Raw genomic sequence first — 61,510 nt, forward strand, 5'->3', positions numbered from 1 at the left:
GCTACCCCTCTGATAAGTGCTTTCCTGAATATGAGTGCTTTCCAAATCACAGCCTAAAAAAAATTGGAGGGTCTGGCCTCTTCACATCCACCAATTTAAGAATTCAAGTACCATTGTGACACAAAACAATAAATAATGTTAGCCTCTAACCCGTTTTACAAAATTACTGAATACTTTCAGGGAAACTCTCCCACCATCTAAACAGCCTCTTTTGGTTCTACTACAGGTGCAGCCTTGTTCTTTGTCCCAATACAGTTTAACACAGAGACTGCACAGCACGAGACATTACAGTACCAGGTTCATCCCATCTCCCACAATGCCCTAAATGGTGATGGGTGCACCACAGTTCATTTTCTAGTCCTACACATTCCATTCCCAGCCATTCTCCTTTATCATCCACAGCATCATCTCATATTTTTCCCAGAATAAATGGCTGAAGATTTGTTTTGTATTGTCATTTTGGGAGCTCACAGTGGCATAAAGCATAGTCTTCTATTCACATGCTGAACACTGAATTATGCAGTAACACCTGTTTGAGGCAACCAAAATTAAGGGTCGAAGTGGCATTCTTTTTAATACTGTACATATAATTTAGTTTCTGAAGTTTTCATCAGATAAGTGAGGATTATAGTCAATGGAAAGCACTGTATACAGTGCATATCTCCTTTTTTGTATATGTATTTTAAAAAGAGTTATTTTAATAAAAGAAAATAGAGACAATGCCAGGTATCATAAGTGGTGCGGTACTACAGAAGGGATTCATTTCTGGAGGATGGCCTGGTGCATTTTGCACTCCTCTCCCCCCGCCTCAAGTTTCTGTCAGAGGAGAGTAGCTTCAGTTTGTGATCAAGGATCTATGGGAGCCTGGGCAGCAGAGATGCCGATTCAATGCTTACCTAGCTGTTTAAATGCCCCAGCCAGTGCCATCCACTTTGGCTTCTCCCCTGGCTGACTGAAGACCTCTTAACAGTGCAAGGTTTGCAGATGTCCTCTGTCACTACAACTCCCATTCAGAATACCTTTTCACAGGCAGGGGCCCTGGCTTTTAGTTATACTAGCAGGAGCCAGTGTAATCCAGGGCTGAAATCAGCCCTTTATGTACAATACATGAGCAGAACATCAAAACAAAGCATTTTATGTCACTTAGGAAATGTGTGATACATTATTCCCTTCTCCTATCCCCAAGATTGTGAGGTGGCTAGGTGTAAGCTATGCTACGGTGTCAGTCTGAGCCAGAGGTGCTGGAACAGTTTTCATAGTGGGGGTGCTGAGAGTCATTGAACCAAACTGTAACCCTATATATAATGGAAACTACTTCAAGCCAGGGGTGCTACAGCACCTCCCTTCCCCCTCCCCCCTCCCCCCCGCACCCTTAGTTCCAGCACCTATGGTCTCTGAGCCATCAGTGTTGAAGTGGTCAGAACACTGAAGTTTGACTTAAGTGGGAGTATTGTGGAAGTAAAACAAGCAGAGTTTGGCCCATTAAGACTAATATTTGGTTTAATTTTAAAAAATGTATTTATTATTTACAGCAGCACCTAGAAGTCCCAGCGGAGATCAGGTCACTGCATTAGACACTGTACAAAAACATAAGAAACAACAGTCACTGCACCAAAAAGCATAGAACTTAAACAGACATGAAGGACAAAAAATTCTGCTCTCCATTACACTGGTGTAAATCCAGAATGAATCTGTTAAAGACAGTGACACCACCCTGGATACTAAATTAGTACTAGCTGCAGAGCATGCTTGAAATGTTTGGAGACAGGTATCACTATAACCTAGAGCTAGGGAAATAATGAAAAAAAAAAAAAAAAGTTTGGCAAATATTTGTTGATTAATTCACCTTAGCAATGTTCATAACTTATTTGTATTCCATTTCTGCAAACAATTCAAACAAATAAGTTTTACAGGCAAAAAAACTTTATGGGAAGAAAATTTCAAAGTTGCACCTTTGAATACCCACAGGAACCAAATGTTAAGTTCACACATACAGGTATTCATACCAGTCAAGGATGAGAAATAATAACATGACCTATTGTGACTAACACAACTCAAATTTCCACTATACATAAACAATTTTTTTAGTAAAAAAACTAAAAGGATATTCATTGAATGAACTCATATGATGAATACATTTGAGGAAATCACAATCTGCTCATATGCATGTCATGAGCAGAAAAAGAAGCTAAATCAACCAAATAAATTGCCATAAATTATTCTCTCAGCTCTACTATAAACCATTGCAATCTGAACTCGATATCAAACATTTTAAAAATATATGAAAAAATGCTAAAAATACATGGCAATTACATATGTTGTTTACTATGGACCAATAAAATAAACAACAAAAGTAATGCCTGCATAGTTATATCCCTTTTTAATGTGTCATGTGCAATCATTGACTCAGTGTAAAAGCAGGAGGTAAGAGTTTATCAGGTTTCAGTTTTGACAGAATCATACGGTCCACCCATATGCAAAGGCCAATCTGCCCAGGAGTAAACATACTATGAATAGTGTGTGTATTTTCCAGGGTATCATGTTTCTGTTTTGTCGTATATATGAGCCATTATAATATTCTCTCACATATTACATTCAACATTTTAAGTGAATTCATCATTTGTTTTTTTCCTGATATATTGCTGGAGGAAAAATTGACTTGCATCACATGATAGCATTTGTATATTAAATAATTGTATGTTTAAGCAATAAACTAAAAACAGGACATTTGACAGTTACACTATAATCCAGCGGTTCTTGTTGCTTTTATCCTGAGGAGGCTTCATGATTTAATCCAATGCAGTGCTTGATAATTAGTTTTTACTTTTTCTCTTTACTTCATTGAAAAAAAATGTTTTCTACATGTCTGTTTGAAGAAGAATAATTTTATACCCAAAGTCAACATAGAGGCCTGTGATGTAATACAGGTTCTCTTTTAAAAAATTGACCAGGGTTAGGTTGCCTTAATTACGTCACTCAAAGATGTGGATATTTATAGCCCTCAGTGATGTAGCTGGGTCAACCTAACTTTTAGTGTGGACCAGCCTTAGTTTTAGCAGTACTCACTCCGCTAATAGTCCCACTGAATTTGGCCCTTAGGCTTAATTGCTTTCTGGAGCAAGGTCTTAGTTTTCATTCATATGAATTACCTCTGGGGATTTTTCTTCATATAATTTTGAAATAATGAAATTAATATTAAAAAGAACCCACTGACATGCACAGTAGTATCTGTTTATGATGCCCCGTTTGAAGGAGTCCGTGAAGCAGGAGCAACAGATTTTGCCTAAAAGTGCGGGGGCCACAAGGCCCTGCCTCCTTTCTGGCCCTGCCCCTATCCCCCCTTCCCTCTGAGGCCCTGCCCCCTGCCAAGCTACAAGCTGGATCCTGGCTGGGGAGCCCAGGCCCCTCCATCTCCCCAGGGTGGGGGGGCTCAAGAGCAGCCCCCAACCCATGTCCCTGCCCCCGGGCTCCCCACCCAGGGCAGGTGGAGTATCTGCAGCCCCCCACAGCTGCCCACACGGCTCTTATTTCGACCTGGCTCCGGCTTCCAGCCTGGCCCGGGGGCTGAAGAGCCGCCTGGACAGCTGTGGGGAGCCACGGACCCTCCATCTGCCCTGGGCGAGGGGCCGGGGATGGGGTCATGGGCTGGAACTGCTCTGGGGCCCCCCCTGGCCCCGGCCAGGTGGAGGGTCTGTGTCTCCCCACAGCTCCCTGGGCCGCTCTTACCCGGGCCAGGCTCCAACTTCTGGCCTGGTCGAGGGGCAGGGCCTCAGCGGGAAGAGGAGGGGCAGGGAGCTGGCCTCGGTCAAAAAGTGGACAGGACAGGCCCGTACACTTTCAAAAAGTGGACAGGACAGGCCCGTCCACTTTCAAGAAGTGGGAGGGCCATGGCCCCGCTTCTCCTTCCCCTCCCCTCCCCACCCCCCGCGTCTCGGCACCCCTGCTGTGAGGTTAGATTCACAAGGGAGACCTAGACATTACATCAGAGCATGCTACAAAACATTTAGTGCGTAGTAGCAGCGTCCACGTAGCCAGTTAGTGCATGGCAAGCTAGTGTGCTGTAGATTTATATCCCAGCTTGCCACGCACTAAATCTCCATGTAGACAGGCCCTAAACCCATGAAAAAAAGAGTAAATGTTTTAAATTTATCAGGAGATTATTATTGGAATTTATCTTTTAAAATTATATTAAAGGAAAATTAAAGAAATATAAAGAAAATATTGACATAAGGTTTTGGGTCTCTCGTGGGATGAAGTAAAAGCAAAAGTGTGGTGGTGTTTCCCAGCCTGGGGGAGGGAGGTGGGAATCACCAAACTGGCTTGGGGAGACCTGGGACAAAGGAAGGGATCAGTGTTGTTGGAGAAAGTTGCAGAACCATTCAGATCCATTCAACCACGCACACTGCAAAAGTGCTGCTGGATCTGAGATAATGCAGCTGGTGGCTCCTTGAAAAGCCACCCACCTTCCCTCTCTGCCCCCATGGTGGCCCCAAATGTAACTATCTGCAAAAGCAGTGTACGTATTCAAGACTGAAGGCTCAGGCAGCAGCCAGCCTACTCAAGTTTCTCTTCTGTTCTCCAACGGCCCTCAGTTCAGCTGTGGGTTGCACTAATGGACTCCCTTCATCTGTAGCTTTCTGTGGAGTGGCAGAATAGGAAGGATCAGAGCTAGCAGAGAAGGGGAAACAGGAAGAGGGGTAGGAAGGGAAAAAGCGAGCAAAAAGATAAAGAGGTGGCAAAGGATTAAAAGAATTCACAGAAAGGAAAAGATGCCAAGAAGGAGGGAAAAAAGAGCAGAAAGAAAAATGAGACAGAAAATGGATGGAAAAAAGATGGCTGCAACTATGCCAGAATCTGAAACCCCCCCATTTGTCAACCCATCCACATTCCAGACCCATGGCAGCTTTTCCATCTTACCTGGGACCTTGGCATGGGCGGCATATGAATCCTCCATTTGGGGAAGCTGCGCACGCCTGGAGTGCAGCCCCACCCCGAGGCCCACCCCTGCTCAGCCTCCTCCCCCCAAATCCCCGCCCATGCTCCCTGAGGCCCCCTGCCCACCACTTGCACCTCTTTGCCCCCTTGCCTGGCTCCCCCCACCCAACCCCCCCTCCAGCCAGCCGGCCGCTCAGCACTCGCGTGCCCCGCTTCACCTTCTTCCACAAGGCCCCCATGTGGGCAGAGTGGGGATGAGAAGAGGTGGAGCCTCAGGGGGAAGAGGAGGAACGGAAGCGAGGCCTTGGGGCAGGGCCACGGCCGGGGCACCCATCCTTTCGGCGGTGGCATGCTCCAAAGGTGGTGGGCCGGCTGTTTGGGGAGGCTTAGCTTCCCCTGGCCTCTTATACCCACTGCCTATGGACCTTGGGGAAACTCCTATGCTGGAGCAATGTGGACAGTGGCAGATTAACATATGCGCCCATGGGGCCCATGCCCAGGGCCCCTAGCCAGTTTGGGGCCCCCGCAGGAGCGCCAGAACCTGGGTAGAAGTGGAGGGGCCACTGGCATTGGAACTGTGGCCCCACCTCTTCCCCTAGAGCCCCACCCCCTGGCCAGGACAGAAGCTGGAGCCGGGCCATGGTAAAAGCCACCCAGGAAGCTCGGGCCACTGTGGGGAGCCCTAGACCCTCCACCTGCCCTAGGCGGGGGCCAGGGGGCCTGAGAGCAGCCCCCGGCCATGTCCCCACCCCTTGGGGCACGCTGCTGCCGGTGGGACTCAGGGGCAGGGGCTCTGGTCCGGCCTCATGCCCCCTTCCCAGGACCTGCAGACATGCTTTGCAGGGAGAGGTGGCCCTGCCCTGGCCTGGGAGGTGGCGGGGAGCCCTGGGAAGGTCACATGCAGTGAGGAGCCGGGCTGGGAGGGCTCCTCTAGTGCAGCTCCAACTGCTACTGGCCGGGCCTCGGCTGCCGCCCCACTCCACCTGGGCTTGTTCTGTGCCTGAGCCCGGTTCCCACTGCCAGGCTGCCCCCGCCAAGGCAGCACCCACATGCAGCAATGCTCCTCCTGTCGCCTCTGGCCCGAGGCTTGCAGTCTCCCCCCAACTACACCCATGCTGCTGCCGCTCTGTGCCTGACTGAGGCTACTATGCCCATGCTAAAAAGTGGGCAGGCATGGCCCTCCCAGTTCTGGCACCAAATGGTCTTTGTGCCCAGGGCCCCAATAAATCTTAATCCGCCTCTGAATGTGGAGGCAGTGTACTGCAGGATTCTGGAGTCGGGGCAAGATTGGGTAGGGCAGTGGACGACCTACTGTTGCCAGTATTGTCTTCTACTGGCTCCATGGATTTCTATGTGGAAATCCAATTGGGAATTGATGGTGCTTTGAGTTGAGCTGCTGCAAAGGAGACCCAGCTAATTGCAGGGCTTTTTCAGGAGGAGCCATGCTAAGGAGGGTGGGTGGAGCCAGCAAAACTGCACAGATGACTCATCCTGTATTTCCTTTCTTCTCAAATCCCCAATACCCAAGACTCTTCCCACCTCAGGAGATAATTGCCCTGAAACTGCACCAGTTTAATTTCTCAGAGTTTCCTGGCCACTTTCCCCATCCTCCTACTGATTTCTCTGAGGGAGGGACAATGTAGCCTATAGCCTATAAGAACTTCGTATATCTGATGATGATGCTGGTGCCAAACGAAGGATCCCAGTGGGTGGTAAACCCAATTACACTGCGGATTAAAGATTTAAGATGAGCAGCCCTGAAAGACGCCGTTTACAACAAAAAGAAAAATATTAGAAAATATCATGCCGTCTGGGTCTAATTCATAAAAAGAGATCTTGGGACCTGATCCAAAGTCCACTAAAGTCAATGGGAATCTTTTCATCAACTGTAAAGGGCTTTGGATCAGGTATGTAGCACTAAAGCAATATGCTTCAACTGATACAATAAACGCAGTGTCTATTTCATGGGCCAAAATCACAGCTGGTGTAACTAGATGCAGTTCCCCCTCCTGCAGTGGAGTAGCCAGCCCTAGGTATTCATTTGGTCCCTATTCTAATGGATCAAATTCATATTCTTCCCATCAGCTGTGACAGCCTCTCTCACACACCTGAGCAGATTAATAAATTATCTGTTCTGGGGCATCTTTCAGTAGTTATTATGCTTCCCTGGAAAGTTTCATTTTGTTTCTGGTTCCTTACTTACCAGTGAAGCAAAAGTCCCAACATTCTAGCCAAAATGGCCTCTGATAATGATACAATGAATGGCTTTGTTTTTATATTTACAAATAAAGAATCTGATGCAAAACTACAGATAGAAGAATAATTAAATCACAGTGCACTAGAAAAAATAACAATGCTTAATGCTTTCCGCTTTAACAGCACTTTTCATCCAAGGATCTACAAACACATTGTAAACACCAAAGCAAAACCATCCTTGTGAGGTACGAAGAGAAGATTATATACATTTTATATTTTATATTTCCTTTTCATACCTCACAGGGTGTGGGGAGGGGATAGTGTATGAAATGCAGTAACTGTTCAACGGTGCATAGCAATAATACTACCCAACGGTTAGGTACAGGAAGTAAAGAAGAATACCACATACATTTGAAAATGTAAGAGGTAAGTTAGGTAGCCAGGATGTAGTTTTATCTGAGTTGGAATTTGACCCAGACACTAGGGTTAACATTCTCTTTTGAAAAGTGCCATGGGATCTACAGAGTAGTTTTTAAGTCTACTGCTATTGTGTTCTCTCTTCATAGGTGAAAGTCCCATTGACATCTATGGCAGTTTCACCCAGGAAGTGAGAGCTAACTATCAGAGCAGAAACCCGTTGTGCTGACATGAGAGAAGAAATCTGTACTTGGTTCACAGCTCCAAATTTCTACTTTTTTGGTGGAACTGAAATGAGAATTGTAACATCCTTTTAATGCAATTCCTTTAGGGAATGTTGTCAGCCCTTTAATGATTCAGATTTGTTTTGATTAGAATTAATAATTTACTATATTTTTTCATAGTCTGTCTTAGCTTAAGTATACATCTGCCTTGACTGTTTCTGGATAATTCTGGTATCAATGAGATTTTTTAAAAATCAAATTAAACAAAAAGCAAAATCTGCCTGCTTCAAAATATTGTAAAGATAATTTTTATAGCATTTTTTTTAAACAGGTCATCAAATTTGAGTGGTAACCATTGTGTATTATTTAACCGAATTGCTGAATAACTCTGACCCATTTTTTAAGCACCTACTGCAACAATAAAATTGCTACACAAGCTTTAAAAGAACAAACCTCAATCAGCTTGTCATCACATAACTTTCATAACACCTTTGGGGAGCAGAAACAAACGGTTAAAAGGAAAGTTAGCTGACTCATTTCATGAGTAGCTGGTGTTAGTACTAGCAGCTTGGAAGTTAACAGATAAAAATGTTATCTAGTAAACTGTAAGATACTTTTAACAATTAGTGTACATAGTTATGTACAAATTAAGTTCAGTTAACTCTGTCCTAAATTTGTATGCAATTTGTATTAGATAATACTATTCTGATAGCCTAATTGAGGTAAATTAATAACTAGAAAAAAGAGTAAGAGAGCCTTTTATTTTCATATCTTTTACAGAACAATTTTAGTAAATTCAGAACTCGGTTACTCTTGACTTCATCAGTGGAGTTACTCCATATTTACACTGCCATAACACAGAGCAGAATTTCTCCTAGAGAGACTGGATTCATTGCTTTATTTCTATTCCTGTTAAAAGCAGGGGCCGTGCCATTTTATTTTACACGTACAGTTCAGTTTCACAGTTAAAAAGGATTCAGGTCTCTTCATCTAGATTTCGGTTTGCTCTAACCAGCCAATTCATATGTGTCACCTGAAGTTTAAGATACCAGAGGTTATCCCTTGATTTGTTATTCTTGATTTGTACGTAGTAAAATCACATCAGCAATTGTGGGGTTGAAGAATTCTGTCAAATGCCACAAAGGGGAGCCATGTCTTTCCACAGCCAAATTAAAATAAGCAATAAGCCTAGTCACTATGCTACAAAGCCTCTCTGAGGAGAGCCACAGAAACAATTTAAATTAGTCACTGCTCTATACTGCCTAATTATGAGTTTCAAAGTGAGAAGTGTGTTAAGACTTAGTGTGCTAGGTTTTTTTGTTGCACCCACAACTTGTGTAACCATTATCCCCAGTGCGGAATGGATATCAGATGCTACGAAAACAGAAAGCTAACATTTTACCCACATTATTCCTGTGTAAATCACTACCAAGGTGCAGGACAACAGCAAATCAGGCCCTCTCTCTTCAAAATGTGAATTAGAGAAAAATGAAAGGTGTGAGGGGAAGTGCACCTATACCCCTTTGGTCTTACTTTTGGTGTACCTGGAAATAAAAAAGTCCAGAGGAAAGCCATCGTGTGAATTTATTTTTTGTATATAGGCCTACCCTTTAAGTTTGATTCTGCCTGCAGTTGCCCCAGCTTACACCAGAAATAACTCCATCAAATTAAAGGCATTACACCAGTGTAAAACTGGTGTAAGGAAGGAGATAATCAGGCCCTATACTGTCAGTGAAGCATAACCCCAACCACTATTCTGGCTTTTGCAAAGCCAGATCTTCCCATTGCTATATCAGCCAGTGCACACATGCACAATTATTGTGACCTTACCTCCACATCTGGGCACTTGTCCCTCATTCTGCACTGTAAGAAGCAATGCAATGCAATCAGGAATTTGTTTTTCATAACTTAGCATATCGTTGTAGAAGCTAATGCAAAGGCGCTATCTACGGTTGCCAACTCTCTAATTGCACAAATTGCTCTGCCCCTGTTCACTCCATCCTCCCTCCCTCTGTTGCTCGCTCTCCCCCACCCTCACTCACTCGCTCATTTTCACCGGGCTGGGGCTGGGCTGCAGGAGGGGGTGAGTGCTGGGGGTGCAGCCTCTGGGGTTGGGCCAGAGATGAAGCGTTTCGGGTTCAGGAGGGAGCTCAGGGGTGACGCTGAGGGGTTCGAAGTGTGGGGGGGGCTCCATGCTGAGGCAGAAGGTTGGGGTGTAGGAGGCAGTACAGGCTCTGGGATGGGGCCAGAAATGAGGAGTTCAGGGTGCGGGAGGATCCAGGCTGTGGTAGGGAGTTGGGGTGCGGGGGGGTGAGGGCTCCAGCTGGGGATGAGGGCTCTGGGGTGGGGTTGGGGTTTGGAGTGCATGAGGGGGCTCCAGGCTGGAGCCGAGGGGTTCAGAGTGCAGGAGGGGGTACCAAACTGGGTCAGGGGGTTGGGGCGCAGGAGGGGGTTCAGGGTGCAGGCTCTGGGAGGGCGTTTGGGTGCAGGCGGGGGCTTGAGGCAGGGGGCTGGGGCATGGGAGTGGGTTCGGGGTGCAGGCTCTGGGAGGGAGTTTGGATATGGGAGGGGGCTCGGAGCTGGGGCAGGGGGTTGGGGCACAGGTGGAGTTTCAGGGTGCGGGCTCCAGGCAGCGCTAACCTCAGATGGCTCCCCAGAAGCGGCAACATGTCCCTCAGCTCCTAGGCAGAGGCGCGGCCAGGCAGCTCTGCATGCTGCCTCTCCCTGCAGGTGCTGCCCCCAGAGCTCCCATTGGTCGCAGTTCCTGGCCAATGGGAGCTGCGGAGCTGTCGCTCGGGGCGGGGTGGGGGCAGCCCCCATGGCTGTTCCTCTATCTAGGAGCCAAGGGACATGTCGCCGCTTCTGGAGAGCCATGCGGAGCCAGGTAGGAAGCCTGCCCGCCCCACGCCAACCGGACTTTTAATGGCCCAATCAGCTGTGCTGACCAGAGCTGCCAGGGTCCCTTTTCGACCGGGTGTTCCGGTCGAAAACTGGACACCCAGCAACCCTAGCGCTTTCCGAATGTGCAAAACTGTCATTGTTGCTCGTAGGAGCAAACCAGTGCCTCATCATGAGCAGACCGTCATGAATCACATGATGCATGTCTGACAAAACAGAAGTGGGAGTTTGTACCTAGAACCTATATAATGCTTTTCATCTTCCAAGGCCTGTCTGATTAATCCTCACATTACACCTGTGAGGTAGAAGTCAACATTCTTATCCTCATTTTAACAGGTGGGGAAGTTGAGACAGCTTCGCTGCGACCTTCCCAAAGCCATGGAAGAAGTCAACGTTAGAACTCATGAGTTTCTGGCTCCCACTCGTGCTCACACCAGTAGACCACACCTTTCTCCCTCTACAGACACAGACTGATGCTGAGTGGTAAATGAAAGAGCATTACCAGTTAGTGATTCCTTGGAAACCATGCGGTTAATAGAGTTTTACAATTAATAGAGATGTGATCAGCGTGACCAACCTAGTGGCCTATTGTTAGTGCTCTGCACTGACAACTGAGAGAGAAGGTAGGTATGCCTTGTGTCATTCATTGCCCCTCTTCCCCCCCACCCCACCCCGGCAATTAGGGAGCAGCACTGATTGACTTTGAAAGGAGTTCATTCTAATCTTCCTCATCTAGAAGAAAGGTGGCTGTGACACTAGTCTCAGGGGTAGCAGTGATGAAAGCAGGGGGATATGAGTTCTATCAGGTCTCTGTGAGGAACATAGAGGATCCCAAAGAGCAGGTAGGGATGTACACATCATGTCTTTGTTTATCGTGCTCAGTTATTTATAAGCATAACTCCTTGCCCCTGGGTCAGTTAGCAGCAGCTATTGAAGCTGAAATTTTTGAGTCTATGAGCCTCTCCCACCTGAGCCAAAAGATCCCTCCCTGTTAGCTGAGGCTGTCAAAGGCTCATCAGCCTCTCTAGGTGCTCCAGCCCCCACTAGAGGGGGACAGAGCATGACACCACATGGGTGCAGGTTACATACATTTAAAAATATAGGCCACTTGACCGCACAAGCTGTTTGCTACCTGCAGTGAATGTAGTTTTGGAACATTGGAACATGTTGTCAAGTGTAATGCTAACATCTGAGACAAAGCAGAAAGGTTCAGTTCCAAGCAGTGAGCTCCATACTTTTCAGTATTCAGAGCCTAGGGTTGCCAGTCCACCAGGATTAGCCTGGGGTCTCCAGGAATTAAAGATTAATCTTTAATTAAAGATTATGGCATGCGAAGAAACCTCCAGGAATACGTCCAACCAAAATTGGCAACCCTATCAGAGCCCCCTAGAGAGGCCAGGTACTTTGCCTACCCTAAGTACCGTGTTCTAATGGCTATTGCCCTCTTATTTAGTGTCATTCCTGAAAGTGTTGCTGCCAGCACATCTGGAATTAACATGACAGTGCTGGAGCCAATTAACCATTGCCCAGAAGGAATATCACTTTCCCATGGCAGTGCTTCTCTGACAGATATCCTAAAGTCCCCCTTCCTCACCCCAAAGATTCTATGTTTAGAGACTGTAACTGTAGAATGGATACATGCATATGAAACTGATGCAGACTAGTCAAATTCAACAACCAAGTCCTTTGTCCCACTCACACCCCAGGTCAGTCAAATTCATCAGTCTAGGGTTGGTTCTCTTGTCAGTATATTCTCCTTTTTTGTACACTCAGTAAATATGACCCATGTGTCATCATATATTATTAGTTTTAGACCTTCGGCTGGAAGTATTCTTCTCCATTACCCATGTGTCCCAGAATCTGACACCAGCTCTGGGTAGAAGAGACTTTTTTTCCCCCAGAAGACACTTGCCACTAAAAATAAATAGCCATGAATAATCAATGTGTGAACTCCCCTTGTTGGTGTGGTTTCCATCAGATAGCTAGCTAATATTCACTGTTCCAAGATCTGCCCGCTGGCATCATAGCTTGTATTAGCAGCTATTGACACAGATTTGGGGGTATAATTTTTTCCTCCTACCAGTTTTGAAATTCTCTATTTGGCATACATTAACCCCTCCCCTATCCTCTGGTGTTTGTAATGAAGTGGAAGCCAATATGGCTGCCTTTGGCTCCATTGAAAACAGGGTTGGGAGGGAATAGCAGTTTGCTAAATGGAGAAGCCAAAACTGGCAAGGAAAAAAACCTCCATTTTCCAAGATGGATTTAACCTTCTTTACTCACTGGGAGCTTTGCCTGTGTCATGAGTGAGGATGGTGTATTGAATATGGCTCTATCAAGAATGATGGAAGTAATAATATTATAAATCACATTTGACAATGTCCTTTTATAACAGCCAATGGGCCACATTTCTCTCAGTTGCACCTGGGTAAACCCATTTAATTCAGTTTAGCCCAGTATATTTACAGTATAACCAAGTAAATACCATCCTTACTTACAAACATGAGTACCATGCTGCAAGCAGCCAATGCTCGGGCTGTTTTTATGGTTTCAATAGACCCCAACATAATTATTCATGGGGACCCTATCTCCTCAACTTCTCCTTTCTTCTCTCCCCACATCCTCTTTGCTCTTCTGATTTTGGTTGTGAAAAAGTGGAAAGTAAATTGTGGTTCTTTCCACCAAGGCTGGAAAAGGAGAGTAGCAGATTTTCCCTTCCCCTTTCTCTCAGGGTAGAGAAGGCTTTGTTAACAAGTCTCACTGTTTTCCCAGAGTAGGACAGTAGAGACAACACTGGTCTTCACTTCTGCTAGCTCTGCCAACTGCACCTAACATGAGGCACAGTGAGCTGGGTGTCAAGGCTGTCAAACCCAATTCAGCTAGGTACCTAAGTAAACCCATGAATAACCCCCTTAACTACTTACCTGCTTAAAGTTAGGTGCATGCTTATGTGCCTTGCTGAATCAGGGCCTCATCCAGTAGCAGATTCCAAAGTTCTATGGTCCATTTGGGCTTATCACATAATCACTTCCATACGCTTCCTGGGTTTTGTGGATCACAAAAGCTGGCTTTGCAGCTATTTCATGGAAAACGCAGAATTGTTTCTAAACGGGCAGCTCTCAGTTGATATAATTTATTTTCATTCCTATCTTTATTTGCATGAACACTAAACTTTTGTTTCTTTAGAGTTTATCTGCTTCTGGTGTCATAAATCTCTGTCATCTAATCATTTCCACAGCAACCAATTGGGATGTCACACTGGGGTGCGACTCGCAGAGGAGGACGGAGGAGTAGGAACAAATACACTTAATAAAGAGAGAAACTGCAAGAAGAACTGCAATGGAGAACACCAGATTGAAATAGGGCCCAATCCTGCTCCTATTAAAGTGGTGAGACTTCTGTAATTAACTTTAATGGGAGCGGGAGAAGGCCCACGGATTGCTGAATGAATGTTTGGTGTTTTTTTCCTTAAGGAAATCATTTTAAAATACCAAAGCAGTGGTGGTAATGCAGGTCAGAGCTCTGTGCCCACTCCATTTGAACTGAATAATTGAATAAACATATCTGTTTTGGGGATGTATTCTGGGGGAGGGGAAGGAGAAAATGAACTGTTACCAAAATAAACTAATTGAGACATGAGAATGAGCACATTTTAAACCCCAAAATAATGTTACGGTCTAAATTTAAACTTGAAAAAAAATCTTTGTTTTGTTAAAATTCAGGGTCAGGCATTTAGAAGCCGCAGCAGCTTGAGGAGACTGATGTAACAGTGGAGGCGGACTGAAGCTCTCTGTTTATTCACAGTGCTGGGAAGCAGGACAGAAAAGCTCAAGGCAAGCTTCCTTACGACATTCCAAAAGCAAACTGCATGCCTGACCTGAAGTGATCAGCCCCTGGGGAACAGGCGGGTAACTGAGACTTAGTGCTCAGTCATTCACGGGCTTCTTTCTGTAAAGCTGCCAGCCGAGCCAAAATTGTATATGTGTCAATATGTGTGTGTGTGGTTTAATGATGCAGGCTACTTTTAACTGTGGGCTAAGCTTCAACCATCAAACCCCATTTCGTTTGCTCCCCTGTGCCAAATTTAAACATGCCATTCCAGCAGTGAAAAGTCTGCTCACTACACCACAGCACTAGCTAGTCATCCTGCTGGAAAATATTTTGAAGTCTAGCAAGGAATTCAAATTTGTCTTGAACTACTTCTCTGTTCATTTAACAGACAAAAGTTTTTGCTGCTGTCAGTCCTACAGAATCTATGCTACAGATAAACGCATTTGCTTTTGCAACAAAGCTAAACTCATTGGGTTTGGCATTTGAATTTCATTTGTCCTGAAGATTTCATTTGTGCTTTCCCTCCTGCCTTCTTACCTTTAATCTTTTGTGTAGGAAATGAAAAATCAGTCTAGGCATGTACTTAAAAATGCCCAAAACCTTAGAACTTCTCATTTCATGCTGCCAAAATGTTAATCTAGCTATTTGAGCTTCAGTTTTAATAAGTGCTATTATCAGTCACACTGCAGAAAAACTGGCTCAACTGACAGTTATGCTGAAACTGAACCTGCATATTATAATTGCAGAGAAAACTAGTTGCAGTTTGAAAACCAGTATTTCCCTCTTCAACATATTTTCTTGTCAGATCTACAGCTGCACATTGTCATAGACAAGCAGGCCAAAGCAGATACTATGGGGATGAGCTCCTTAAAAGATGCCATTATTATTATTTTGCTTTTTTTTATTGCCAAGGACAAGCTTCACGTTGTACAAGACAAGAAAGAAGACACAGTCCCCTGCATAAAGAATCGTTACAGCCTAAAGGCCCAATCCTGCAATCCTTTACCCATTTGATTAGGCTTTACTCAAAATGGGGTTTCATCCTGGGGCTAACTGACATCAGTGGAAGGTCCTACTGATTTCAGTAATGCATAAGAACATAAGTCTTTCAGCAGGATCACTCACCTGAGTGAGAGTTTGCAGTACGAGTTCCAAGATGCACAGGCCACACAAATCAGAGACCCCAAGAAACCAAGAGAGTGGTTTTGACGTGGATCTCTTTTGAAAAAAAAAATGGAGTGGGTGAAAGCATTTTGATTGCTTCTCTTTTACATCTAAAAAGATATGACCCTAAAAATCTCAGTGCACATAAGACACACGTTGCTTAGGCAGGGTTTCTCCTAAGTAGAGACAAGTCACCAAAGGGTCTCCCAGTGTAACCCTCAAAGTAGAACATATATGGAAACTGCTTTTAAACACCCACCGAATTGCTTATTAAAAAGCAGAGCAGGTTTTCAGGGCTGGAAGACATGGAAGTATAAAATTAAACTTGAGTAGGATCACTGCCTTTTATGGAGCTGCAGGAAACCCTTCTCATCTCTGTTACATCCTGGTAAAATTAACAACTTTTATCGGATTCAGGATGGCCCAATTGCCTCATACCATAGAACTCACATCTCCAATATTCCATCAACCAGCAAAACACTTGCAATTAGTTTGTTCTGAATTTTGTTGATCATTCTTTATCTCCTAAAACTATTTGGTTAGTAAATCGTGTGTACTGTAATGACAGAAGAATTGATTAAACTGGAGCCCCTGTGCTGCTTAATCCAAACAACCCATTCATGAGTCTGGCAGCTTTTTCTGCTTCTGGAGCAATAGGAAGTTCTAAACCTGTTTACACCGGTAGGAGCAGATAGTACCACAATCAGGGTCTGGATACTTACTGATCCACACCATTGCCAATCTGATTTAGCAATGCCAGACTTAGGTCTCTAGGTCTTGTGACTATCCCAAAGCATTTCCCCCCCCCTTTTTTTTTAAACTCACGATACCATTTAACAGTGTGGTATCTTCTCATACCCTATCTAGAGCGTGGTCAGATATTTTAATACCTCTCTTCACTCTTAATAAATGCTTAAAATGTTCATCTTCCTACTTGGAAGATAATAAGGAAATATCCACTTTAACAGGTGATTACTTAGGGCTAGTTGTTACTCATGGATGGTGAGCAGTTACATGCATTGTCCCACTGACTTCAGTGAGTAACCAAACATATACCTTATGTGGTGAGCATTGCAGTCTAGCCCTTAAACATAGGACTGTTTTCTTGTTTTTACAAGAAAAAACCCCAAACCCTGTTTATTGGTGGCTAAAGGAAAGCATTAACATAATAATGTTTTACAGTACAGTACCCATAGAGGATATCCCTCTGCCCATGGGATCCCAAAGTACTTTACAAATGTTGTACTGAGTGAGAGACAAGCATATGGATCCAAAAGCAGAATTTGGCTCTTTTATATAAAGAGACTCTTTGCAAAATAATAATAATGATGATGAAGCACAACTACCAGCGGGATAGAACAAGACAGCTGTGTAATAATGCAAAGCGATACTGCATGACAGTTTTGGCAAGAAGCAAAGAATACCATCTCCTAGTATTTCAAGTTGTGATCTGCCAAGCACTTCCCCCAGAGAGCTCTTCTTGGTTGCCCACAGAATGAATTGATATAAGGAGAAGGATTGAGAGGAGATATAGTCCACATAAGAGGTTTCCTCTCTTACAAAGTGACCTGTAGGTTGTTTTTTTTTTTTTTTTTAAAAAGGGGTGGGGGATGGAGCAGGTTAGAAAACTACAAGGAGAATATAAGTAAGCAGAATGGAATTATTTATGTTGGAACTGTCAAGGAAAATGGGGCATCTTTTTACTATGACTGTCCTAAAGTAAGTGCAAGAGCAGCGGTGGAGTAGGAAATGTATAAGAACATTAATCTTCCTCTCCCCCCTATCTAACACACCACTATATCTGATACTACTTACAAAAAAAATACATGATTTCCTCCCATCCCCCTTTTTGTGACACACTGGTCTAGAATGTTAACTACATTAAATGAATCATCTTTCTTCTGCTCTTGTTCCCACTGCTTTCGAACACCAAGGTCAGTTACGGACTGCAGCACTGAACATCTCAGTCCACCCACACACTGTAAGACGCTCAGATCTGCGGTTGACATCTCAGCTCAGTGTGGCAGGTGCTGGGGAAACAGCAGGAGAAGAAAAGGGGGTGGGGAAGTGTATGTACTTTTTTTCACTTTTATTTAAAATATGGCCGTAAAAGATGTGGGGTATGAAATGCTGGAAAGGTAGAGAACTATTTTGCCTCTACCCTACAACACATAGCTAGATTGCACTGTTCAGATGCAGCCCTTCCTCTGCAGAGAAGGATCTAAGAGGCATTGTGCCTCAACAAGCCTGCCAGAGCTCCCGTGCATGCAGGGGGAAGTGTACCTACTCCATCACAGAGGGTATAGCATGTGTTCCCACCCACCAGTGGACAGTGATGTGTGAACTTGCCTCTTTCCTGCCCATTTAGTGGGGTGCAAGGAAAGAGGCAGGATTCTTGCATCTTCCATCCCACTCCACCCCGTGACTGGAGACAGCATGGCCCAGAGTTGGAGATGAGGTGAGGGATTTCTATTGCAAGGGAAACTTACTGAGCTAAAGGCTTGGCTACAGCCACAATGCAAAGAGCACAAATCAGTACAAAGTTCCTCTTTGCACTCCCCTGCTCCTGCTCTCTACAGGCTTGACTTCCTGAGTCAAAAGTCACAGGAAATGGAAAATGCCAATAGTGTTCTGCATGGTAAAGGGATGGTAAGAACAGGCCCCTTTTCCTCCAGCCAGTTTTTGTTTTCCTGTTGCTATGCTAGTAACGGAGGGAGAACGGCCTAAGAGCCCCTAGGCTGGCTCTACCACTTTAAGAATTACCCTTGCACTGGATGATTTTCCCTAGACCTGCTGTAAGGCCAGATTACTCTACCAGTACAATGCAAAGCAGCTGCACCCTCTGAGAAGATGAGACCCAATGTCTTTAAATGATAAGACTGTAGATTTTAATAACAGCTGTACATACCCAGGCATCAGTCTTGCAAACCCTAACTCATGCAGCAATCTGCAAGATCCACAGGAAGGGGGCCCCTGATTTGGAGGAAGCTCAAACCATGGGAGGGAACTGAGATGTCAGCATAGGTGTTTAGCTTTTGTTTTGTTTTTTCCTGAACACCCATTCTACTGCAGAATAATCTGATAGTAGCTCTGCATCCACACTGTAAAGTTATTGATAATTCTAAATGAGTTATCAATGTAAATTTCCAACATTCCAACTAAAAGACCTTCTGTGGCCCTGACCGGTATGGGAGCTTTGCCTTTTGCTCGCATGGCTCTGAATCAAACAATGGGGAAATAGTCTGATCAGTTTATTTTTCTTCCTTTATTCCCCCACTTTTACTTGGCAGAATGGAAATTCCCAAAATCTTGACCGTCATTCCAGCTTGTTCCTAGGGTTCCAAACCTCCAAGCTGTGAAAATGTGAACAGAAATCCCATGATGTGGTTGGGGTCTCTAGGCACTAGCATGATACAAGACGGGAGCTTCTGTTTTAGGCAGTGTGCAGACACATAGCAACAGATAAATTCTTTGGGGCAGGACTTACAATCTCAATAGAGAAGACAGAGCCAGGGTGGGAAAAAGGAAGGCTCATCATCCCTGTTTTACAGATGGGGAATTGTGCCTCAAAGGGATTATAGCGGGGTGGTCACCCCACTCCAGCCCTGAAGAGGTTAAAGCAGCCCTGGAGAGGGCTGCAGCAGGGAAAAGGTAGGCTGATGGGAAAGCAGCCACAGCTGTGGCCAGCTTAATCAGGCCCAGCTGGCCCTTATAAGAGGGCAGTGGGCCAGAAGCCAAAAGACACACTCTCTAGCTTCATTGAGAGAGAAGGACCTGGCTGCCTGGGAAGGGTATCTAGGGTGGAGCAGTGCTGGGGAAGGGCAGAGGGAGCTCTGACCTAGCAAAGCCCCAGGCTGCAGGCCTAGTTAAGAGCCCACAAAAGGGTACCAGGGCTGCAGAGGGGCAGCCCAGAGATAGGCAGAGGCAGCTGGTCCAACCCCCCTTGCCAATGATGAGTGGTTTACAGACTGCAGTCTGCCCCAGGGAGCGGGGGCTAGATGATGAGTGGCAGTAGCCACTGAGGCAAGGGGAGGATAGAGGGTTGGGGGCTCCCCTGGGTGGGGAGACCCAGAGACTGCAGCAGGCAGAACCCTGAGAGAAAGGGCACTGGGGTCCAGGAGGGACACGGGGACCAGCGGCAGGCAAGACACCAGCCTGCAAGAGCGCTCCGAGCTGGAAGAGCTAATTCCCAGGACAACCAGCAGGAGGCGCCCGCCAGTGAGTCATTGCCCCGCCACAGGGATTAAGGATTTGCCTAAGGAGACACAGGAAGTCTGAATTAGAGCCAAGACCTGTACTAAGATTTTGCAAGTAAAAAAATATTTTGGACACATCTCTACTATGGATGAAGCGACTATAGTGGGATATCCTATCTGACTGCTTGTTTTTGTTCAGCTTTTTAGCTCTTTCGAGTGCAATATTTTAACATTTTGTTTCAGAGAAGATGGGAATAAAATTCATCCCCAATTTCAGCATTAATTGAATTGTATGAGATGCATTTGTTCCATGTGTTAAAATGTGCTACCAGTTACAGAAAGGATACTGCTCACATTTTAGTGCGTGATTTCACATCTCTTCCATTATTCCCTTTCTTGATATGCCACTTCTCCACAGGGAATAAATCCCAGAGCATAATCAAACCTATTGTTTCTCTCTAACAGTTTTTGTTTTAATCTGTAGGGGGAACAATACACCTATCTTACATCTGATAAAATAAATCTACACTGACATCTTGTGGTGAGAGGATTATGAAATTTAAGAGCCCTATAGCCACTTACAACAGCACAGCATGTGTCTTTTCTCGTTATGTACCTGCTCACAAAAATCCAACACTTATGGGGGGAGGGGATGGGGAGGGAAATACTCCAAGGGCCAGATTTTCAGGGATGCTAAGGACCCACAATTCCAGTTGAAGTCAATGGGAGCTGCAGCACTTATGAAAAACCAGGCCTTTAAATCTCATATTGAATACCATTTTGTTCCTGAAAGATGTCAGGGAAGAAGTTTTAAAATTATAATTATAATCAAACTATATAAATCTGGACTTTCTGCTTTGGAGTCATCACTGGAAGTATGTCACAATCCCACATTTGCAAATTTTTTGATACTTTAAAGCTTCTAATCATCAAAGAACAAGCTCCAAAAGAAGAGCTATTTTCATATTGGGACTTGATTATCTCTGCAATCAGTGAAGCAAGAGAGACTTCAATAGCACTCCAGATCACCACTAATGTCACCTTCATCTGAAATTGCATGATTTAAAACAAAAAGTTTGCAGTTTGAGAAAGCATTCGTTTTTTCCTGTTTTCCCAATTATTTCGGCTCCTCCTATTGTTCAGGAGTACAACAGGCCATTTCTTTTTCCATGCTTATTTAGAAGCCTGTTGGGAATTCAGCATGAAGACATTACCTACATCAGGACAACCACCTTTATAGTTGCATGGGTGCAAGCCCCTGCAGTAGACACAATCCACTCCAGTGCAGCAGGGTATTCTGTTCTATATAGGTTCTTCTATCATGCTTATCATTGTAGTATCTGAGCATCTAAGCTAAGGATATTTTATTAGGGAGATGGTGATGCACCTGACCCCTTAGGAGATGCTAATTTTCTCTTGCATCCGACAAAGTGGGTATTCACCCACGAAAACTCATGCTCCTATACGTCCGTTAGTCTATAAGGTGCCACAGGACTCTTTGCTACTTTGTATAAACTGTGCCTACATTAGGGGGTTTGCATTGGTGCCTGAAAACCCAGTGTAGGAATTGCTCAAGTTCTCTGCTAGTGTCGGCCTGGAGATCACAAGTGTCTGGTTTCTCACATGATAGAACAAATCATTATTTGTTCAAGTTTGGTTTCAAGTAAACCATCAGTTTTGTAACTGGAGATCAAATAGGCTTTCAAATTAGAGGGCATCTTCCCACCACCAGCTTTAAGAAACTAAAATAAATGCACAATACTGGCATGATTCACACACTTGGTCTACCATGCTGACACAGTAAATAGTTAATCCATTCATGGGATTTTATCACATTTTCTGTAATCCTTTCATTATAACTAGGAATCATTACTGAGAAATCTTTAATGTAATATGTCTGAAGTGCCAAAGCAGGCACATGGTCAGATTCAAGGGTTATATTAATGATTACACAAGCTTGGAAGCAGGTGTAATTTACACACTAAGTGGGGTGGAGAAAGCAACAAATGGAAAGATGTGAGGAGTTGTAAGATGAAGTAGAGGGAGGCATGTGAGATCTCAGATTTAGGATTCTCCTCTTGCTGATCAGAATGTTTCGGCTTTTCTGTTACATTTGTTTTTTTCTGATATCTTGAAATGTGAAAGTTCAGGCAGAAAGTCAAAACTATAAATAAAAGTGTAATAATTCAAATGATTACAATTAATGTCTAATCAAACAGTCCACACCGTGCTAAGATACTCCCAAAGAATGACAGAGTTTGGGTGTATTTGCTGGGGTAAAGAAGAATACTTTTGAAAGAAAGCTATCCAAGTCTGGTGTTCTGTGCTGATCTGGTGTAGGCCTGAAGAGAATCAGAGGATTTTCAGAAAATGCCATTGCTGAGCAGAGTTTTTCACATTTTACTAGATTCCTCAATATCCCCCAGGTAGGCATTAATGGAGCCCATTAATGATTGACTTGGAAAATACAATTACAACCCTGCTCTGTGGCTTACACCATTATCCCTCTATGTATTGCTTTGCAATGGCACAGCCATCCCCACTGGTTTTAAAATATGTCCCCCTCCATTACATGTCCCATCTTCAGCAGCCCAGGAGGCAAGAATCTCAACCTGGAATTTTTAGACGACCAAAATCACTGCCATCAGTGCTCCAGGTCAGTTTGCTGCATTACTAATGTTTTCGTAAGTGACAAGTGCAGTCTACACACAAAATAGAATCGGCAGATGCACAAGTGCCAGATGGTTCAGGACTCTTATGGTAGCATTAGAGATGACTAAAAGATAGAACATTAGTGATCCATTAACAAGACCTCAGCTTCATACATTAAAAAAAGAAAACTTAACACTATGGTAAATAATTAATGGTATTCTACTTTCCACATAGAGCCTATAGACTTGTGAAATCTATTCAGAAATATATTTATACACCATTTAATCACTGAAAAAAAGTCATGACTATGTCACACCCGCAAACTAATACATTGTTTAAAGATTATTGCCGTGATGGGACCAATAAAGTCAATATAAAAAAGGTGGTTTTATCCAAGTATGAGGACTAACATTTCAAACTCTGTATTTTAAGTTGCAAAAGAGTTTTTATGTCTGTAAGTTAAGAATTTGGGAGCATCGATGTTGACCACTCCATTGGGTATGAGGGGTAGCTCTACATACAGACACTCAAAAGCATCACCACTGGCACTATACTGATTTGCTTTGAACATTCCCAGTCAGGCTTACATGCATACCTAGACCAATATTTTCCAACCTAGTTTCCTACAGTTAGACTACAAAACTGTATTTAAACTTCCTAAACAGATGCAGCTTGATCTTCAAAGGTGCTGAAACCCTGCAGTTCCCATTGAGAGTTCCTCAAAGTGCTAAGCTCCTATTATACCTTTTCTAAGAGATAACATTTGTCTAGTTCCCATAACATAACACCTGGTGATTAAGTACTCTCATATACAATTAAACCATCTAACCCCTCAGAATTAAAATTGACGATGAAAATTTCCTGCCTTCCATATTAAAATGCAGGTCAAGATAGAAATAATTTCTTCTGTCTTCAGTGTAAGTGAAATAAAAGCTACTGTAGCTGCAGTCACTTTGTCAAGTTTTTGGGGAAAAAATCCAATATGAATTATTTAAGCAGTAGTATGTTTTCTTTTTGGCCTCTCTCATAGAACAGCTCCAAGCATCACTGGCTAGGTGAAAGTCTGCAAGGTACAGTAGTTGTAAACCTAAAACAAACCTGGGCACCGAGCTGAAAATTAAACAAACCTACCACCAAAGATACTTTTGTTACAGCTACCGCTTGGTCTCACTGCAAGAGTAGGAAGTCTCTGAAGATTTCTGCAGAACTTGAACCTTACTTCTCTCACTACTCCTATTTAAAAGCCACTTCCCTTCAAAAGAGCCAGCATGCAGAAAGAGTAAGAAAAAAAGAAACCAGGCTTACCTATACCCTACAAGATAACAGGGTGTCAAATAAAATTCTGATTTCAAAGGCAGATGTGATCAGACTCTTTCATTTGCACTTTTGTGACTGAGTAAAAAACAAACAAAAAAGTGATTAGGCACAAGGTAATTTGATTTGCACAATGACAAAGCTGATGTTTTGCCTCCATTGCATATTCATAGATTCTAAGACTGGAAGGGACCTCGAGAGGTCATCGAGTCCAGTCCCCTGCCCTCATGGCAGGACCAAATACTGTCTAGACCATCCCTGATAGACATTTATCTAACCTACTCTTAAATATCTCCAGAAATGGAGATTCCACAACCTCCCTAGGCAGTTTATTCCAGTGTTTAACCACCCTGACAGTTAGGAACTTTTTCCTAATGTCCAACCTAAACCTCCCTTGCTGCAGTTTAAGCCCATTGCTTCTTGTTCTATCCTCAGAGGCTAAGGTGAACAAGTTTTCTCCCTCCTCCTTATGACACCCTTTTAGATACCTGAAAACTGCTATCATGTCCCCTCTCAGTCTTCTCTTTTCCAAACTAAACAAACCCAATTCTTTCAGCCTTCTTTCATAGGTCATGTTCTCAAGACCTTTAATCATTCTTGTTGCTCTTCTCTGGACCCTCTCCAATTTCTCCACATCTTTCTTGAAATGCGGTGCCCAGAACTGGACACAATACTCCAGTTGAGGCCTAACCAGCGCAGAGTAGAGCGGAAGAATGACTTCTCGTGTCTTGCTCACAACACACCTGTTAATACATCCCAGAATCATGTTTGCTTTTTTTGCAACAGCATCACACTGTTGACTCATATTTAGCTTGTGGTCCACTATAACCCCTAGATCCCTTTCTGCCGTACTCCTTCCTAGACAGTCTCTTCCCATTCTGTATGTGTGAAACTGATTGTTCCTTCTGAAGTGGAGCACTTTGCATTTGTCTTTGTTAAACTTCATCCTGTTTACCTCAGACCATTTCTCCAATTTGTCCAGATCATTTTGAATTATGACCCTGTCCTCCAAAGCAGTTGCAATCCCTCCCAGTTTGGTATCATCTGCAAACTTAATAAGCGTACTTTCTATGCCAATATCTAAATCGTTAATGAAGATATTGAACAGAGCCGGTCCCAAAACAGACCCCTGCGGAACCCCACTTGTTATGCCTTTCCAGCAGGATTGGGAACCATTAATAACAACTCTCTGAGTACGGTTATCCAGCCAGTTCTGCACTCACCTTATAGTAGCCCCATCTAAATTGTATTTGCCTAGTTTATCGATAAGAATATCATGCAAGACGGTATCAAATGCCTTACTAAAGTCTAGGTATACCACATCCACAGCTTCTCCCTTATCCACAAGGCTCGTTATCCTATCAAAAAAAGCTATCAGATTGGTTTGACACGATTTGTTCTTTACAAATCCATGCTGGCTATTCCCTATCACCTTACCATCTTCCAAGTGTTTGCAGATTTCCTTAATTACTTGCTCCATTATCTTCCCTGGCACAGAAGTTAAACTAACTGGTCTGTAGTTTCCTGGGTTGTTTTTATTTCCCTTTTTATAGATGGGCACTTTATTTGCCCTTTTCCAGTCTTCTGGAATCTCTCCCGTCTCCCATGATTTTCCAAAGATAATAGCTAGAGGCTCAGATACCTCCTCTATTAGCTCCTTGAGTATTCTAGGATGCATTTCATCAGGCCCTGGTGACTTGCAGGCATCTAACTTTTCTAAGTGATTTTTAACTTGTTCTTTTTTTATTTTATCTGCTAAACCTACCCCTTTCCATTAGCATTCACTAGGTTAGGCATTCCTTCAGACTTCTCGGTGAAGACCGAAACAAAGAAGTCATTAAGCATCTCTGCCATTTCCAAGTTTCCTGTTACTGTTTCTCCCTCTTCACTGAGCAATGGGCCTACCCTGTCTTTGGGTCTTCCTCTTGCTTCTAATGTATTGATTTATTGCTTCCTGTATCATGACTTTCAGGAGTAATAAGTACCTGAAATACTAGCCAACAGACTATATGGAGAACAAGTTAGGACCTCCAGTGCCAACAGCTCCTACAGTGATGTGGGGAAGAGGCACAAGAGAGTGCACAATCTATCAGACTGTAAATATGCTAGAAAAGCAGACAAATGTAGCCTAGAGAGCATCAAATAGAGCCTGTGTTAAAGGCAGAATAAAGGATAATAGAAGGCCATATGAAAGGCAAGAAACGCATAAAACATGCTTAACAGATTTGGAGCACTGTGCAAACATGAATCATCTAAGAGAAAACATGGAACTTAATTCATGAACATCTGAGCACCACAGAATATAGTACAACAGAGCAGAAGACAAGGTTATAAAACAAGAAAGTAATAGAACTCTGTACCTCTTGATAAGATCTGAACCTCCCATTTCTAACCCTGTAGGGCAGGAGATAAACAGAACTTAATCCAGATACTGGAGTAGGATTGAATATTGCCTGCTCTGATCCAGTTTGATTGTGGGGATTAAATTACATGTTCCAGGGCATTTTTGTGGCAGGCTGATTTTTTTATTATTTTTTTTCCCAATGACAGGTGTTTGAAGCTGCTCAAGTTTGGGATGTTAGAAGTAACTGTGCGATAAAGAGCAGAGTGCAGGAGAGGCTGTTTGACAATATACCATATGTACATTACCATTATGTATGTAAAATATTTTAATATAATAAAAGTGCTGCAGAGAGCAGAAGGGAGGGAATTCTGGAGAGGAAAGAAGGTTAAAAAAAAATAAAACCACTTCTTAATGGTAAACCAGATTAGGCAACAGAACACAGTCTCTCAAGGGAAACAGTGGAATCACCCACCAGCAATTAGCATATTTAAAAATAAACCACACAAAATATTAATATGCAACAGGGAACAATCCTGATTTGGCAGGGGGGGTGGAATCAACAACATTACTGGCCTTTTTTCATCTCTAGATTCTGTGACCATATCAAATTCCAAAATGCATTCAGCAGAAACCAGTAAAATAAAGACCATTCTGAGAAATCTACTTACTGGTTATTTTGGTTAGGCTTAAAATGAATTAAATGGTCAATCAGGGAATTTGTACTGCAGAATTAATGACATTTTTGCTATGTACAGTCTATGAGTTGCAGACCATTCCCTCCATTTTGTGTATACAAATTAACAGAAGAGTGGCAAATTTTAGCTTTTTTTAAAAAGTTCATACAATTACATCTTTCAAATCAGGTGTTTATAATGTTTTACTATGCATTGACACAATGGGTTTTTTTAAAGTGACTACTTGTTACTCTGATAGACTCTTCCTTTCAAGACTAAGGTCTGTTTCTTTCTTATGATCATCAATCTCCTTAAGAAGTTCCTCCTTTTCCTGGAAGTAATTCTGGAACCATTCAATATGCTCAGCTTTTTGTTTAACACTTAGATATGGGTTCTTGGAAAGCCCGCAGGTCACTAGTTCCATGAAGTGGCGAATAGGTCCTTGCTTGGTAAAGTCTTCTAGGTATTTATCCAGAAAGATATGTTCATGAAATTCCACATCATCTTCAATACCTACAAGGTGAATTGCAAAACACGGTTATATCATCATAATTTCAGTTTGTCTTGTGTGTGTTCACTAAGTCTTGCATGTAAACTCCTTCTAGTTGGTAGAATTAATAGTTCAGTGCTGTACCCAAAAAAAAATAAACTGCAGTGGAATGGAAGGGGACTGTGGTGAGGTCCAACAACACACACTTTGACCCCTGTTCTCCCCAAATAGGAAAGATTTCAGTGCACAAGATGTCATGCCAACATCCACAACTCTTTATTTTCATTTTATGTTTCTCTTTAAGAGGGCAATTTTTACCTATATTTCATATTTGGTAATGCCATTGAAGCCTGACTCTGAAATCCATTTTCTTACCAAAAAACCCTGTTTTCTTCCATTACATGCAAACTCTGGTTTGTTATGGGCTATGAAAGCTGGGCTGCTAGCAATATTTTTTAAAGACTGAATTGAGTATTTACTTGTAATAAGAAATATACTGGTTGCATAACTTTGCAAAATGGTTTAAAGAAAAAAAAACAAGGTTGTACAAACTGAACAAGCCTTCCTTTGAAAGTATTTGTTATTTGAATGAGTTCCATGCTTATATGTTCATTATATTTCACAATTTTAGGTATTTTACTATTAAATTTGAAACAGGGAATGTTTTTAAACACTTTTTTTAACCCTTTCCAGACTTTTGTCATCATAAAAATACGAATAGATCGAGGTACACACAATTGTAAGATTTTGCAAGTTTTGTCAGATGTTATCTTTAGCAGTGATGAATGCAAAAATATTACATTAAAAAGCACTCCATCTCAGAGCTAGGTGGCATAGTGGTTTGTTACAGACCTTTCACCAAAAATGCCTCAGATCAATCAAGTAGTGATTTCAGTCCTCTTTCCAGTGGATTTCACTGGTTTCTGCTCTATATTTTGACACTAGTGTTCAAAGGACATACAAATCAAACTAAGATCTTGAGGTCTACAAACTCAAATATGTATAGAAAAAAAGGGGTTGTCTCAGAAATACCATGAGATTTGGCCATATTACCAATCCAGAAATCAAGACAGACTGGGGTCTGTGACTGCACGGAGATTTTTCCCCCCCTTCAGTTGATAAAAAAACACCTGTCACTAATTAATGCAATTATTTGATAAGGTATAAAATTAACTATACATTTGTAAAGACTACAGAACAGTAAAATGTTTGTTTATAGATGAACAAGATAGTTCAAAAAACAAACAAAAAGTGTAGTCAAGTCCATTGGTCTTAAGTTAAAGATCTAGTAGATATTTGCCTACATTCCAAACCCAACAATTTGACAAAATTAAGCCCAAAATGTTTATGCCAATGACCAGTACTGTAATAACAGAGATACTGGCAGAGTTATTTGTGGAAGCTTGCACATCACTTATTATGAGCGTTATTAGTCCTTCACATAGCTGTGAATAAGCACTACAGTTTCCCACACTAGAAGAGATCATTTAAAAGTATTTAAGTGATTCCAATACACCTAACCCTTTGAACTAGAGTGACCTATGATGAAAAAACATCTCTGTACATTAGCACATTAGTTTGGTGCATGCCATCTTAGTAGAACATAATATTGAAGACTGGAATTTGTACTATTTGTAGGCTTACATTCATTCTTTCTTATATTTGTAGTAAAGAAAACTCTCTGCATTATCGGAAAGGATTGACTATATTGCAGGTAAATACTTCCAGGTAATAAAACACAGGAATGAATGCAAAATTATTTTGATACTAACCAGGATGTGACACATTTGGCAATAACCTTAATCATCAAAATGAAAGTGAGATAATAGAGACAGACATATTAGTGCAAGGATTAATGGCATGTCAGCTTCTTCCAAACCTCCAGCAGCCCAGCACTGTAGCATGGAAGTATCTCTCAACTTGTACACCATACTCGCAAAGTTACCATGGTTTCTTTTCTGTTTTTCCTTCAGACACTGCAATTCCTGAAGAAGCTGGAAAAGGATGTCTATTTTCCTACACTGCATCATCAGTAATATGTGCAGTGTTTATCAATACCAGCTACCCATCACCTTTATCTCCCTTGTCCTTGAAAAAGAAACCAGATGTTTCCCTCTTCCCAGAAGCTAACATTTTCTTCACTGATCATATTGGCTTTAAAAGGCATATTTCCGCTGGGCTTGGAAACTTAAATCCACTTTGTGAATACTAGGAATCCTCCAATTATCACAACAATGGGTTCCAATTCCCATTTTCTCCCCCAATATTTTGTGGTTTCCTGAATCAGGAAATCCTGATAGTTATTGTTCGTGATTCTAGGGTCCTCCTTAAAATATTCCTGTAATCTGTTGGTCATAAAAGTCTGAGAGAAATTGACTGATTTGCTATTAAAAGAATCTGAACAATGCAACAGTGAAATAGGGAGGCAGTGACTATTATTATTTTTATTATGTATTTGTATTATTGTAGTGTCTATGAGCCCTAGTCATGGGCGAGGACCCCATTGTGCTAAGCGCTATATAAACACAAAATAAAATGTTCTCATTGTAAGTCCTCTGTGTTCTATACACCAAATGAGTAGCTTTCCACAGAAGTTTAAGGGTACTTTTGGTAGGGTTATATAGTCACTAGTTCCAAGTATAGATATTAAACCTAATCAGAGTTTTGGAAACGGGCAAATAAGTTTTTCAGATCTTAAAAATGCTGGCCAACATTTTTTGCCCTTTTCTGCCTTTTTTTTATTATTAAATAATTTCTATTTCTCTCTAGTAGTAGTGCTCCTTCCTAACCCCAAAACATGAACACTTGCAATTTAGGAAGGAAGTAGAAGAAATATGTGCTAGCTTCACAGTTTGGTATTTAGTTGAGCCAAAACCATTTAAGAGAATTACTGAAACAGCTAACATATGACTGGTGGAACTTTTGCATATAGAAGCTGCCAGATGCAATTACATGTTTGCAAAGATTTCCTTTAACCCTATCACTACAACAGTGGCAACCCTTGAAGCACCAATGATCCAGAAGTATTGGTTCTTCAAAATGAGGCACTTGTATATGGGAGAGAACCAAGATGTGTTTTCTCCTATTTACCCAGTGAATTATTCAGAAGTCATGTGATCAAGGCATGGACTACAGCTCAAGCCATTTTAAAAAGGGACATGGATGCTTGAGAAGGATGTTGGAAAAAGTAATTGCATATTTTTTCTTTCCTATCTATATTTTATTTAAAAGTTTAAGAACTGGGGTACCTTTATAGTGCTCCAAGTTAAACATCTGTTCTCACAACAGATACAGTCCTAAGCAAAATTAAAATGTATAACCACAGGCTTATGGTATATAAAAGGAAACCTCTATTTCTTGGTACAGAACTAGGTAATGGAAGGTGCTGCTATTGAAGAGACAGGGATACAAAATCTAGAATTAGAACTGGTAATGAGTGCCACTTTTCTGTAAGGCTGTTAGAATTACAACAAATTTGGTACAACTTAATGAGTTTCCCCAAGCCTTCTATTTCACTTTGATGTACCTGATGTGATTAATGACCGTTAAACAGAGTTGGGGCTTTGATAGGATGGAATTTATTGGCCTGATTTTTGCAACCCGAGCTGTGATAAATTTTGGAGCTCTCTGTTGGCATTTTCCACATGACTAATTTTTGTGGACAAGTCAATAAAGATCCTTGCTTAACTATACGTGAAGACTCCTTGCTAATTCACTACCCCCAGACAGCAGGGTTCCCGCCACATTACAACACCAGAAATGCCATTGGCCACAGTGATTATAAGATTGCAAAAACACGACTAGTATATATTTGGATTAGCGCACAACAGATTGATTATCATAGAAGCAGTGATTAAATTCTAAGAAACCACCAAAACAGGATGAGAACATTAAGAAACAGCTCAACCACATTATGCAATTTACAACTTTATACAGAATGGCAGATTTTCAAGGAGTATCGCCTCCAGAAACCAACCTGTTATGTGTTTAATGATTTAAGACCACTGCCAAACTTTCCACAGTTATTAAAACCCTATCTAAAGAATGTTCACACACTTTCTGTATATCTGCATTTCCTCTTCCATCCATGATGTTCTTTAACTTCACATATAGATACTTCTATAAAAAAGGAGGGGGTTACTTATGTACTGTATAATGTATGTCCAGCCAGTAAGACAGTTGGAGCGGCTCAATGTTGTGACTTTGATTTTGCTTATGAAACGACAGGCCTAAGGGAACAACCTGACTGTAATATTCAGTAAATTGTTGTATGCAGTGTTGCTGTAGCCATGTCGGTTCCAGGATATTAGAGTGACAAGGTGGGTGAGGCAATATATCTTGGTGAGAGAGACAAGCTTTTTGAGCGCCACAGAGCTCTTCCTCAGGTCTGGGAAAGGCACTGAGTGTGTCACAGCTAAATACAAGACTGAACAGATAGTTTAGTGTAAGTATTTAGTACATATTCTAAGGGACCATTCAAGATGAAGTGGCGAGTTAATACCCCTGTAGTAATAGGAGAAGAAGGGGAGTTAGTGGGATACAGATTGTTGTAACAAGCCATAAATCCAGTGCTTTATTAAGACCATAGTTTTTAATGTCTCCTTTGAGGATGAGGACTGAGAGGTGAGATATAGAGTGATCACATTGTGAAAAGTGTTCACCCACAGGTGATAGGGTGTTTTTGTCTTAATATTTTCCTATGTAAGTGCATTGGATGATGTACACCACATATGTTAGGCATGTGTAGGATCCCTGGATCTTGAAAGCTGTGTTGAGGGAGGTGATGAACATCGTAGCAGTGGAGATATCCATAACTTCACTAGACACTAAAAACCATGATCTTAATAAAGACACTGGCTTTATGGCTTATTATATCAATCTGTAAGCCAAATGCCATAGTAAGAGGTAGTATGTTATGTAGCTGGGTGACCTCTTGGGGGTTGGATCTGGGGTAAACTCCAATGAAAGCATTTAAACTATATCAAAATGTAAATGATTTGTGGGGTTAGTTTCCTTTTTATATTTGGTTTGTTAGCTTTAGAGTGTCTATAGAAGTAGCAGAAACTCTCTAGCTACAAAACCCTACTGAGAACCAGCAAGCTTGGTTGGATTTAAGCAATTTCAAGCCACAGCTCTAGACCTGTTCAGTGATCACAACTTCATCATGCTTCTTCCCCAACTCATTTTAATATTTAAACTGTTTTCCTTAAAGTTTTGATTAGGATCTAATAGCAAAATTTCCAGGATGTCTTCATCTGAGGCTTCACTAATTTAGGACAGCTTAAAGTTGCTTACTTGAGCAAAAGCATTAGTAAACTATTGTATGTGTAGGCATCCCTGAAATACATTATTCAAACTCTGAAGCATTGGTGTTGGTGCTCTCATTCTCTACAAATATAAAGAGACCACAAAAGCTACAGTACACTTACCCGCTTCATTATTAATAGGGAACTCCCACAGTTTTCCCTCTTTTGTCCACTGGATCATCTCTTCAAAACCATTCCGAGGTGGCTTTTGATTTACTGCTGCAATCTGATTAGCAAATTCCAGATCCCAGAGTGTAGGTGAAGACTCTAAATAAGAAAAAAAATAGCCCAGACCCGTCAGTTTGCCAGAGAATTATTGATTTATGCATATTTTGTTTAAGATTATCAAACTTAATGAAGGCTGGTCCTTTCACACATACATATTTTAAGTTGTAGCTATTAATACCATATTTCATGTTGTGCTTTTGCAATGAAAGCCCACTGAATCCTCAAAGGACTATTAAACTAGCCTACTGACCTGTCAAAATTGCAGCTAAATTATTTCAACCCCTTTCCCAAACATTAAGAATAGGAATTAACTTTTTCCATTGTGTGACAGTTTCTGTTTTTGACACTTTTTGGCTGCTTTTTGTTAGTCACAAGTTTTTATATTTAACTCATCAAATTCTGAACTTGGTCTATGTACTCTTTATTAAAGACAAGAGGACCTTGTTTACTCTAAGGGATTTCCTGGTATTTCATTATTATGCTCTCATTCAGCAAGGCAGCCCACATCTGCAAATGTTCCCAATTGTTTACTATAAACCTCGCCCATCTTGTTTGGTGGCCCAGCTTTTCTGCCAGTTGAGATTTTTGGATGCCAGAGTCAATAATCTAGCATACAAGATTGAGAAATCCTGACTTAACATTTAAGATAGTGAGATAAATGGGGTCCTCTTTCATGGAATATACCTTAAATAATCTCAAAACTCACATCTTTCATTATGCCCACAATAAATGAGACTGTCATCATTAATATTAAATGATAAAAAAAATATGAACTATACTCAAGGACATGCACATGACTGATCTGGGTAACTTATATCACTATAATGCTCATCCTCCCACACCCTGTCCCCTCTGTGTTTGTCATCCCCCAGTCAGTCATCGCATCACGCTATCTAAGATTACATTGCAAACTCTTTGAGACCGGGACTATGGCCTAAGTTTTCAGAAGCTACTAGAGTTTTTGGGTGTCCAATTTGACATGATTTAAAGGGGTCTGACTCTTTCAGATGTCTCATGCTGGACACCCAAAAAAGGAGACAGCCAAAATCACTGGTCACTTTTGAAAAATTAGGCCCACGTCTTTCTACCTCAACTGTGAAGTGCTGTAAAATAGTATTTAATATATATATTTGCATATAGTATTTAACACACACATTTTATATATATATATATATTACATACTATATGCAAATTTTTATAGATTATATATAAAAATTATTAATTTTGCATTTTCTCAAGCAATCTCTTAAAAGATTTTGAGGCAGTTACTTCTTCAGACAGTTTACTTTGCTTTCATAAGTGCTTAAAAAAAACCCTCCATTCATCTTTTCCATTAAACAATCCTTTCTAAAATATTCTAGTATTCCCTCGATAGCTCACCCAACCCACCATCATCCTTGGAATTTGGCCAAAGCATTATATGTTATGAGTCCTATTCATTTAGTCATCTCTTGGCTTCATGTCTAACATTTACATAACCTGCAGCAGGCCAATTCAGTGCTCATCTCACCCAGCGTTTACACTCATTGACACATTCCTTCCTGCTTAATTTCTTTTCATTCTCAGGCACACAAAACAAGCCATTGCCCATCTACAACAGATGACGGTCCACTACATGAGAGCGAGACGATGCATGGTATTTGGAAGCAGAGATCAGGCAAAACTGCCTTACAATAATTTTTAACTGTGAAGACTTTTTTTTCAAAAAATGTGTCCCAATTTAATAATGGTTTGTCTAATTAACTTAGGGTTTAAGTGGAAAATTTATCCCTTTCCATTGAAATGCCTCCCTTGCGATGGGTTTACATTTTTATGTTTGTCTTTGCAAGAAAGAAAGCTGGAGTTTCCTAAAATGAAAGCTTAAGTCTTCAGAAGTCACATAGTTTATGGGTCACAGCCATTCTGACATTTATTATTTCAAATGTTAGTAGTTTAAAACTAATGAACTAATCTTTGGTCTTGTGGACCACATCAACTAGTTGAATCCAGTAAACTAAGTTCTCTCTTTCTTTCCTTTGCTACAAAAATGGCAGACTCACACAGACTTTTTCACTCTGGAGAACATTTCTATTTTGAGGGTGGTAAATTAGAAAACCCTTGTTCAAATTAATTCATACTTGGCAGAAAAATTCTGCCTCAGCCATACCCATCAGTTACCCATTTTCATGTAAATATTCTTTCGTTTGGAGATGTTAGAAGGATACCCAAAAAAAGATGTAATGGAAATCAAGTTACAACATTAATTATAAAGGAATCATTGCTTCTACTTTATCCTTTAAGTATTATATTCTGATAATTTTCTACTAATCAATCTTCTTTAAAAAGACGGCCCAGAGTTTAAGTTTACAAGCATGGTGTGTCTGCTGGATGCAAAACAACCTTACGTTTACCTTTATGGAACAGAAAACAGCATAGTGTAAAATGCTCCTTTCTCTATAGATTTAACAGCCTTTAAACAGTTTTCCCTTGATTTTCCACTTAATACTCAGGATTTCAAAATAAATATTCAACACAAAACAAGGAACTTGCATTCATAGTGGGTTTAAACAACATTTTAGTTCAATATCTGCACTAATATAAACTAACAAGAAAACAAGGGGAAATAACTTAAGGAATCAAATATCTTATTGGTATTTCCTGCTATTAAGGAAAAAACTGTTTTGCAATGAGACTTTTAGTCAGAACAGTTGTGTAATATGGCTTCTGGCTTGAAATTTATTGTAGCTTTCCTCAATGCTACTGGGAATTAGACCAGGAAATGCTGTTAAAAACTGAAAGAGGCATCCTTGTTGATATCTTAAGGCAAATCCCATAAAGTTCACTTGCTTTCTTCAAGTTTTACTTGTGCTACGGTCTATTTATAAATTAGGGTATACATAAATAGTATGTGGGTCTTTAAATAGTATCAATAACATTTGCAGTTCTGCTTTTTATAGGGCTGTGTACAAGCTAGTTCAAAGTTATAAGTTCAATACTTATAAAAACAACTATAAACACCAGTCATTATGCCTAACCATGCTTGATTCAATCCGAAATTTAGCCATCTGAATCTGTATTTTTGGAAGGGTAATTTAAAAGTATATATAGAAAATCAGAATGTGCAATATGGTAAAAATAGGCTGATTTTTAAAAACCTAATAATCTTACATATATACTAATTTGATTCCTAAAGGAGATAATTGCAGTATTCTGTTAAACAGTGCTCACATTCCATCCCAGAGGTGACTACATTCAGTAAAATCAGCAGTTGCTTGACAATATGGAACACTCACCTGGGAAGTCCTATGTCTGAAAAAGATTTGGGGATCCTGGTGGATAATCAGCTGAACATAAGCTTCTAGTGTGATGTTGGGGCCAAAAACAGCTAATGCAATTCCGGGGTGCATATACAGTAGAATCTCAAGTAGGAGCAGAGAGGTTATTTTACCTCTGTATTGGACACGGGTGCAACTGCTGCTCGAATATTGGTGTCCACAATTCAAGAAGAATGTTGATAAATTGGAGAGGGTTCAGAGAATAGTCACAAGAAGGATTAAAGGATTAGACAACATGCCTTCTAGTGATAGACTCAAAGAGTTCAATCTGTTCAAGTGAACAAACAGAAGGTGAAGGAGTGACTAAGTATCTACGTGGGGAACAAATATTTAATAATGGGCTCTTCAATCTAGCAGAGAAAGGTATAACATGATCCAATGACAGGAAATTGAAACTGGACAAATTCAGACTGAAAATAAGGTGTAAATTGTTAACGGTTAGAGTAATTAACCATTAGAACAGTTTACCCTGGGTCATGGTGGATTCACCATCACTGACAGTTTTTAAATCAAGATTGGATGTTTTTCTAAAATATCTATGAATTATTTTGGGGCAGTTCTATGTATGGACTGTAATATACATGAGATCAGATTAGATGATCACAATGGTCCCTTTTGGCCTTAGAATTTATGAAACGGCACTATGTGACATTTTAGTACAGGAAATAAATAAGCTACACAATTGAAACTGCAGGGAGAAATTAATGGAGACAAAATTACCCAAACTAGAAGCTGGCCAAAGCAGTTGAACTAAAACTCCTCGTCTTAAAAAAAAAACCTAAAAACAAAACCACTAACCCTGAAATGGGCTCTTTACTAATCCGCAGAGAAGAATGCCATCTACTGAATCACCAACACTATTTCTGCAGCCTCTAGTTTTACACTTTATTATAACACTTTGAATTCCTTTGGGAAAAAAGGCACTGTTGCATTGCAGAGTATTTTATAAAAATCAGTGAATTCTGATTCATTGCCTACAAGGCATTACTGTACCCATTTACAGAAAGGGAAACTTAGAGACAACTTAAGTGATTTGACCATAGTCACATAGTATGACAGTGGGGAAAGCCAGTCATCAGCTTTAACCCCTAAATCATACACCCACTCTGGCTTTCATTTTTTGAAGGGTATCCCATCCATGCACCAGTCAGGCCTGACCCTGCATAGCTGTTTAAATAAGATTTCTGTATGTGTCTGAAGTTCATGCAAGTGAGGGATTATCTACACCAGGTAAAACTAGGCATAGTTTATCCAGGAAGTCACAGTAAGGTTCTCAGAGTTTTGACAGTACACTTCAATCCTATCCAATTTCCCCTGTGACTGTAGTCTCAAGCCTCTTCAGAGCAAGATCTAGTGCAATGGTTTTGCAATACGGACAAATGCCCACTAAGAACTAGGGTAAACCAAGTATACATTTGCTACTGAGAAAATTCAGGGGAATTTTAGTGCTCATGGAAGAAACACCGACAACAGTGGCAACAGGTCAGCTTTACCACATAACTGTTAGTGTACATTAGTCCTGATTGATACAGGATCAAAAACTATTATTCCATAACACTGTGTAGAAGTCTTGCCTACCAATGACCAGATTTAGACCACACATCAATTTATGACCAGGTTTGAAACCAGCAAGCTAGCAGCCAACCTCTCTCTTCCATGACAGAGCGAACTTCTCTATTTTTTGAAGAATTTCCTCCATTTGGGTTTTTTTTGTTGCTTTTCCACTAACCTGCTTCAGGTGTCCCTTCTGTAACAATGGGAGAAACAGGGAAAATGTTAAGCCTCCTTCCCAGGTGAAGCCCTCTTCTATAAACAAAGAAGACAAATGATATTTGATATTTCACAACACAGCCAGTTTAAAATTAGGTTTACAAAACACAGAATATGCTCATTAAACTCTAGAGCGAAAGTCAACCATCTCCTGGAAACAAAAAATACCAACATATTTACCATTATACTAAGTCTTTAGACTTGGTAACCAAAAGACAAATCATTGCATTTGAGTTACTGCTCCATAATGCAATTAATGAAGCACTGGAGCCAGGTTCCCAACACACTTTCCAGTGAGGTAATTAGCATAATTGCTATTATTTTAATTTGATTTATTCCTATTTATATATTTAGAAACCTTAATAAAGTCAAATGCTATCAGTCCATGGTACTTTAGTAACAGATAGTTCTTAGAAAGTGCATTTCTTGGGGTTTTTTTATGCTTTTGTTCTACTACACAAAATATTTCACAATTCAGGAAAAAAAAGACAACAGCTAAACCAAACTAGCCCTGATTTATGAAGTAAACAGCCTTTTTGGAAGATTATGTATCCGCCCTTTCCTCTCTGCCACATGACTAACACTCAAACTGTTGTGATAAGCTATAGTCTAAACAGTCTGTCATTTCGGGGCTCTCTTCTGGATAGTAAAATATATTTGGATCTTTTTTTCGCAAAAGATCAGCTTCACACTTAATAGGATTCTTTATTCAAAAAAGAAAGATATTCAACAAGCAAACATATCTTTAATAAGAGCAGACAAACTAATATTTGGATTATAAATTAAAAACTCAAACAGCTGGTCTTCTCCCCTCAACCAGTCAAAGTGAATTTTCAGATAAATAAAAAATAAACAAGAAAATAAGTTTATTGTAATTTAGAACAAATAATTCCTTTAATCATTTAACCTTTCCTGTTTGGGTACATTTCTAATGAAATTCTAGTGTTCTTCGTTTGTGTTATTACATATTCATTGTTGCCCAAGCAACACTTGCCTTTCCTGCCCTTAAATTTCATCCCTCTGCTTTCCAGCAGATTTCTGAAGGCCACAACTACTATGGCAAACCTGATCTTGTCATATTACATATTACTAACGTAGCTACCCTGGATCTATTTCAGAAAGAGACTAATATAATTACACAGTCTCAGAAGAATGTGGAATTTAAACAGATTTGGGATTACATTTTCCTATCCGTTCATAACTTCCAATAATGTTAGCAGCAGATGTAGGCAGGATTTGGAACAAAACACTTGCGTATAAAGTTACTAGTTCAAGTTACTATAAAGCAGCATCACCCATTTTGTTGAGATCTGCCAACCCAATTTAACCATTTCATCATTTTCTCCTAACCTTCCCTAGGAACACTAATTACAGGGTATATTTGACTATTAGAATTTTATAGCCACAGGAGAAAATTTGAACTTTGAGACTGGTAGTTGAAATCTGCATAATGAACAGTTCATATAACTACACCAAGACTTTTACACTAAACATAACCTCATTACCTAAGAGGGTCAGAGAACTCTCATATAATTGGTGACAGGAAGGGAATCTTTTCAAATGCATTGCAAAACATATTTTACTTGCCTTTTATTAAAATATTGTAAGGTGTTTGACCAATTCTATATCAGCTGTTTTTATTGTCTATATTCTAAGTGGCTTTTAGTTTACATTACTTATTTACATGTTGCAACAATTTTTGCCAAACAAACAAAATCAAATACTATTGAGATCCACTCAAGTACCGTCACTGTCATACTGAAATGACTTTCAGTCTCTACCAGCCTAGGATGAATTAATATCCTCAGCCTAAAGGTAACAGGCTACTGAACCATTTCAAAATTCACAATGCATTTAGTTATTCTGCTCCTTACATTGGCATCATTTACAGCTCCCCAAGAACACTGAAAACCTTGGGACAAAAGTTTCCGTACAAGTCAATGAGGGCTCATTCTCTTCCCTTGTTCAGTTCCCTGTTCTCCAGTCTCAGCCTTGTCTATCCCCTCTCCATGACTTGCTGCATTTTGGGGGTTGAGAAGTGGAGCCATTATGTACTGTTCCCAACTATGTGGAACTCTGCCTTCAAGATACTTTTCTAACTCCTACATAAGACAATTGCCAAAATCAGAAAAAATCATATTACTTAGAAACATTTCAGCATCTACAGATGTTTTCTGATGATATAACTGTGAATATTGCTCCTTTTGGTTTTTACAGTATGATCTACATAGCTTAAGAATTCATATGCTCCCGTTTGTTCCTCACTTAAAATCATAATTTTCTGATATACTGAAATAAATCCATTTCAGCCAAGGAATGCAAGGATATTGTACAGCTACTGACCCAGGAATGTTTATTTCTCAGTTATGCAAATCCTGCCTTCCAAATTTCCCACATATATGCCAATAAACATGGTTCTCTCAACTTCTAACCCACTAACTCCACTTAAAGTCAGATTTAGTTAATTTTAAAAGGAAATAATCTTATTCGGAATAGAAATGTGGGGAGAATATCCTAAGACAAGTGACTGTGAGGATGCCACATAGGCTGTGTTTTAGAGACAGAATACCGGATGAGACACCAGCTAATTACAGTACAACAAAGTAAGGGTGCTCTCTTAACTGAGTAAAAATAGCCTGGGTTAATTAAAAAAAAAATAGCAAAAGGTGTTGCCATTTTCAGGGAGAATTCTCAAGTCACCATTTTAAATCATTAGTTCCATGGTAGCCAATTTTGATGCCTGAGGCGACAGTAAACTCAAGAAATGACTCAGGTGCAAAGTTCCTATTTTCCTTAGCAAAAAGAAGAAGAAAAAAACTCAACTGGTGAAATATTTTTACACAGACCATTTTTCTAAGTTTTCCTTCAAATGACAGTAGCACTTTAAAGCTTTTTCCCCACCCCCCTAACATGATAGAGAATGAGATGTAAAAATATTGTGCATAAGTGATACATTCAAAAAACACTCAAACAGTGAAGTCAAAAAGTAGATTATATACTAGCAAACATTTGCAACAATCAGGTTTAATACTAAAAAAAGTGCATTTACTTTGATCAGCTTATTACAATTAACTATGTTCTTACACTAATCTACTTTAATGCTATGTTTGGAAAAAAACTACTTATAGTGTTAGAAATACATTTTCTTTTGTTTCCTACAGTATCCTGTATTTCTACATCTATATGGAATGTGGAATCAGAGCATTTTTGTGGAAGATATAGAAACTCATGGAGAGCTCTTTAGCTTTGAAGTTATGGAGTATAGTTGGTGTTTCTTTATTACTAGAATTTAAAAACTTAACTGGTCAATATTTTATTGTGGGAAGGAGCACGAAGAGAAAACAGGCAAGTAGAGAGTACCTTTTACTTCCAGCAAATTCAGACCGGATACCTCTTTGAAGCATGTCACCTTGCACATCATCATCATCAAATGAAATCTGACTGGATGGCCTGGATACACCACGGTTGAGACGGCGTTTCCCAATCTTCATGTCTGCAATAACGTTGCTGACATCAAAAAGACAAGTAGAACAATGAAAATTCCACAGTATGAAAAGGTAGCATGCTTAGTTACGTTTTAATAAGGCAAATTATTCCCAATTGTTTTCATAAGCCTATATTGCACAAACTATATGAAAGAACTAGACATCTCCACAAAACATCCGTTGACATTCTGAAGTCATGGAATATGCAAGTCTTGTTTTTTTAGAATAAAGAAAATCCCACTTACCTATTATTTTCTAAATTTAACAAAAACATTATTTCAATTTAGCAAACATATGCCAGTTACTGCACTCCTTGAAGAGAAAATCCAATGATGAACATTCTTTGAATTGCAAATTGAAATATTTTTAGTTTATTTCATGCTGCCATATACTATGTTCAGAGAAAGCACTAGACATTAATGCAAACAAGTGCAGCAAACGGGAGTTTCAAAGACCATAGCTACAGATCCTGTGCTTGGAGATAGAGGGATTTAATGTGAGGAACACTGGTTCACCTTCTATGGGGAAAAGGGGCTGTATAGTTTGGATGGCTTCCATCTCCACAGCAGGGGAACCAATTTCCTAGGGGAATGGCTGGCTAGAGTAGTCAGAAGGGTACTAAAATAACAAAAAAGTAGAGGGTGAAAAGCGGAAACTAATGAGCAGTCATTTAACAGAATATCAAGATGTTGAGAACAAAGTTAATCAATCAATGCACCAAGGAATGTGAAAAAAAGAAATTCTTTAATTGCCTATACACCCAGGATAATAAACAAAAGGAATTGGAATTGTTCATCTAAAAGGAAAAATTCAATCTAGTTGGGATTGCTGAAACCTAGTGGATAGATTTGCACTATTGGAATGTTAAAAAAAAAAAAATTGATGGATAAAACCAATTTAGGAAGGATCGAGTTGGCAAAAGGGATGGAGGAAGGCACTCTATGTCAAAAATGGCACTACCTGTTTCTGTGTCACTGACAGAAGAAAACCATCTTGATCAATGTACTGAGAGATAAAAAACAAGATGGGTACTACTCTGTGTCTGCTACAGTCCACCAAATCACACCAGAGAACAGGACGACCATCTCCTTATGCTCCTATCTACAATGTGAGGGAAAAATGCACTATCCTGGGGGACTTCAATCTGAGCAACTTACACCGGAGGTCTCACGCTTCAACTACTAAAACGTCCTCAGAATTTCTAAATATTTCAGATGGCAATTTCTTAACTCAAGAAGTGTTAAATTCAACACAGGGGCATTCTATATTAGACATCACCTTGACATTCAGGAACTGATCACAGAACTAAAAAACTAGTGGTAGCTTAAGTACAAGTGATCATAACTTTATCACAATTTATGTGCAAACAGAATAAAGTCCATACAAGTAACAGTTGGTATATACTTGGTACTTTAAAAGGGCCAATTTCACAAAGTTGAAAATAGTTACAAGCCAAATCAGTTGAGAGGAAGACTTTAAACAGAAAAATGTAAATGGGTATTGAGAATTATTTAAGAACATTTTACTAGGTGCCAAAAAAGACACATTCCACAAGTGAGAAAAAAGGCCAAACTGGTTCAAACACCAACCTGATTTAGTGGAGAAGTGAAAGTAGCTATACAAAAATAATAAACAGATATAACAAATGTAAGAAAGGTGAAGTTGATAGTCATAAATACGAATCATATGGAAATGGTAGACTTGTCAATGATAATTAAAGACTATGATTTAGTCACGGGTATTTTTAGTAAAAGTTATGGATAGGTCCCAGGCAATAAAGAAAAAGTCCCGGCCCATGACTTGTTCTATAAATACCCCTAACTAAATCTTAGGTGCTGGGGGGGGGGGCGCTCTAGTGGACGCTGCTGCTGCTCTGTGGAGGGTGCTCCAGCAGATGCGGTTGCTGCTCCTGACCGGGAGGCAAGAGGAGAGAGAGAGACTCCAGGTGGGGGTCAGCCCGGGGCCCTGTCAGCGCTACGGCAACTCCGGGCGAGAGGCTGCCCGAGCAAGTGTGGGCGGCCACAGGGTCAGCCCCACCAGCTGCTGCAGAAGTCATGGAGGTCCCAGAATCCGTGACTTCTGGGACCTCCTTGAAAGAATCGCGGCCTTAATGATAATCCAGAAAAGGCAGAAGTTCTGTATTTGAGAAAAAGCCAGATGATGTAGTTATGTCATGATGATGGAATACTTTTCATTCCAACAGTAGCTAAGGAGGATGTGAAACAACAGCTACTAAAAGTTAGATTTTTTAGATCAACAGGTTCAAATAACTTGCATCAGAGATTTTAAAGTAACTGACTGAGGAGCTCCCTGGTCTGCTAATGTTAATTTTCAGTAACTTTTGGAACACTGGGAAAGTTCTAGAAGAAAGGTAAGCTAACATTGTGCCAGTATTTAAAAAGGGTATATAGGATGAACCAGGTAATTATAGGTCTGTCAGCCTGAAATAGATCCTGGCCAAAATACGGGAATGACTGATAATGGACTTGATTAATCAAGAATTAAAGGAAGGTAATATAAATAATGCCATTCAACAAGGGTTTATGGAAAATAGATCTTGTCAAATTAACTTGATTTTTCTTTTTTATATGAAATTACAAGTTTGGGTGAAAAAGAAAGTGTCAACAGAATACATTTAGACGTCCTCTTGGTACTGCACAACATTTTGATTAAGAAACTAGAAGTTTGCCATCACGCACCTTCCCATGCTAATGGTTAAGATTTGTAAGAGCACCTGAACTTTTAATGAAAGGTTCAGCAAGTAGTAGTTTGCATGGGATCACAGATTTGTCTCTCTCTTGAAGTTAGGGAGCTCCAGTCAGGTCTTTGGTTTAGGAAGGTCTGGCAGGCCTTGGCCAGATGATGTCCTAACGGGACGTGGGAAAACTAATGACTGTTCTGGGCTGCTGTTGTTCCCCCCCTGCCCCCTTCAATATTGTCAGAGCATGAGAGCTAAAGGCAACACCTTATTAATAATTATTATTTTGATAAAAGTTGGAGAATCTTGGCCATATATGTGTGTCAATTCTCACCGATTACTACCCTCAACAAGGATTGTAGTTATGGTGACAGAACTCTTTAGATAAAACTCTTTAGATATAAAGTTGTGTCTATGCCTTTAGGGAGAAGGACTGTTAAAAGCCAAAAGTCATTATTAGATTTTGGGACAGTGCAAGTGAGAACGATAAAAATCAGTTAAACTACAGTGCGTGAGCTTTAAGAGATAAAAGCCTCTTTTCAAGGGAACAGCTGTGGTATAAAAAAAACAGAAACAAATTAGGTCAAAAAGAAAGCTTTGGATACCTAAATGCAATATATATATATTCCCACTGTTGCAATGCTTGAAGAGTGTCATAAAGCATATATTTAAACACTCTCTTTTGGATGGTTTAAATCAGAAGAGTTCTTCAAAATAACTACTTACAACAAAAAGATGCCCTAAAATGTTCAGAATCTTGATTTTCTAAGGTTAATTTTAAATTTGACATTAACAAAAGAACTTCAGTTCCTCTGGATCTCTCTCATTTTAGTAATTATTTTCTGTTAATGTTATTCTTGGCATTTATGAGCTAGAGATGATCCATAGACTTCACTGGTTTTCTGAGGGTCTGACTAGCATCATGCAGTCTGCCCCTTGCCAGAAGCAAAGTCACAGACTGCCCAGCCCAACTGTTTTACTTGGCAACCACACTAAAACGATAGAATATTGTTGTACTATATGGCGATCACACTCCCTCTGAGCAGTTCTCTTTGAGGTTCTGCACAACTGGCCAAACTTTCTTCTGGCTATGCTGGGCATCTAACACACACAGTCCACAGTGTCACAATTTTGGATGGCCGGGTCCTAATGTTTTGTCACTGGTGCGTGAAAGGTGAGCAAATATGTTTTCATAATAGTTTTTAAAACAAGTGATTGCATGGTATTATGCCGATCATGTTGTTCATCCTACACACATTTCCTCTAACACATTGAGAAAGAAACAAGAAATTAACCAAAAACAAAACCAGAAAGATATTTATGGCCTGACTTGCTTCCACAACAAGGAATGTCAGATTTCCAACAAACTCCATCCCCCATTTAACCCACTGTGTGTAAGTACTGCAGATATATCTGAACAGGAATGATCTAGTGCACTACATGGGTTAAAAAAACAAGAGAAGGAGAATTCAGGGTGCATTTTAGCTTTAGCTCGGAATTCCTTTCCTTCTGTTGATTTAATTCTAACTTTTAATATTGCTGAATTTATTTTCCTGTGGTAGTGTTGTAATTTCCATTAAGCAAAACTTCTTCCCGCACTAAAAAAAATAAAATCCTGTATCATTAATTTTTTCCCCCTTCTAGTGAACATGCTGTCCTCAATACGTCTACAAAACAAAATGATGGGAGAAGACTGTACAACAGTGACATCCAGAGGGCAGACTGTATGCAAAGCACAATATAAGCTAAGACTTCTTGGCTATAATTATAATATCTTTATTATCATTTAATATCACCTCGTAAATCTGAATAATATTCTGATTTATAGTAACAATGTTATATTGTACGGTTCTTATGCTTGTGTATTTCAGTTATTTAAATCTATCTCTGAGAGTTTTACATAAAATATCTACTGTCTCAGACCAGTGGTCCATTTAGTCCAGTATCCTGTCTCAGAAGCGAACAGTACATGATGCTTCAAAGAATGGTAATCCAGACACGATGCACCAATTGTACAACTCTGAATATGTGGGGTGGGGGAGGAAAACCATGTCTTCTGAACCCACACGGAACAAAATAATGAGTTCTCTTACACAGTGGTAAGCAGGGCTTGAAAAATCCACTTATGAATGAGTACAGCGCTTTCACTGGTCAATGTGGGGACCTCAGCTCTCAATTTCTGCAGGATTCAAGCTTTCATTTAAAAAAAACTGTTTCAAACCCTTTTACTTAGACTGCAAAGTCTCTGAGGCAGAAACCAACTTTTCATCCTGTGTATATATAGTATCTAGCACATTGAGGCCTGACCTCTCTAGATGCCACTGCAAAGAAAGTAATATAAATAATAATAATAATAATGATTGTGAAGTTAACCTTACAAATGTGAATGAAATGCTCACTAAAATAGCAGTGTCTTCCAAACCACAGACTGTTCTGGTGCCTCTGATAATTCCTAGTTAAACTAAGCTGCAGCAGACTGTAATTATCTAGATTCTAGTTAGTTTTCACTGCTTCTATTCAGAACTCTGTAGGAGGGAGGGAAACTGTCAAATTCATGTTGCTGCTGCTACTTGGGAAAGCTATGAGCAGCAGAACAGCAAGGTCTGGAACTATTACTTGGGAACAGCAGGGATTCTAAAAACCATGGAATGGTACAGTAGAACTACTACTTCTCAGCTCCTGGAAGGAAGAGCAAACACCCTACCCACTTAGGGACGCCAGAGGTCCTTGAATGAGGAGTAAAGACCAAGTTCCCTCTCCTTTCCAGTAGGTGGAGGGTAGTACAGCTTGTATGCTAAACACAGAACCTCCTCAAACAGGGACCAAGGAACAAGTATCCTTCCCAGCAGCTTGTAGCAAGGAGTGCTGGGCTTCTCACCAGGGCTCAGTCTTACTTGTGGGGCTTCTTTCAAATCTATCACTGGCTAGTAGGTGTCTGGTAAATTTAATCAAGCCCTAGTTGCAAGCAATTAATAATCCATTCAAATCCAGCCACAAACTTTGCCCCAACCTCCAGCAGCAGTGAATTCCACATGTTCACTATACAAAATAGGAAGAAATATTGCCCTGTTTGTTCATCTTAACTTAGAGTATTTCCTTTAGCCTTTCCTTAAGGCTACATAAGAACTAAATGGAGAAAATGATCAGTTTTTACACAGCTCAGTCAAGTCTCCTCTAACTCCTTCACCTAAATCAATGGTTTTCAAGCTATGGTTCATGGATCCTTGGGGGTCCACAGACTATGACAAAGATTTCCCAAAGGGGTCCACACCTAAGTTCGCTCTAAGCTGCGCAGTTGCCTATTAAGCCCCACGCAGAGGCTCAGGGCTGGGGCGGGGAGAGATGCCCCTCTCCCAGGATGGACCTGACGCTGCGGGGAGAGGCGCCTGTCTCCGCCGGCCCCAGCACGGACCTGCCCCAACTTGCTGTGGTTGGGGGAAAGGCAACCCTCCCGCAGCCCTGGCATGGACCTGCCACAGCTGGGGGAGAGGCGCCTCTCCCCACCCCAGCCCAGGTGCTGCTGCAGGGGGTCCTATCGCCCCAAACCCCTTATCCCTGGCCTCACCCGAGAGCCCACACCCCCAGCCGGAGCCCTCAAGCCCCTCACTCCCGAACCCTCTGCCCCAGCCCCACCCCAGAGCCCTCAAACCCCCTGCCCCGCACCCAAATCATCTGCCCCAGCCCTGAGCCCCACTCACACACTCCAAACCCCTCAGCCCCATCGCCACCCCATGAATTTTCTTATGTGCATCAATATGGAGGTGATGTGATGCACATAACAAAATTCATTCTGTACATGCATGGGAAAAATGAGAGAGAACACTGGTCCACACCTGCATCTGAAATTTTTTTAGGGGTCTGCAAATGAAAAAAGGTTGAAAACCACAGACTTAAATAATCCAAAAGTATGCAATACCCACAGCATCTCTAACCATTTCTATCAACCCTCTCTGAATGTTTTATATTTCTGTTGAGAGGAGAAGACTTAAACTGAACATATTACTCCAGGGATATGTATACCATTGTGCATTACCACTTTTTTTTAAAAGCACCCAGCTTCTAAGCTTCTGGAAAGAGAACTTCATTTACTTGTCCACAATAACCCCTATCTCTCTTGACTGAGAATTACGAATTCATCCACCTGTATGGGAAGGTTACATAGTTTCTCTCTTTCCCACAGACACTCTCTCAAGAATATGCATTACTTTATATTTAACAAAGTTAACATTCATCTACCATTGTGCTTCCCCACCATTTCGTTTATTTGTAACCATTTAGACCAGGGGTCAGCAACCTTTCAGAAGTGGTGTGCCGAGTCTCCATTTATTCACTCTGATTTGAGGTTTCGCGTGCCAGTAATACATTTTAACGTTTTTAGAAAGGCTCTTTCTATAAGTCTATAATATATAACTAAACTATTGTTGTATGTAAAGTAAATAAGGTTTTTAAAATGTTTAAGAAGCTTCACATTTAAAATTAAATTAAAATGCAGAGCCCCCGGACTGGTGGCCAGACCCCGGGCAGTGTGAGTGCCACCGACAATCAGCTCGTGTGCTGCCTTCAGCACGTGCCATAGGTTGCCTACCCCTGATCTAGACTGTGTCACAATCCTCCTTAGTTTTCACCGATGGAAATAGCATGTATCAGCAGCAAATATTAATGGTGTTGGTTACTTTCTCCGCTACTCATCGGTATATTTCCTGAACACAAAAGGCCCTATAACTAATCCTTATAAAACCCCACAAATAACTTTTCATCAGTCTTATGAATCCACATTTCCTATCACTTTACCAGTTAATTCGTTATCTGAAATTTCTCCAAATCTAGCTATTTTCATGTGACATATTAAAAATAAATCTATAAGCTACTTGTAGTTTGTTACTGCCAACCTGCATAATTACAGGCTTCTACATTCTCAGTTGCTGAAGATCCAGTTTTCTGCTTTATATTCAGCATTTTCTGAGCTGCTACATTGAAAGTAGCAGAAGTCAGCAGCCTGTCTTTAGTCATCACCAAACAGAAGGGCAGTATACACAATTCCTTCACAGTTTCCAAATAAGTGTTGTTTGCCTGGCCGGAAGCCACATTAAAAAAAAAAAGGGAACTGTGTCAAGGGATGAGTTTATTGGGCTGCCTGGAAATTTTTTTAAGGGTAGGGTGGGACTGTAAATAGAGGTTGCTTGACTTAGTGCAGCTTTCAAACACAGCCATTAAAATTTACCAGTCCACATAGATGAACTTTCAGACTTTCTATCTCGGTGATGGTTGATGAAGATGACAAAAAATAAATCTTCTGATACTTTGACTGATCGACCAAGGGAAAATAGGCACGAGAATTTTGAAAGGCTGCTCTAGAGGAAGGATGCAAGCTGGATAGCTCGAAAGTTACAGAAGGAATTTAGTACAAACAGACTAACTGCACTTCAGTTATTAGCTGTTTAAAGAAGGATAACATACTCAAGCATATCTTTTTAGAGCAGTTTTTCTGATATCAAGTCTTCAATCACCTTACATTTGACAGTGTAATATTAGAGGCTCCAGCACTATTGGGGAATATTCAATCTACAAAAAGAACAGGAGTACTCGTGGCACCTTAGAGACTAACAAATTTATTAGAGCATAAGCTTTCGTGGGCTGTAGCTTATGCTCTAATAAATTTGTTAGTCTCTAAGGTGCCACAAGTACTCCTGTTCTTTTTGCGGATACAGACTAACACGGCTGCTACTCTGAATTCAATCTACAGACCTTATGTTAGTTGTTTCCCCTCTTTTCTGTGCATCAGTGGCTTCTTCATGCTTCCTTAGTTGTGCAAGTAAATCTGATACTGTCCGTTTTCTGTCAAAAGGTAAGGAAGATGCAACAGCAGAGGCAGCTTCCACCAATTCTGGATTGAGAGGCTTGCTCCTGTAAGAGATAACAGAGGTGAAAAACATAAAAATCAAGGTCTTATGCGTCATTATTTCACAAGCCATTTTTTATTGTAACTGGTTATTTTATGTCTTATTAAAGGTAATAGTTATATGCTATCAAGGAAGAGGCCCAAGTTTGTCTCTTGCTGCACAAAACTGCCAGAGGTTGGGTGCAATCATTAAGAAAATAAAGCAATCATTAAGGCACAGCTACCAATCAACTGTTCCTCCTGAAAATAAGCGTATAAAAGATTGCTACTGAGATATGAATGTCACTGACAAAAACCCTTTTTTTCCCCACATCTGTCTCATGGGATCGTACATGGGTATGATTTAACTACGACTACTGTTCCTTTAACAATTTGGCATGATTTTAACCACTAGGTTTAGGTGTAAAGATTTCCCTTTGTTAAGCATTATCCCAATAGATAGTGACAATATATTTACTCCTGGGGGAATTCTGCACCAAAAAATCCAAAATTCTGTGTATTTTATTTCTCAAAATAACACAATATAATCACACCAGTTTCACTTATTTTGGTAATTTACTTAAACTACCATACCAATAAATAAATAAATAAATAAATAAAACCACAGCAACAGTTCAGCATTTTCTAAACACATGAAAGTTAAGTTACAAATACTTGGTAACCAAGACCCTGCATTCCAGTTATAATCCTGGATTTTCATTTAAATTACATTACTTTTATTTTGGTGGTCTGTAAAGTAGACTGTTGCTTTAAATTGCTCAGACTTTCACATACGAAAGTCATAGTTTTGCTAATCATTGTCTGGCATTTTTTTTAAATGGGTAAGTAAAACAGATCCCGAGTGGTAATCTAACCCCATTGTGCCTCTCTGGCACAGGAAAAAGAGTTAGAAAGCACATAGACCTTCCTAGCTGAGGATTCCATTACTGTCATTTGCAATAAGGTTCCTTTACATCACTCTGGCAAGATAAAGGAGCCTTAATTGACTAATGGGAACAATTAATTAACAATGGGAACATTAGCAGCTTGCCCATTTAGTTGTTAAATTTCTGCTCTGCCTCAGGGACAGAGCCTGCTTCACACAGCCCTATGCCTCCTTCCAAGCCCAGGATGCAGCAACAGCAACCAGAGGGACAGAGTGAAGCCTTGTCTCCACTGGCACTTTACAGCGCTGCAACTTTTTCGCTCAGAGGTGTGAAAAAAACACACCCCAGAGCGCTGCAAGGTTCAGCTCTGCAAAGTGCCAGTGTAGACAGTGCACCAGCACTGGGAGCTGTGCTCGTGGGGATGTTTTTTTTAAAAGAGCTCTGTCCCAGCGCTATGCCATGACTACACAACCCACATTAAAGCACTACCGTGGCAGCGCTTTAAAGTTGCCGATGAAGACATGCCCTGAGTCTCAATCACTCATTCACATTAAGGCAGGAGCCCAGCCCCACCCCCTTAATGTCTCTCCACGGATGCACACAAGCACGCCCAGCCTCCCTCCTCCCCTCGGTGATCTGCTGCCAGCTGCTCCCAGCAGACATGCCCGGGCTGCTGCAGAAGGGGCATGTGTTCCTCACAGATTTCTTGGTTCCCCCATTTTTCTACAGGGGAGCCAAGAAATCTGTGGAAGGTATGAATTCTGTGCCCCCCGCAGGGTGCAGAATTCCCCCAGGAGTATACATTTCTGTAAGTATGCCCTTATTCAGAGGAAAGATTTTCTGAGACTGTAATTAAACAACGGAGTTTAGCTGCATATTTACATTTTTAATAAGTTAGCTGTATATGATCAATTGTGTACAGAGAGAGGCAATTAAAAGGAAATAACTTTTTCCTTTTCCCAGATTTTATTTTCTCATAACTGAGTAATGGCATTTCAAAGTGCAAATTCTCTCACTCCCCTTAAATTGATTGTCTGTGGACAGCTAGTAACATTTAATTTTGAGGCTTCAATTCCAGGAATACAAGCATGTAGTAAATATACACGCTTAATGCAACCATTCCATTTGTTATTGCTTTTTGCAGGGTACAGTTGTATAATTAGCAAAAGGACTGTTCCCATAGAGGATTATTTTCTATACAAAAGAAAAAGACATTTTATGATACTATTTTGTTCTAGAGATTAATAGAATCCACTTCAAAGAAGAAACACTTGAACTGTGCATATTGCATTTTACCTCTTAGCTTTACTGTCTGCTGTAGCTTTCTGAAACATGCTACTTGCACTCTCCAAACTTTCTGGCTGGTCCTTGGTTTGCTTCTTGCTCTTCAGTTTTTTTAGTAATTGGAACTTCTTCTTTGAACTTAATTCTACTTTCATTTCACTAATAATGTTCAACGTATTCTTCTTTGAATTTCCTGGTGTTGCCTTCTCCTGATTCTCTGAAGCCTTCTCAGCACTACTGTCTGTAGAAGTGGCAGATTCATCTTCTTTGTTGTAGAACCCAGTGCTAGTGCTAAAGCACTTTTGTGTTTTACTAGACAAGATAGGAAGGGAAAAGGTATAAGTTACACATAACTGCTTTGGTTAGTCATAACTGACTGGGCCTAATTTTGCACAAACTGAACTGGGTAACTTAAATGTACAATTTTACTCTGAAGGCAGGTCTAACAAACCATTTACTCTTTATGGTTTCTGTAATATAACGTAAACAGCTTTCTTTTCTCCATGAATGAACTGAATCAAAAGGCAACAAGTAACTTTCTGCACTAAACAGTATGCTAGGATGTTGGAATCCCCACAAGAAGTTGATAGCTATGACAAACTGTGGGCTTCGTTTTGGGCTGAGGTATGCCTTGTAACAGTCCGTGACCTTCTAACAGTCATGTGACCTTGTGCCTTTGTTAAGGCTACTGGAAAACCAGATAACTTCAGAACCTTACCAGAAAAATCAGCCACTAAGGTCTGATAGGTAAACACATTAGAGCTCTAGGAAAACAAAAGACTAATACAAACGCCACGCATATCCATCAGAATATTTTTCACACTCACTCAACATTTTCAGTCTCAGCATTTTGACATATTAAGCAGAGCAATCATAGCAACAGTACAAAGTAAGTCTTCATGGACTGCTTAAAAGCACCTACATATGTTCCAAACATTAGTATACTACAAAGAAAATTAAACAGGCATAAACCAACACCATCAGTGAAAAAAAGCATGTTGTGAACAAAAAAAAAAAAAAAAACTAAGTAACACTTCACAACCCCATTAATTAAGGAGGCTATGGAAAGCCTTCTGACTTACACTGAGCAGACTTTGCTATTATCCACTACAATTCAGTCTCTCCATAATTTTTCCCCAAAAAGCATCTTTTCCCATCAGCTCATTTTACATTACTTATTGGAAGTAATTATTTGCTCCCTGCATGAAGCATTAGGAGCAGTTTAGACATGAACATGGGAAAGCTGTAGCCACCTACAATAACTACTATATTATATACTTTGCATTAATACCCTCTAAACATTCAAAACTGTACAAAAAGAGGATATCCTTCTATTATTAGGCTACCTTGCTTGTGTAGTTCATTCAAGACAGAAAACAGGCAGTTCTGAAGTTTATATATATACACACACACACACACACACACACACAATATATAATTCTTATTGGAAGCGATTAAATGTTTCCAGTGCCCTGTAAAATATACTAGTTTCCAAACCATGTTCATTTTTATCCAATGCTTTGAGCATACATCTGTACCAACAGACAGTATTGCTTTATTGCTCCCCCACACACATTTTAAGTGCTGATGAGACCACAAATACATATAGCAGTTTGGCATTACAAGTTAGAAAAAGAGACATGATACTTTCTTACTTCCAGAAAACACCATCCTGGCCACTATGGACGTAGAAGCCCTCTACACCAATATTCCACACAAAGATGGACTACAAGCTATCAGGAACAGTATCCCCGATAATGTCACAGCTAACCTGGTGGCTGAACTCTGTGACTTTGTCCTCACCCACAACTATTTCACATTTGGGGACAATATATACCTTCAAGTCAGCGGCACTGCTATGGGTACCCGCATGGCCCCACAGTATGCCAACATTTTTATGGCGGACTTAGAACAACGCTTCCTTAGCTCTCGTCCCCTAACGCCCCTACTCTACTTGCGCTACATTGATGACATCTTCATCATCTGGACCCATGGAAAAGAAGCCCTTGAGGAATTCCACCATGATTTCAATAATTTCCATCCTACCATCAACCTCAGCCTAGATCAATCCACACAAGCGGTCCATTTCCTGGACACTACTGTGCTAATAAGCGATGGTCACATAAATACCACCCTGTACCGGAAACCTACTGACCGCTACACTTACCTACATGCCTCCAGCTTCCATCCAGGACACACCACACGATCCATTGTCTACAGCCAAGCTCTAAGATATAACCGCATTTGCTCCAATCCCTCAGATAGAGACAAGCACCTACAAGATCTCTATCAAGCATTCTTAAAACTACAATACCCACCTGCTGAAGTGAAAAAACAGATTGACAGAGCCAGACGAGTACCCAGAAGTCACCTCCTACAAGACAGGGCCAACAAAGAAAATAACAGAACACCACTAGCTGTCACCTTCAGCCCCCAACTAAAACCTCTCCAGCGCATCATTAGAGATCTACAACCTATCCTGAAAGATGATCCTTTACTCTCACAGATCTTGGGAGACAGACCTGTCCTTGCTTACAGACAACCCCCCAACCTAAAGCAAATACTCACCAGCAACCACACATCACTGAACAAAAACACTGACCCAGGAACCTATCCTTGTAACAAAGCCCGATGCCAACTCTGTCCACATATCTATTCAAGTGACACCATCATAGGGCCTAATCACATCAGCCATACCATCAGGGGCTCGTTCACCTGCACATCTACCAATGTGATAGATGCCATCATGTGCCAGCAATGCCCCTCTGCCATGTACATTGGCCAAACCGGACAGTCTCTACGCAAAAGAATTAATGGACACAAATCTGACATCAGGAATCATAATACTCAAAAACCAGTGGGAGAACACTTTAACCTGTCTGGCCATTCTATGACAGACCTGCGGGTGGTTATCTTAAAACAGAAAAACTTCAAAAACAGACTCCAACGAGAGACTGCTGAGCTGGAATTGATATGCAAACTAGACACAATCAACTCAGGGTTAAATAGGGATTGGGAATGGCTGAGCCATTACAAACATTGAATCTATCTCCCCTTGTAAGTATTCTCACACTTGCTTCTTATCAAACTGTCTGTACTTGGCTATCTTGATTATCACTTCAAAAGTTTTTTTTCTCTTACTTAATTGGCCTCTCAGAGTTGGTAAGACAACTCCCACCTGTTCATGCTCTCTGTATGTGTGTATATATATCTCCTCGATATGTTTCACTCAATATGCATCCGAAGAAGTGGGTTGTAGCCCACGAAAGCTTATGCTCTAATAAATTTGTTAGTCTCTAAGGTGCCACAAGTACTCCTGTTCTTTTTGCGGATACAGACTAACACGGCTGCTACTCTGAAACCTATCTACATTGGGTTCTTTTAATCTTTACTCTTAATTCAGTCCTCCAGCCCTGTAATCAATATTGGTATTAGAGATGACAGACCAGGAAAAGTGTTTCTCTTGAGCCCTACACTGCCAATTTTTTTCAAAATTAGCCAAATATTATGATTGCTTGTTCCCCAGGATTCTTCAAAATCGGGATCCTCTCTAAATAGGGCATTTGTATGGCTGCCTGCACCCCTGCTGGGATGCAGCAAACACAGACAGGTGCCTGCTGCTCAGAGATACTACCTTATACAGCACCACTTTTGGTGCCACTAGCTGTGGGGAGTAGGAACAGGCTCCAGGGCTTCCACTTCACCATGTCCTTCTCTCTCTCTTCCCTGTTCTCTTCTCTCTTTCTTTCCCTGTCTTTCACACACAAGCATATACCATGAAATGAGGGAGCTGGAAAGGGTGGGGAACAGTGAAAAGAAAGAGTGAGTAGTAGAAATAATGTGGGATATGAAATGGATAAGGAGGGAGACTGAGCGAGAGTAAGAGCTTGGCTACACTGGCGCTTTACAGCGCTGCAACTTTCTCGCTCAGGGGTGTGAAAAAACACCCCCCTGAGCGCAACAAGTTACAGTGCTGTAAAGCGCCAGTGTAAACAGTGCCCCAGTGTAAACGGTGCCCCAGCGCTGGGAGCCGCGCTCCCAGCGCTGTAAGCTAATCCCCTTGTGGAGGTGGAGTACCTGCAGCGCTGGCACGCGACCACACTCGCACTTCAAAGTGCTGCCACGGCCTAAGTAAATGAAGGAACAGATGGAATGTGAGAGACTGCACTCTCTCACTGCACATGTGAGAGACTGCACTCACATCGCCTGATTCTTATCTCATTCACTCTACTTTTACACTGGTGTCTAAAAACTTTCACAGTTCGATTGTGTGTGTCACAACATTTGGTGTTTTTTTGAAAGTCCTGGACCCTAGAGTCCTGTGAACACACTAGAATCTCAGCTTTCATTTAAAAAAATAGTAAGTTTCTGGCCCTCATGGTTGCAGAGATAAACTTGAGAACCCTAAAGGCTAAAAAGCCTGAAGCCAAATAAAAAGAACTCCTGATATATTATTTTTAAAATCTCAATTTTTATGACAAATCTTACAGTTTTGTGGGGACCTGATTCCTGATTTGTGGATGCTTGGGATGGGCAATGTTATGTGTCTGTTTTCTGCAATGGTGTTACTCCTGGTTTAACAGTGGAATATATAAGAAGAGATTCAGACATTAGGTATTAAATTTAAGCTTGGGAGTTATTCATTCCATACACAGAAAAAAAATTGGAACAAATGTTGCTTACGTCTTGACTGATGTGTTTTGAACTAGCTAAGACCTTTATGAAAATGTAAGCTCTGTATTACACCCCATCTACACAAATAACCTGTACTTTGTTCTTTCCTAGCATCTTCTTTTACACTTTCTAACTGTCATTCTCGTTTTTTCCTGATTTTCAGAATTTAAATATGTGGCTGAAGCTTTTAATCATTAATATCACTAAAATTTAGCTTTACAGTTTTTATTTTTATTGATTTTATTTTATTTTGCATGCTCTGCGGCAGGATACAAAGATAGTTGAACTTATTAAAAAATCCATTTTTTAAATATTTTCTCTTACAATATTCCCTCAGTCAACAGCAGAACTCCCACTGACTTCAGTAAGAGCAGAGACAAGACCTCAGTTGTAACATTAGTCTCTGATTTCTCATGTCATTTTGTCTTGAACATCAAAACAAAACAAAAACAGTAAGAGGACCCAAAAATTGTCACCATGACTAAACAGTAGATTAAAAGAGGCAGTTAAAGGCAAAAAGACATCTTTTAAAATTTGGAGGTCAAATCCTATTGAGGAAAATAGGCACATAAATTCTGACAAGTCAAGTGTGAAAGTATAATTAGGCATGCCAAAAAAGAATTTGAAAAGCAACTAGCAAACAATACAAAAACTAACAGTAAAACATTTTTAAGCCTGCCAAACAATCAGTGGGGCCACTGGAAGATCAGGGTGCTAATGGAGTACTCAAGTAAGACAAGGCTGTTGTGGAGAAGCTAAATGAATTCTTTGCATCAGTCTTCACTACAGAGGCTGTGGGGGAAGTTCCCCCACCTGAGCCATTCTTTTTAGGTGATAAATCCGAGGACCTGTCCCAGACTGAGGCGTCATTAGAAGAGGTTTTGGAACAAATTGATAAATTAAACAGTAATAAATCACCAGGACCCATAGGCGCCGACTCCGTGGGTGCTCCGGGGCTGGAGCACCCACGGGAAAAAATTGATGGGTGCTGTGCACCCACCGGCAGCCAAGATCCCCTCCTTGCCCCCCTCGCCCCACCTGATCTCCGCCTCCTCCCCCTAGCGCACCACGTCCCCGTTCTCCGCCTACCTCCCAGCGCTTGCCACCGCAAAACGGCTGTTTCGTGGTGTAACAAGCTCCAGGAGGGAGGGGAGGAGCGGGAATGCGGCGCGCTCAGGGGAGGAGGCGGGGCCAGGGCGCGGATTTGGGAAAGGGGTTGGAATGGGGGATGGACCAGGGGCAGAGGGGGGGTCGAGCACCCACTGGCACCAGCAGAAGTCAGCGCCTATGCCAGGACCAGATGGTATTCACCCAAGAATTCTGAAGGAACTCAAATATGAAATTGCAGAACTACTAACTATGGTATGTTACTTATCACTTAAATCGGCCTCTGTACCAAATGACTAATGTAATGCCAATTTTTTAAAAAGGCTCCAGAGACAATCCTGGCAATTACAGGCTGGTAAGGCTAACTTCAGTACCAGGCAAATTGGTTGAAACTATAAAAAAGAATAGAATTATCAGACAGATAAGTGAACACCATTTGTTGGGGAAGAGTCAACATAGCTTTTATAAAGGAAAATCATGCCTCACCAATCAATTAGAATTCTTTGTGGGGGACAACAAGCATGTGGAGAAGGGTGATCCAGTTTATAAAGTGAATTTGGATTTTCAGAAAGACTAGGACTGTAAGGGGAGGGATACGATAGAGATCTATAAAATCATGACTGGCATGGAAAAAGTCAATAGGGAAGTGTTATTTACCCCTTTACATAACACAAGAACCTTGGGTTACCTGATGAAATTAATAGGCAGCAGGTTTAAAACAAACATAAAGAAGTACTTCTTCAGCCAATGCATAATCAACCTGTGGAACTCATTGCCAAGGAATGTTGTGAAGGCCATAACTGGGTTAAAAAAAAAGTAGATAAGTTCATGGAGGATAGGTCCATCAATGGCTATTAGCCAAGCTGGTCAGGGATGCAACCCCATGGCCTGGTCTGCCCCATGTCCCTAAACCTTTAGCTGTCAGAAGCTGGGACTGGATGAAAGGGAATGGATCACTCAATAATTGCCCTGTTCTGTTCATTCCCTCTGAAGTATCTGGCACTGGCCACTGTCAGAAGACAGGATATGGGACTAGGTAGACTATTGGTCTGACCCAGTATGGCCATTCTTATGTTTGTATACAAGTGTGTGGACTGAGCAAAGCATTATGCACAATAGCGTATCTGTTTCTCAAACTTCTCTGCACTGTATATTTTTCTGATCTTTGGTCTAAAACAAGTCTCAATCAAAAACTGTAAAAAAGTTAAATTAGAATCATAGAATCATAGAAGATTAGGGTTGGAAGAGACCTCAGGAGGTCATCTACTCCAACCCCCTGCTAAAAGCAGGACCAACCCCAACTAAATCATCCCATGTACATGTAAAGAAGCCTTTACTTTCTGAATTTTCATGCAGTTTCATCATGCTTGCTGGAATTATATCCCATGATGTGCCAATTGGCTCCTGTAAGGTGTTTAAGGGCTCTCAGTTCCCAAAACTTTTAATGGAAGTTGAGGGTACTCAACACTCTGAAGGGTAAGCTCCTTTTCTGGTTTCGCCCATATGGCACGTATCCCTGAAGAATGTTATTTTAAATATGTATTAATTAAACTCATGTGTCCAGTCAGATGTTTCTCATTATTTCCATCATCCAATGGCGCCATTAAAATGAGTCAGTTTTAGAGACATTTCCTGTCACAAGAAGAGGAGGACACACCAAGGCTGATTTGGTAATAGTTAAATGTACGTTAGTAGCCAACAGCGCCGACTGACGTCTTTGTCAGTTTGAATTTCCAAAACATTGTTTTTGTAGACATTAGTACATATGGGGGCAAAGTGAAAAGCTATAAACATCTGGGATTATACCACTGTATACTTTAAAAACCAACTGGTAGACACTGGCATGTACCAAATAGTTATATTTTTGGAGGAACAATGCAAAAAATAAAGAATATGAAAACAAATGATTGTGAGAAGCCAGAGAAAGATTATCGTTTTATACCATGCCCATTAAGGTACAGACTGATCTGGATTGAACCTAAACAAGTTTACTCTCATTCTCATCCCAATTTTAGACAGGCACTGGAAAAGCAGGACACTTCACCATCCATGGTTTACGGTAACTGAAATAGCAAGACACTTTTTTAGTTGGAGCATGCACTCTGTTATTTCCACAATAAAAAAAAAATCTGAAATAGAAATCTTAAAGGGATATAAGCCCTCATGCTTCAGGGCATAAATCAATCTAATAAAGAGAGTTAAAAGAAACTTCCACTATGGGCAGATTATTCCATATATACCCACTTCAGATTTCTTGCACTTTCCTCCAGAGCACGTGGTACTGACTACTCTTGGGACAGGATACTGGGCTAGATGGAGCACTGGTCTAATCTAGTATGGCACTTTTTATGGGGTGTAGAATTGCAGTAAAACCTACCTGCAGTCACACACTATGGAAACACTGTAATTCTTTTGAAGCATAAATTTTACATCCAAGCTTAAATGTTATTTGGGTTGAGATTCTGTGCTGCACCTCCTAGAAGGGCAACTCGGAAGGTGCAGGCCAGAATGGAGAGCAAAAAGGTGGCTTCAGGTCACCATTGTGCCTTCAGGATGGGTGGCTCCCATATATTAGAGTAGTCCATAGCTATTCTGATTTACACCAGTGGCCACACTGTCTCCCAGAGCAGTCCAGAATCCTAAGGGCATAAAGGTGGATTAATGCACCTTCTCTCCTCTTCCTGGACTGCATATGGAGTGTGTCACAGCACAGAAACTCCACAGTGCCCTCTGCCACAGATACATCACTAACTCCTGCCTCTTGTGTCAGGTCTTGCAATGCGGCAGTATACTACATCTCCTGGGGGGGATTTCTCCCCCTACTCCCTGCAGCACAAATCTGGCTACTGCCACTGTGGCAGAACACAGAATCTGTCCCCTGATCTTTTCTCAGAAACTGCATTTCTCATTTTCACTCACTTCATCCTTTGAGGTTTTGTTAACTCATTCTTTAAAATGGCATTCTAAATAGATACTTCACTGGCTCTGAGCAAACCATATATACTTATTTTAAAGGGTTCCTGAAAACCTATTCAGGTATCTGAGCTGGGTAACATAAAATTAGATTCCCATGCCTCTCATAAATGTAAGATTCATTCTATAGCAGGAAATACTCTGGAGTATGACATTAATGAATGGTACTTAACATAGACAAATTCACAGACCTATATCCAGGGCCGGCTCCAGGCACCAGCTTCTCAAGCAGGTGCTTGGGGCGGCGGCTCCGGAGAGGGGCGGCACATCCAGGTATTCGGCGGCAATTCGGCGGACGGTCCCTCACTCCGCCTGGGAGCGAAGGACCTCCCACCGAATTGCCGCCGCAGATTGCGATCGCGGCTTTTTTTTTGTTTGTTTTGGCTGCTTGGGGCGGCCAAAACCCTGGAGCCGGCCCTGCCTATATCATATCCTGGGTGCAAACTGTATACACAGAAATTCACTGACTCAGCAGAAACTCTGGACTCCATTTAATCCCTCTGGTGTATGAGTACAATTGTAGGGTTACCATATTTTGAGCCTCCAAAAGGAGGACACTCCACGGGGCCCC

General features: G+C 40.9%; 1 protein-coding gene across 1 annotated transcript; it reads right to left on the minus strand.

The window, feature by feature from the left end:
* Window positions 1-26,478: 26,478 nt before the first annotated feature.
* Window positions 26,479-52,547, minus strand: LOC113406770 (28S ribosomal protein S31, mitochondrial-like; the record flags this gene model as incomplete). Its single annotated transcript, XM_026653435.1, has 6 exons — window positions 26,479-27,358; window positions 32,765-32,908; window positions 37,913-37,989; window positions 41,314-41,460; window positions 49,882-50,040; window positions 52,198-52,547. Coding segments are annotated over 6 exons (1,143 nt in total), but the record flags the coding sequence as incomplete, so codon positions are not given.
* Between the last annotated feature and the right edge of the window lie 8,963 nt (window positions 52,548-61,510).

The sequence above is a fragment of the Terrapene carolina genome, unplaced genomic scaffold (genome assembly GCF_002925995.2).
Source record: "Terrapene carolina triunguis isolate 2854851 unplaced genomic scaffold, T_m_triunguis-2.0 Scaffold139, whole genome shotgun sequence".
NCBI lineage: Eukaryota > Metazoa > Chordata > Testudines > Emydidae > Terrapene > Terrapene triunguis.